Here is a 72,089-nt window from a genome sequence, read left to right as displayed (position 1 = left end):
CTGTCCAACAGAACTTTCTGCAATGTTGGAAATGTTTCTTCTTTGTGCTTTTCAATGCAGTGGCCGACAGCTACGTATAGTTACTGAGCACTTGAAGTGTGGCTAGTACACAAGGAATCATATTCAAATTTCATTTAACTTTGATCACTTAACATTTTTTAAAAAAGATTTTTATTTGAGGGAGAGAGAGACAGAGAGGGAGAGGGAGCATGAGCAGGGGGAGGGGCAGAGGGACAAGCAGACTTCCGGCTGAGTGGGGAAGGCTCAATCCCAGGACCCAGAGATCACGACCTGAGCTGAAGGCAGACACTTAACTGACTGAGCCACCCAGGCGCCCCTTTTGATAACTTAAAATTTCTGACTTAAATAGCCTAATGTGTCTAGTGGCTACTAGATTGGACAATGCAGCTGTAGACACCTGAACAGCCTGGGCGAGCCAGGAGTTCTGCCTCAGGATCTTCCCTAGCCACTACCCTTGGCTTCTGCATTATCCCCCCTGGGACCTGTGTTCACATGGAAGGTTTCTAACCAGGCGTACGTGGCTTTCCTCAGGGAGTGAGGAGGAACCGACTATTAGTCCTGGTGTTCCATATTCTTCCACTTCTATCAGATATTCACTATCTAGTACCACCCACCTGTGCTCTAGGTTTTGCCCCACAGAAAGGCTGCAAAGAACAAACTCTAACTTTCCATGGCCCCCTGGGTCTGGGAAGGCAAGTGTTTCCTCCTTTCTCCTGTGGCTGAGTCTTCCTTTACTGCTCTACCCTCCTCTTCCCTGAGATCACATTTGTTCTCCTCCCCTCCAAGGGCCAGCAGATGGATGAGGTGCAGAGAAAGAAGCCAGCTTCACTATAATGGAGGGTCATCATGCTGGCACGTGAAGATACTGTTCTTAAAGGACTGCTGCATTAACTTGACTTATGTAAGGTTAGAAGCTTGACTGTGCTCAGATCCAACACACATTTGTTGAGTACCTAATGTTTCAGACCCTCAAACCATTGCTAGAAAAAAACCCTGTCTGCTTTTCTCCCTCGCCTTTCCCTCTTCCACACTCCTCAACTGACAAATACAGTTTCAACATCATCCCTTTGAATCTGCTTCACCAGTTTTAGAGGAAATACTTGCAATGCAAGCATAGTCTTTTCTTGAATAAATGACGGTTTTTGAACTATTGACTTTCCTGGAAGGCCTTTCCTGATCCCGTCGCTGAGGGCCTCATCACCCGCCCACCCGTGGCAGCGCCCCCATCCTTTCCCTGCTCCATTATTCTCCACAACACTCATCAGCACCCGCCAAACTCCATGATTGCCTGCTTCGCTCACTTCCTTTCCCCCCGTTAGCATATGGCTACATTCTCGGGTTCACAACTGTATTCCTAGAACACAGAACACTGCCTGAGAGAAGGTAGGAACTCAAATATTTTTTTAAATTTTCATTCCAGTATAGTTAACATACAGTGTTATATTTGTTTCTGGTGTGCACTATAGTGACTCAACAATTCTATATGTTACTCAGTGCTTATCCACGTAAGTGTACTTCTTAATCCCCATCACCTATTTCACTCATCCCCCCACCCACCCCCTCTCTGGTAATCATCAGTGTGTTCTTCTAGTTAAGGGTCTGTTTTTCGGTTTGTTTCTTTTTTTCTTTGTTCATTTGTTTCTTAAATTCTACTTGAGTGAAATCATATGGTATCTGTCTTTCTCTGACTGACTTATTTTGCTTAGCGTAATACTCTCTAGCTCCATGTTATTGCAAAAGGCAAGATTTCATTCTTTTTTTATGGTTGAATAATATTCTTGTGTGTGTGTATGTATCTCTATATATCTATATATATATATATATATCTATATCTCTATATATATATATATCTCACAACTTCTTTACCCATTCATCTGTTGATGGACATGTGGGCTACTTCCATAATTTGGCTATTGTAAATAATTCTGCAGTAAACATAGGGGTGCATGTATCCCTTCGAATTAGTATTTTTGATTTTTTGGGTAAATACCCAGTAGAGCAATTACAGGAATGTAGGGTGTTCTATTTTTAACTTTTGAGGAATCTCCATACTTTTTTCCACAGTGGCTGCACCAGTTTCCATTCCCAACAACAGTGCTTGAGCGTTTCTTCTCCACATCCTCCCCACTTGTTGTTTCTTAAGTTTTTCATTTTAGCCATTCTGACAGGTGTGAGGTGATACCTCATTGTGGTTTTGATTTGTATTTCCCTGATGCTGATCTTTTCCCTGAAAAGATGCTCAATTTCATGTGTCTGTTGGCCATCTATATGTCTTCTTTGCAGAATTATCTGTTCCTACCTTCTGCCCATTTCTTTCTTTTTCTTTTTCTTTTTCTTTTTTTACAGAGGTAGAGACAGCCAGCGAGAGAGGGAACACAAGCAGGGGGGGTGGGAGAGGAAGAAGCAGGCTCCTAGCAGAGGAGCCTGATGTGAGGCTCGATCCCAGAATGCTGGGATCACGCCCTGAGCCGAAGGCAGACGCTTAACGACTGCGCCACCCAGGCGCCCCAATGTCTTCTCTTTTCTTAAAAAATAATTAGGTTGTGGATATTACTTCAGTTTCTATTTGGAATTAACTAGAATGTTTTCTGAATTATGTTTCACCTAGCATCTTTAAGGTTCAGTGCATCTTAAATTAGGCTTCTTTCTTAAAAAATAAAAGGGTACCGGCGAATACAATTTCTGAAGATTTATTTTAAACTAAATAATGCATGTAAAAGCATATCATCAACCACGAAGTATTCTGCAATCATAAGGCATTGCTGCTATCGTCACTATCAGCAATCCCAGGAAAATTTTGTAATACAGTTTTGTTTCTCACCTTGCCAAGAGTGCGAAATTATTTAAGATTTGGAAATTGCCTAACAGTTACTTAATGGAAATAGCATAGATTTCACATTCTGGTGAAGTGATAGGAATCTGTACAACCTCATCACATGGAGAGTGATAGCTTTGAAAACACAGGGAAAGGGAAGAAGGGGGAATCAATGGAATTGTTTTCGAGTAGTAGTTATAGACTGTGAAGTGCTGATCTGGTTGTCAGAGATTGTGAATGAGATTTTACCTGAGGACACTTAATCTCAGGGCAGTTAAACAACAACAACAACACAACAACAACAACAACAACAACAACAACAACAGTCTTGATAAGCTCCTGGGTATTTTCTCGCCATAGAGGATGACCTGAACACATTTCTTCCAACAGTCTACTGATTTTATGTAAATAAGCAAAATCTATGCAACTCCAACAGCCCAAATCTAGTGTAAATGTTTGCGACAAGTCAATATTTACGACAGGTTTATTTATTACTTCCCCTGTGCCTGGGAGAGAGGGAGCAGAGGAAGGAATAGCTAGTGTCAGCAGATTGTTTCATTTCTCTGAGCCTCGGTTTTCTCATCTATTAAATGAAGCTGATAGATGGTCTAGGATCACAGATGATCACAGGGACCTGGTGTGTATTTGGGTGAAGCCTGCCTGTTGCAGCTAAGATGCTAGGGATTGATTGATTGAGAATTTGGTAAACCAGAAGGCCTTCCTTAAAGCCGTCACATTCACATTTTTTTAGATTCTTTCCTGTCCTGGTTTGGTGAGCAGCCTCTGGCTGGCTGCCTCTGGAGTGAATGAGTGATTGTTAAGGTACAAGAAGTCATATTGCACCAACCCGTATCTTTTCTTTTAGGGAACCGCTTTTACGTCCACCTGTGCGTTGTTAGGGCATCTCAGGTTGAAATGTGCCCTTTTTGCTTGTTCTGTGAAAACGAAGATGGGCCCTTTATTTTTTTTAAAGATTCACTTATTTATTTTAGACAGATTGAGAGACAGAGAGACTTAGCGAGAGGAGGGACAGAGAGAGAGGGAGAGAGAGAGAATTTCAAGCAGGCTCCCACTGAGCACAGAGCCTGATGCAGGGCTCAAGTCACAACCCTGAAATCAGCATCCGGGCCAAAACCAAGAGTCGGATGCTCAACCGACTGAGCCACACAGGTGCCCCTAAGGTGGGCCTTTCGATAGTTTTCTCCTGTCAGGCGGCACAGGGTTAAGCTATGTTGGTAGGTGGTGCTGGAGAAAGATTGCAGGAGAAAGGAGTTTACTTCCTGATTTTGGTGAGCTCTCTTGGTGGGCTCCCTCTGTAGGGTAGCTTCGCCAGCATCTGGCGTCTGCAGGTGCACAGCTTCTCTAGCACCTGGCCGTCCTGCACCGCATGCAGCTACTCTACTCATGGTGCAGTGACTTCTTCAGGGCCCACTTTTGCATTGAGAGTGATTTCTCAAGTATCTGGATTCCGTGCCATGGCAATTTCCCCAGTGTCCAGTTCCTACAAGGTATGAGGCTTCATACCAGCACCCAGCTTCTACAGCGTGGGTGACTTCTGAAGCATCTGTCTACTGTAGTGCGTATAACTTCTCTAGAGCCTGGCTCCTGGAAGCCTTTGGGCAATTTTGTAACAGAATACTTCTGGCTAGGCACCTCTCTGTAAACAGCTTTTTCCGACACCCTAGAGGGAGGATTTCCAGCAAGTTCCACTGGTTTGGCACTACATTGATTTTCTGGCAATCTGTGAGCTGTAGTCATGCCCTCCAACAAGATCTGGATCTTAGCCTTAGGTGGAAGGGCTCTTTCTTGGGTGCTCTATCTCCACCCTAAGTGTAGTGCCTGATCCTTAGAGCTGCTATTTCTATATTTGTTAGAGTTCTCTTCATTTCTCAGTGGCTGATCTCCTGTTACTCTCATCTATTTTTAGATTTAACAATTCTTTATAGCAAATTGTCCCTTGTTTAAATTACTGTGTGGTTCCTGTCTAATGAGTGGACCCAAACTGAACTACCTGGAGGTCTCAGTCGCTCACCCACTTATGTTGGTGCCATTCAGATACATTATCCCTACCCATTCCAGGTAAGACGTCTCTACCTACTTCTACCTAGAAATTAGACCTTACGGTATATGCTTAAGGCCCTTGCCTTGAGTGAAGGCTCCAACTTATTTAATAGGTAAGATCCCTGAGAACAAGAAAAGTTACATGACTTCCTTATTATCACGAAGCCAGTTAATTATGGAGCTGGGACCAGAACCCTAGTAGAATGATTCACAATCTGGTGCTCCTTCCTTTCTGCCACAGTGACATTATTCACCAAAAATATTAATTAAGCAACTATTTACATGTGGCCAAATTTATAAGTTTAAATTAAAATTTGAAAAATTGATCTAAGATATGCTTCTTAGGTAGAAGGCGTTGGGGGAAGTGTGGAATTTAGGATCAGAGAGATAGGGGCTATTTAATACTTGAGGGAAGTAGGGCAAATGGATGAACATTCTTGTAAAAAGGAAATATCTACATTACAGGTTTGTTGTGAAGAGGAAACAAGGTCATATACATGAATCACTTGTCATCATTAGACACATTTAGGGAAACCAGACAACTGAAAAAGCACCTAAATCATGTTGAATCCATTTCATTTCACACAATTATTTTTCCTGCTTGCTCATTTCCTTCATGCATATTTTACTTTATTTTTTTAAAGATTACGAAAGGGCATGATTTCACTTATACAGACACAGGTATATGATTTTACACTGAGATAAAACTAAAGATACAAAACATGTCTTCAAGAAAGAGGGTGCTTTTTGGTACAGGTATCTGTTATAAAGCTTCATTCTCCCCCTCACCCCCCAGCTTTATTGTAGTAAAATTGACAAGTAAAAATTGTATGTATTCGTGCTGTACGACTTGATGTTCTAAGTACACATTGTGAAAAATCACCGTAATCAAACGAATGAACACATTTATTGCCTCACGGAATTATCACTTTCTTTCGTTCTCTCTTTTTTCATGTGCGGTGAAAAAACATAAGATTTACCCTCTTAGCAAAGGTCAAGTATACAATATAGTATTGTTAACCGTAATGACATTGCTGCACATTGATCTTCAGAACTTATTCATCTGGCATAAGGAAGACTTTGTACTCCTTGACCAGACCAACCTCTCCCCATTTCTCTCTCTCTCCAGCCCCTGCAACTACCATTATACTCTCTGCATCTGTGAGTCTATTTTAAATTCCATATATAAGTGAGATCCTGCCATATTTATCTTTCTATGCCTGGCTTATCTCGCTCAGCATAATGTCCTTCAGGTTCATCCATGTTGACACGAGTGGCAGGATTGCTTCATTTTTAAGGCTTACTAATGTTCCAGTGTATAGATCTACCACGTTTTCCTCATGCATTCGTCTGTTGACAGACACTGAGCTTGTTTCCATATCTTGGCTATTGTGAATAATGCTGCCATGAACATGGGAGTGCAAATACCTCTTCCAGGTCCTGATTGTATTTTCTTTGGATATACACCCAGAATTCCATGCATATTTTAAGAAAAATTGTTTTTTCCAAAAGGCTTTTCCATTTTTTTCTCCTTTACTTGCGACTCTTTCTGCCCTCACATGATGAGTGTGCATCTAGCAAAGAACAGTCGAATGAGTTAGAATGAGTCACAGTCATTGAGAGAGGGGTGAGCTACATGCTGGCTGATTCATTGCTCCTTCACGGAATCAAGGTAGGTAAGTGTAAAGTTAACCACATTCAGACAAATGTGTCACAGGAATCACTTTCCTGTCTGTCAGGCACTATTTGCACAGAGATATCTGGGCCATTCAGTGTCATTGCCATCTGTGTTTGCAGTCTGATTCTTTGGGGACAGAGTCCTGAGTAAGTACAATACAGCCACATCAACATGCCTGGCCTTAGTCTGGTGGATGTCCCGGGATCTCCCTTTTGGAGTATTCTTATTTGACAAAGAGATTTGGATTCTGTGAACCACACATCATTTCACATTTCTCTATTTGCACTTTCCACAATTTTTAAAAAAGGGTACCTCAAGATAATAAGATAATAGTATTAAGGTAGTAATTGCCATCCTTTATTATGTGCTTATTATAAACCAGGTATTTAGTGTATATTTTCTCATTTTATCTTCTCAACACTCCCACGTGGTAATTACTATTATTTCCACTTTACAGGAAACAAACAAACAAACTAAAGTTTGAAAAGATGATGAGCTTGCCCTACAATACATGGATCCACTTGGCATAAAAAGAATTATCTTTTCAGTACACCACATCGCCTCGGTAGGTGCGATTTGTTAGTCTACCATCATGAAACAAAACGGCGCTCATATACTGTGACAGAATTGTGTTCACTTTTCCTCCTGCTTCCAGAGCCAAGAATATGACTTTTCTCTGAATACGATGACTTTCCATTTATCCACACACTGATTATACCCAAGGACAATGCATCATTTGGTATGTTGTTGGTCTATTTTTCTAAATCTTGGTGTTCTACTCTCTTCAAGCTTATTAAAGCCATAGTTCTCTTTCCTAGCTAGCCTGACTCAAGTCAAAACTTGCCAAACTTTGCAAATGCTTTTTTTTTCCTGTTTTGAAAAAGGATTGTGACACCTTTACCAAAACCCCAGCCTCTGCATTTTGTTTCCCAGACTATGTCCTCATTAGTGTGTGAATGAAGAAGGGATTAAGGCAAAGAAATAGGGGATTTGAATCAGGGTGGGACATCTCTCTGGTCCCGTTCTCTCACCCTAAGAATGGAGAAAGAGCCAGGCTCTGACAAGAAGAGAGGGAAGGTGCCCATGAATGTGGGTTATTTGTTAGGAAACCCCTTGTTGTAGCATTTTGAAAGTATTCATTTAGAGGCACATATTTACAATTTTCGCAAGTAAAATTTAGCATTAAAAATAGTGAGCCATGCCTGTGTCCTATTCTAAATGTTGATATGCTGTCTTGTTACACCTTCAATGAGTTAGAGACATAAGAATCAAGTGTTACCAGGAAAATAAAGGAATAGATACGTTCTCATAAAGTAAATCATAGAATATAGCAGAATTGTGTGAAATGCTGATATTGGGAAAAAAAAAACATAAGTCCAAAAACTGCTTATGTCAATTCTTTACAGCTTAACAGAGAGAGGACCATTTTTAGTGCTTAACAAAAATCAAGCCTATTTTAAGAAAAACTTGTGCCCCGAACTATATAGTCTGTACTGAGCCATGTTTTCTTTTGCCTGAGGACTGAGTCAGTTTAAAGAACGTCCAGTTTTTACACTATTGTCTTTGCTTATTGAACAAAGCATGTGCAACCAACGTGGGAAACTGAGCCACGTGAACATTCTCTTAAAGTAAATGAGAGGAGTGCTGTATAGACGTTAACGGGTGAACTTTGAGGACTCAAGGGCCAACCTTAAATTGCAGAAATGAAGACCATCAGCTCATCCCCTGATGCTTTCATGGCACAGTGAGGATCAGTCCTGGAAGAGACCCTCATGCCAAGGTCCAGGGGGTTTGCAAGATGCACATACATGGTCCTGGCCTGCCAGAGGTGGGCCTTGGACCTGAAAGCCCTGCATTAAGGTGGGACCTTAGAAATTCTGTACTTTCCATAAAAGAGAATTAAATATTCCAATGACTGGTCTTGAAAGGCAAAGGAATTTTTTGTCGTAAATATGGATAGAAACACAGTTTTTAGTGAGAAACTGAAACTAAGTATGGCATGTGGTTTCAAAAGGACAATTTATGCCAGCTACATGGTGCTGAAATCCTTAGATAGAGAATTTATATAAACCTGGTCCTAGTCTAGGGATACCCCTGGAGTTCCTGGCAGGAGCAAATAAAAACCACTGCCTCGTGACACTTTCATAAACCAATGTATATTGGACACTCCTAGAAAATGGGCTCAAAAATACAATTTATATATAAAACTTGGAAACAATCAGTTATAAGAGAAATCAAAAGACACAATAAACAGGAAGACCAGCACCCCCAAGAACTTGAAAGAATTAACAGTCTGGAAGGAGCTGTAAAATAGTTCTTTTTAAAATCATCAAGTAGGCAAAAGGTGGAATAGAAATCTATGGAAACAACAGGACACAATTTAAAAAGAATAGGCAACGTTGAAGAATTACAATGACAATATCTACACATGAAGAAACCGTTCGTGGGAAGAAAGAGCTCAGAGGATGACCTAGCAGTTGTCCATGGCCGCCATAGCACCATGGCCTAGGACTTGAGGGATGCCCAACAAGTGTATGTTGCTCATGTGCCTGGGGGCAGCTGGGGTTGGTGAGCTGACTCTGCTATCTTTGGTTTGCTCACTTATGAGGCGTCAGCGGACTGTTGGCTGATCAAGGCTGGCCTCAGCTGGGGTTCCTGGGGCGCCTGGGCTCTGATTTACATGCTTCTCATCCTCCAGCAGACTCGCCTGGGCATGTTCTTATGAAAATGATAGAGACGCAAGGGCAGGAATAACTGGCACACTGCCTCATTTTCTTTATCAAAATAGTGACACAGCTGAGCACAGTCAAGAGGCAGGACAGGTCACTCCACTGGTGGTGAGAAGGCGTGGGATTGCGCAGTTGTGGAAGAGGTATGGATTTGGGGGACAGGAGGAGTGAAGGACATTGCTGCAGTAGATGGTGATTGAGGGAAAAAGCTGGTTTAAGTGCACCGACAGAGAGAATGAGTGAGGAGAGACGTGAGGAAATTTCTCAGTTCATAGCAGAGAAGCCAAGAGATAGACTATGTGAACAAGTTTAGACACTCAGACATGGGGCACCTGGGTGGCTCAGTTGGTTAAGCATCTGCCTTTGGCTCAGGTCATGATCTCACGGTCCTGGGATTGGGCCCCACATCAGGCTATCTGCTCAGTGGGGAGTCTGCTTCTCCCTCTCCCTCTGCTCATGCTTTCTCTCTCAGTTGCTCACTCTCCCTCTCAAATAAATAAATAAAATCTTAAAAAAAAAAAGACATTAGGACAAACTGAGATGGCTCAACATATATCTAATCGGAGTGCCAGAGAAAACAATGTATTCAAGAAAGAAATAGTGAGAATTTTCCAGAATTTATAACAGATCTGCTTTCTCATAGTTTGGAAGCACAATGAGTCCTGAGAAGAACTTTATTTTTTTGAAGTGACACCTAAAACATACTTTAGAAAACCTGAGATTATAAAGAGAAAATTTAAAAGACAACAGAAAGAATAGACAGGTAACTTACTAAGATAAAACAAATAAATGAAAGTGAAATTTTCATTAGCAGCAATAGGTACAAGACAATGAACTAATACCCTCTGAGTGCTGAGGGAAAATGACCACCCATCCAGAACTTTGTACCATAATAAATAGTCACTTGAAACCGAGGGCAAAAATAAAGACATTTTTCAGACAAAACCATGCCGAAAAACTATTATGTAACGTGCTTTAAAAAGAAAGAAATTAAGCTCAGACGGAAGGAATAGAAATAAGAAGCAATAGGAATCAAAGACATCAGCAGACATGGATAATTTAAAGTATTATTAACTGCAAATAAAACAGTAACCATAATAATGACTAATGGGGGTGGAGAAGCATGAAAACAGGATAGATTAAGTTACTTCACGTGGGAAACATGAAGCAGGAACTAGGAATAATGAGTTCCAAGTCCTTGTGTTATTCGGGAGAAGAGTAGAGGCATTGGTTAATCATAAATTTTGTTAAGTCAAGTATGCTTGTTAAAATGTAAGGACAACTGTGAACAGAACAGAAATAGAATATATAACTTCAAAAACAGTACAGGGACATGGAGTCTACAGAGAACATAATCATTCTATAGAAGAAGAAAAGAAGTGCTTTCTCTCTGTCTCTGTCTCTCTCCATAAACACACACACACACACACACACAAACACACACACACACACACACACACTTTGAAACCTAAGACAGAAGAAATGAATTAAAATATATCAGCAATCACAGTATTTGTAAATGTATTAAACGCAGATAGAAAATGCTTAACCTCGCTAATAATCAGGGAAATGTAATATGAAGCAAAGAAATACCATTTTATGACCACCACATTATTAAAAGAATTATATGGTTAATAATACCTGATTTATTGCCAAGGATATTGGGAAATGGGGCACATTATACACCGTTGGTGCAAGTATAACTTGGTACAACTACTTTGTAGGGTCGTGTAATAGTAGCTGGTAAAATTGAGTATGTGCAAACATATGACCAGATATTAGAGAAACTCTCATGTGCATACACAAGCAGATATTTATAAGGATATTCACAGAGAAAAATTGGAAGCAACCTAAAAAAAAGTTGTAAAGAATATTTATATTGTACATACACTCTCTCACATTCTTTCTCCCTGCCCCCTAGTAGTATATATTACCACACACACACACACACACACACACACACACACAATCAGATTTAAGGTACAGATATACATATAACTTGCTTATGTAGTTATAAGTACATATTTTTTTTTAAAGATTTTATTTATTTATTCGACAGGATAGAGACAGCCAGCGAGAGAGGGAACACAAGCAGGGGGAGTGGGAGAGGAAGAAGCAGGCTCCTAGCGGAGGAGCCTGATGTGGGACTCGATCCCATAACGCCGGGATCACGCCCTGAGCCGAAGGCAGACGCTCAACCGCTGTGCCACCCAGGCTCCCCTATAAGTACATATTTTTAAGTAAAACGTTTAAAAATGTGCCCTGGAAGGATGTCCACCAACTTCAGGGGAGCAGCTGGCTCTGGAAAGAAAGCAGAAGTAATGTAAAGGCAAGGAAGGAAATTGCTTTGATGGCTTCTTTTAAAAAATGGTATTAACGATGGCAAAATATTAGCAACTGGTAAATGTGTCTGGCAACTACACAGACATGTTATAGCTGCAAGTTTTTACATGTTCAAAATATTTCATAATTAAACATTCAAAGAATATTGACTAACAGAAAATACTGAGAGAAAAACCAACAATCATCACAATAGAGAATGAAATGCAAAGCCGAGGTGAAGCGTTCAAAAGAATCACTTTAGAAAAGTCATGACATTCCTAAAGACGGCATTAATAGAACGTGAACGTGACCATGATGTTGTACTCAAGATTTTTTACTGCTGTAGAAACAATGTAAGCTTAACCCCATGTATTGCATTTAGCAGGTTAGGAGAATACCCATAGACACGCTGTTCTCTGTCACTCAGCTAAACCCAAATTAGAGTCAGTCAGCTTTGAAATTTCATGACTTTCTGGGCCTGGAATTCATCACCTCCACGACGTATTAGCATTATTTTCCCATCTGAGCGTTCTTGGGCCGCAGCAGTAATAACCTTGGTTTTTGTTAGAGGTTAGGACTGCACCTTCCTTGAGTTCCTAGGAAAATAGCACCCTCTCTCATTTCAGGGTGACGTCAGCCAAACTCACGGAGCTTCTGTCTAAGTGAGAGTCTGATTTCCTGATGTACTTCCCTTTCCAGGTGGGGCATTTTATTTTTCTTAAAGTAAACTCTACACCCAACATGGGGCTGGAACTCACGACTCTGAGATCAAGGGTCCAATGCTCTACCGGCTGAGCCAGCCAGACATCCCCCAGGTGGCGCATTTTCATCCGGTGCTGAAAAACAAACTTGGGGCTTTAATCTCCAGGGCCTCACATCTCCATAACCAGCAAGCCACAGGGAGTGAAGAGCCTCTCAGCCCAGTGCCTTTTAGTGTCCTTTATAGAAACCGCTTCGGAGCAGACAGAACTGGCTACAGGCAGGGTGGTAATTTCGACCAAACTTTTGGGGTAAAATCTTAGGGAAACGGTAAGCCTGAGATGACAGTGGAAATTAAAGGGTGTTTGAGGCCCATTTTATTTTTATTTTTATTTTTTTTAAAGATTTTATTTATTTGACAGAGAGAGACACAGTGAGAGAGGGAACACAAGCAGGGGGAGTGGGAGAGGGAGAAGCAGGCTTCCCACTGTGCAGGGAGCCTGACGAGGGGCTCGATCCCAGGACCCTGGGATCATGACCTGAGCTGAAGGCGGTCACTTAAGGACTGAGCCACCCAGGCACGCCGAGGCCCATTTTAAAGGTCAATTTAGGTTTTGACAGTGAGATTATTTCAAAATTAGCGTCAGTATTAGACTATCGTTTTAAGGGACTATTTTCTTCAGCAGCATCCGTATAACGCAAACCCACCATGACTTGGCCAAGCTTTCCCACCAACAGTGAGGTCAACAGTGCTTACCACCAGCAGGAAAACGTGTTGCAGAGAGATGCTCCCCCATCCCAATCCTACCCCATCTTTAAGACCCACGTCGCGTTCCCTTCTCTTGTTGATGCCATTCTCCTTGGACTCCGGTCTTCTTTAAAGGACTCTAACATGTAAAAACTGATGAAACAGAGAATCCTCATGGCTTTGTAGCTGGGCAGACCCAGGTCTGAATCTCAGCCTCGGATTACTCATTGCAGGATCTCAGGCACCTCATTTAACCTCCCTGGACTTCCGTTTCCGCATCTGAAAGTTGGGGCAATACTAACACCCATTTCAGAGGGTTGATGTGAAGACTGACTAAGACAGTCCAGTCCGGCCTGGTGTCATGCTTGAACTCATCATGACTGCCACTGCCTTTCTCCTTCTTAGTGGTCTTTCAATCACTTGCCCCTTCTTCAGATTTCCATTCTGAGTTGAGAGTGATTATTTTGAATTTAGAGAAGAACTTTTAAATTTTATTTCTGACTGCTGTGGATTTAAAATATCATGCTTTATCCCCAATAAAACAGCTTTTCTCGAATTTTTGTTTGATATTCTGCCTCACATTTCCATTTGTCAAACGTTATTAAGAACAAAACATTTTAAAGATTGAAGTCAAATGTATTCAGAAGCCAAGTGGTTTCAGTCTTCAGTGTCTCTGCTGACCAAGCCAGCTGGGGCACTGCTGACCTTCGCTGGCATCTCAGCGTGGTCTGCTGACTAACTGAGGCACTGGTGTTAGTTTTTATGGTCGGCCATTGGGGAACAGGAAATTTAAGCTTTGGTCACACTGTGGGAGCCATGTTCCCAGTAAGAAAGGCCACCAAGGCAGCCAGGGCAGTTGTAAGTTAAGTCCTTTTCATTTGGAGCTTGCCAGAAGTATGAATCTGAGAACAAGGAACATTCTTTTATGTCTCTTGCACAACTTCAAGCAAGAACAAATTTAGCACATAGTAGGTGCTGAATAATCACTGAGGTGTATGTATGACGCCTCCTGTAGAGAGTCACCTCAAAACAGAATGCTATGGACTAAATGGGTCTCCCCCAAATTTATATGTTGAAATCCTAACCTCCAAGGTGATGGTATTAGGAAGTAGGGGGCTTTGAGGGGGGACTAGATCATGAGGGTGGAGCTCTCACGAAGGGGCTTAGTGCTCTTATAAGAGAGACCCCAGGGAGCTTTCTTGCTCCTTTTCTGCTACGTAGGGACAGAGGGAGATGATAGTGGTCTGTGAACCAGGAAGCAGTCTCTCGCTGAATACCTGATCTGATGGCACCTTGACCTTGGACTTCCCAGCCTCTAGAACTGTGAGAAATAAATGTTTATTGTTTAAGTTAGTCAATCTGTGGTATTTTGTTATAGGAGCCTGAACAGACTAAGCAGTTCTATCTATCCAGACTGGTTGACACAGTCACGTCTTCCCCGTGCCTCAACGAAGCCTCGTAAATAAATGTCTGTACAGCTTGAACTATGTTCTTTTACTTATTATTTTAAATCATTGTCCAAAGAGAAATGTCTGGGTTTTTATACTTTAAATATTAGGCAATATAATTCTGAAAGGAAAAAAGATCAATGAAGTTTTGTAACTCAGGAGGAATTATTTTCTTTAAAAATTTTTAAAATTTTAATTCCAGTGTAGTTAGCATATAGTGTTGTATTCATTTCAGGTGGACAATATGGTGATTCAGCAATTCCATATATTACACTGCTCATCATGATAAGTGTACTTTTAATTCCCTCCCCCTGTTTCACCCATCCCCTCACCCACATCCCTCCCTTCCGGTAACCCTCAGTTTGTGCTCTGTAGTTAAAACTCTGTTGTTGTTTTCTAATTTCTCTCTCTCTTTTTTCCTCTTTGTTCATTTGTTTTGTTTCTTGAATTCTACACTTGAGTGAAATCATATTCTCTGACTGACTTACTTCACTCAGCGTTATACTCTCTAGATCCATCCATGTTGGTACGAATGGCAAGATTTCATTCTTTTTTATGGCTGAATAATATCCCATTGCATATACACCACATCTTCTTTACCCATTCATCTATTGATGGACACTAGGGCCACTTCCACAACTTGGCTATTGTAAATAATGCTGCAGTAAACATAGGGGTGCATGTATCCCTTCAAATGAGGGTTTTTCTGTTTTGGGCTAAATGCCCAGTGGTGTGACTACTGGATCATAGGGTAATTCTATTTTTAATTTTTTGAGGAACCTCCATACTGTTTTCCGCAGTGGCTGCACCAGTTTGCATTCCCACCAACAGTGCACGAGGGTTCCTTTTTCTCCGCTTCCTTGCAACACTTGTGGTTTCTTAAGTTTTTGATTTTAGCCTTTCTGACAGGTGTGAGGCGATAGCTCCTTATGGTTTTCATTTGCTTTTCCCTGAGGATGAGTTATGTTGAGCATCTTTTCATGTGTCTGTTGGCCATCTGTATATCTTCTTTGGAGAAATGTCTGTTCATGTCTTTCTGCCCATTTTTAATTGGATTATTTGATGTGGGGTTGGTGTTGAGTTATATCAGTTCTTTACATATTTTGGACACTAACTCTTTTACCAGACATATTATTTGCAAATACCTTCTCCTATTCAGTAGGTTGTCTTTTAGTTTTGTTAATTGTTTCCTTTGCTGTGCAGAAGCCTTTTATTTTGATGTAGTTTATTTTTGCTTTTGTTTCCCTTGCCTCAGGAGACATATCCAGAAAGATGTTGTTATGGCCAATGTCAGAGAAATTACTGCCTATGCTCTCTTCTAGGATTTTTATGCTTTCAGGTCTCACATTTAGGTCCCTAATCCATTCTGAGTTTATTTTGTGTATGGTGTAAAAAAGTAGTCCAGTTTCAATCTTTTGCATGTAGCTTCCCAGTTTTCCCAACACCATTTGTTGAAAACTGTCTTCTTCCCATTGCATATTCTTGTCTCCTTTGCTGAAGATTAATTGACCATATAGTTGTGGGCTTATTTCTGGGCTTTCTATTGTGTTTCAAAGAGCAGTTATTTTTCTTAAAGCAAATTTCAACTTTATAAAGATTCCAGATGTCAGTGCTCTCTGGGTCCTGGAAAATATGTCTTTTTTTTTTTTGGTATTTTTAATCTCATACACAATTACTGAACTTTCAAAACCTAACCAGAATAACTCTAGCATCCTATAGGACTGAACACAGGAGGCTTCAGTCCTCTGCAAGGACTGGGGGATGCTGGCAGTCTCAGTGTGGGCCAGCCTCCACTAGAGTCCCCTTCAAGTAACCCCGCTCATGGCACAGGCTTCATCCACTGCCCCTCTGCCTTGAGGAGTGTCATCTAGTTCGAGTGTAGAATTCTAACAGAACTGTGGAGGGTAGGTACCCCAAAGCACAATATAAACACTGGTATTCCTGGCCTTTGTGCTAGAGCTTCGGTTCTTATTGCTTCAAAGTGTTATGAGGATAGTGGTTTTGAAACATATTGCCAAGCTCTTCTTTCCTTTCTGTGTACATGACCACTTTCATAGTCCATATTCCTATCTACCTGCTGGGGAATGGGAAATCAAGTAGGGAATTAGGACTCTTCTAACAGGAAGTCTGAGTCCCTAAGGAGGCAGTGTGAGGAACACTAAGATTTAAAAAATGTTTGTTTTCATTAACATAGTAGAAGCTAGGTCCAGCGAATTTGAATGCAGAGATTGCCAGAAGCCAGGGAGAATTCAGTATATAAGGGTATTTCACTTTGGTCAGTTAGAAAAGGTACGAAGAGGACCTCACCTCCCCATGATGAGAGTTGTGGGGTTGGGAGAAGGGAGAAGTAGGGCATGAAGTTCAGACAGGGTCCCTGGTCGCCATCTACCCCTGGGGATGAAATTCAAGGGAAAGGGTGCCAATAACTATCCAATAAGGCATAGGTCAACCCGAGGACCCTGGAGCTAGAAATGTGCGTCCTTTGACGTAGCCCAGGACAGGTTGCAAGTCTGCAGGAGAATCTCCATCTAGCATGGTCGGGGCATTAGTGCGCCAATAGTGGGCAGAGAAGAATTGGGAGAGACCAGCTCAAGACAACACCAAAGCCTACATCTGGCAGGCAGAGTGCTCTCACAAGGGAAGCAGAAGTTCTCAGATGCCAGTGGGCTGTCAGGAGTCTGAGGACTGAACCAAGAGGCCACAAGAGAAGGGGGCTTTGAGGCTGGAGACAAATAGACAAATAGGCCACAGACTTCAGAGATGGGTGCCAGCATCATGTCCCGTTAGTGCCAGATGGGCCCGGCTGCGTCTCAGTCACTCCATTCAGAGATCCATTAACCAACCCAAGGAGCTACAGGTTCCTCACAAGAACACAGTGGACAGCGCCTGAACTGTCGCCTCCCAGTGGAGCCAAAGGATGGGGGCCTAAGCACATGGATCCTAGAGCCCTCCTCCTCCTTACTGTCAAGAAACCAGGTAAGCTTCTCCTCACCCATCCCATGCGGTGCTTGTCATCTCGCGTGGGAGTAGTGGGCAGAGGGAGGAAGAGTACTTGGAAGAGAACGAGCCATCTAAATGAGACTGTCTAGAGCAAAGACATGAGGGTGCTCTTGGTCGGCAACTTTAAACTCACAGCCCTGCCCCAGCTTCCAGGACGATGGGCACAGTGGGAAAGAGGAGATGGCTAATAGAAAATAAGGTACATTTTCTTTATACGTACGTGTAAAAGCTGCAACATGTCTATACCATAAAGGAAACAATTGTGTGTTTTTTAATACCTCGCCTCTTCCAAAAAGGATCTGATGCAGCTACAATCTATGTATTGGAAAGTAAACACTTAAGGAAAGATCTAAAGATTCAATGAATTTTAGTTAGTAGGTATGAAGAATAGAATATAACACAATACGTTAACTATACGGGAATTAAAAAAAATAAAAATAGAATGATGAAGATACATTTAATACATGTGATTCAACGTATAGAAGGTTAGCGTGAGAAGTGTGATAAGTTGTATCTTTTCTGTTTATGGAACGTCAACATTTTTGTGGAAGAAATCAGAGAAGCAAGAGCTGTCTTCGTCCTACCTGTATTTCCAGCACTTCCTGGAGTGCAGTGTAAGCTCAGTAAATATTTGTTCAATGAATAAATGAAAAAATAAACTGCTTAGCATCAGAATGGACAACTTAAAACATTTTTGAGCTCTTCCAAGTCATTGATGGTACCATGGGCCAAATAGCAGAACAGGGGGAACTGGGGTGGCAAGAGGTAGGAGTTACCCCAAAGAGTTACCCCAATCTCGCCATGACAGACCTGCTTCAGAAAGAGGCACAAAAGAAAGGAGTGGAGGTGGGGACTCCGCTGTGCATTGCCACCCCTGTTTCTCCCAGGGTGCGCGCGTGTGTGTGTGTTTGCCTGTGTGTAATTGTTTCCTGGGTAAGAGTGCTCATTGCAGCCTTAGGTGAACTAGAGGACCTTCTGTACATGCCTCATGGAGAGACCCTCTCAAAGCAGAGACTCTGGGCCCAGGGCAGAAGGGGTTGGTCTGGGAGAAAAGCAAAGAGCACCAAGCATGGCCTCAGAGAGGCAGGGCTGGCCTGGTGGGCCTGAAGGTGAGAGAGTGTTTGGAATAAAATTAGACTTGACACATGCTACTTTTAAACTTGTGTCTATTAAACTTACAGTGTGTGATGAATTAAGAAACATTTTTATAAGCCCTGCAATGTCTTGTGGCACAATTGGACTGTATTCTTTATTAAGAGAGTTAAGATGCCAATTTGTTAAGTGTAAACTGTTTCTAAACAGATTCTATTTATTTATTCGAGAGAGAGAGATAGTGAGAGAGAGCACAAGCAGGGGGGAGAGGGAGAAGCAGGCTCCCAACACAGGGCTTGATCCCAGGACCCCGGGATCATGACCTGAGCCAAAGGCAGATGCTTAATGACTGAGCCACCCAGGCACCCCATGTTCAGTTGATTTTCAACAAAGATACAAAGTCAATTCAATGGAGAAAGACTAGGATAACCTCATTTTGGCCTTTTTGGATTTTTTAAAATGCCAGAATTTTAAAAACAGAGCCACCAAAGCCCTGTCGGAGGTGTCCTGGTGCACGTACGTGGAAGTAAAACACGAACTCCTGCTCATCGTTCCCTCAATGAGACCCTTTCTCCGCCCCCTCTCTGCATCTTACACACTGTTCCCTGGGCCAGGAGCACAGGCCTCTTGTATTCACCCCCAACCTTCCAGTGACATTTCTGGGGACTACATCTTTCCTCAAGACACAGCCCAGGCATCACAGCCTCCCAGAGGCCCCTGCATCTCCCCGCCCCCACACCGCTGGGCTCAGAGCCTCACTGAGGAGTCTTCATAGCACCTGTCACATTCTTTACTGCTCATCTCCTCCCCACTAGAGTGTAAATGCTTTTAGGGCAGATGCCGTCCATCTCATCCTCTTTGTGTGCTCAGAATTTAGCACAGGGCCTGGCATGAGGCGGACGCCCCCCTCTTACAGCAAGGTTCCAGGAGCCCCCATTCCTAGCCCTGCCCCTCCCCAGAGTGAGAGGAGCACTGTTTTCGGGGGTGGTATGGTTCTATGTCTACATGGCTGCCTCTCACAGGTTAAGCAGAAAGTGTGCCAAATGGAGAGAGACCCAAATATCATCCCATTGTACACCAGGACTCTGATTTCTTTTCTTCAGTATTCAAGGTGCAGGGGCAAAATTAAGCCAGAGAGAGCATGGTCGTGGGCGTGAGGATATGAAAATCCTAGTGTTGTGGAGAAAGACGGTGGGAAGGAAAGGGTTTTGTCTGAGCATGGATCTGGCAGAGCTGATGCGGCCCTACTGACCTCGAGTCTGGGCTGGGTCATCGAGCGCTACCTGGCACATGGCCTTTGCTCGCACAATGCCCAGGGATGGTCTGAGCTTGCCTTGTGCAGTCTGTATACATGCTTTCTAAAAAGGAAAGCTTTATCCTTGGCCATTCAGGTGACTGGCTTTTACAGTTAAACACACACACACACACACACAACCATCCAGGAACAAGCTACCATAAGAGTAGGATCGAGTCTGAAAAGATTGAAAACTAGGGGAAATAATTGAAGATGAGCCCGAAGGCATTAATCAGCACTCCGCTCTCATAGATTCTACAAAACTATTCTGCAATTCACCCAAATGATAACCACTTGCTTTAATGTCCTGGGACTTGTTATATGGGGTCCATCAATCTTTGCTGGCATTCCCCAGCACTATTCATGATCGAGACCATTGGCTGACAGAATTTGCACTGGAAACAGACTTGTTAATTAGTCTAATGAATTCACAGGAGTCATTAATTATCTAACACTTATCTAATTAGCTAACAGTTTCACCTGTCAGAGTCAGAGGTAAATGCCAGACTGCAGTTCGGTGGTCCTCCTCATTATACCCTAAAAATAAATGGTGACATGCAGCATGGAATACCAAATAAAAGCGCGGGACTCCGTGCTGTAAGTGGGCATGCTGCGGCTTCGACCCGCCAGTGGTGGTTGGAAAGAGCTGCAGGTGGAGCCGTTGCACGTGGGTCACGAGGGAAGAGTCACACATATGGTTGTAAGCTGCAAACAGCTACAGCTGTCCCAAGGCACAGACGCAACACGTGTGGTCAGGCCTGTTTTGCCTCCAAGTTGTCATCACCTGTACTGAGATCGGTTTCTTCAGGGAGTTTTGAATACTTCGAGCAAAATTACAAACATCTATTGGGTGGTGGCAGCACCAAGATTTAGGCTGCATGTTGCTTCTCTAGCCCTCTTTCTGTCTCATTCTGTGAGCTTTGTTCGCTGGCCAAGATGGACCAAAGGAATTCGAGGAGTTTGTCCAGACTGACTCTCACCACGAAGAGGAGTATCTTCCAACATGGAGATCCCAGGAAGGGTATGGACTCTTGACTATTGACTGTCATGCACATTCTTACAGAGAAATCCATTCGCATTATGCAGTGCCTTGTATTTGCTGTTGTTTGGGCGCTTATGAACACCTTGAGCTCTGATTTGCTTGAAAGTGATGAGACTAATGTTCCTGAAGCTCTTACCAGCATAGGACTTAGCTGATTGCCGTGAGCGCTGAGGCCAAAAAAGGATCAAGACGAAGTTCCTCTGAAGTCTTTTAGATTTTCCATCGCAGAAGTGTAAACTGATAAGCAGTGAATTTGCTTTGCTAAGTAGTGAATTCATGGATTTCTTTTTCTTTCTTTTTTTGAGAGAGAGAGCATGCAAGCTGGCAGGGGAGGGGAAGAGGGAGAAGGAGGGAGAGAATCTGAAGGAGGCTCCATGCCCAGTGTGGAGTCTGATGCAGAGCTTGAGCTCACAACCTGAGATCATGACCTGAGCTGAAATTAAGAGTCAGATGCTTAACCCACTGAGACACCCAGGTGCCCCAGGAATTCATAGATTTCTTAACAGACACTCTGTTTTCGAAAAATATTAGACTATAGTTCATTTTTCTACTTGGATTGGCCTCTGACAGTTGGATTTTAGCTAGGGTTGAGCTAAATGAAGAGTCCCTGGGAAACAGATTTTGTTTAATTATCAGAACTTCTGTGTGATTTTGAATGGGCAAAGTACAGACGAAAAGTGTTCCGAGGTCCTGACTTTGGATGTTTTCCTCGCTTCTGATCACAAAGAATGAGACCAAGTTGATGAGAGGTAGGGGTGGGGTAAGAAAATGAAATGTTTGGAAATTGGGACATTTTGGGGACACATTTTTGAGATAACCCAGTGAAGTTGTTATGGGAATCAGTGGAGGACTCGAATCATGTACAGTTGTCTCAAAATGTATCAGTCAGTGTGCTATACCAGACCCACACTGGGAACAAGACCAGATGTGAGAGGAAGTCTCACTGGTCAACAGTTAACAAGCTAACCAACCTGGTCAAGAAGACGGGATGCCATACCTTCAAAGAGAACCTGTCTTCTTGGGGAAGTGTTATTCTGAAACAAAAGGCCATGTCAAGGTGGGTATTTTTGAATTGATAAGGGACTTTAGAATGCTCAGGGGAAATTTCCACTGGCAATTCTAGAAGAAAACATAGGTTTTAAAGGAAGGTGTCATTCTAACTTGGAGCTGAACTACTGTGATTTGATCTATAATTTCATAGCAAATCACAATATTTTCCTTTCCTGACATCAACTTAAGACTGACTATCCATATAGCAAAAAGTATGGCTTCAAATTTACCTGCTCCCAATAAATCCACAAGATCTGACAGCAATACGTGTGTTGGAGGAGTGATTTTGATTTTTTATTTGTTCTGATGAGATGGATATTCTTTGGGTTTTATATTAAATGTTCATAAGATGGACCTCTGCAGTTATGTAAGTTTCTTAACTTTAGAGACAATACAATTTGAACACAGCTCATAATACAAAACAAAATTAAAACAATGCACATTTTCTTCCCAATGGCATTTTCATTTCTTGGTTCTTGGTGGCATTTGGTTCATCTAAGAAAGTGGAGGAATGTATCAATTATATTTCGATTAATAAAAAAAAGAAAAGAAAATGGGGCCAAAAAAAAAAAAGTCACAAAAAACCATGCAAAACGTTAACCAACCTGCGTGAGTGAACAAACTGAAAGTTCAGCCTGGGATTCAACCTTTAATTTCAGGACCATGGGCTGTAGCTAAGAAATAATTAAAGGAGCCTCCCAGTGCCTAAGGGAGATTTAACTGTGTTGCAGCCTATTATGAAGTGATTTCATGTGCTTTGTGATGGACTTTACATAGAATTCACTTCTAAAATACCATGTATGTTATTCATCTCAGGGGTAGACATAAATCTGCCAAAGCTGTCTGCAAATTTAGCTCCAATTCTTGCCCCAGGTTCACAGAACATAATAGAGCATTAATCTTCATGAGGCTTAAGGAATTCTTGTGAGTTCCCTCTGATTTGCTGAGAGTTGTGTGAAACCCATTGCTTAGAGCCTTTATCATGTCAGCATTTCAGCAAATGCCCCACTTACCCATCCCAAACAGAGATAGCCTCTTATGTGTTCATTGCTTCAGGGAAGCCAAGGAGAGGGAAAGGAAAAATGATGAAGATGAAGGAAAGGGTAAAATGAAAGACTTCTCAACAAGCCCTTTCTTTGGTTACCAACATGTAATACTGACCATTCCGTGTGACTTCTCCTGGTTTGCTGAAAGACTATTCTTAATCCGACCTTTGATCCATGATTTAGGAAAAGAAAATAAAATACAAAACAAGATTGAGGAGGAAACAGTGAAAGATATTCTATTCAGTAAAAATATATTTTAGAAAGATCAAAGTATTGCAATTGCCGGATTCATACTGGGTTGAATTTGGTGTGATGCCCAAACTAGTCTTTCCTGTGGTCGTTGATAAAGTGATCATCTTAGAAGTGCTTCTTGATAAGCTCATTGGGATATACATCTTCTATGGACATTCCCTCAAATTTCCTGACCAAGGAATTATCAGACATTGGGGCAGATATCAGGGAAGACTAAAGAATAAAATTAGTGGTTGTGCTGGTTTGAGAATTTCTTCTTGAAAGAGGAAACGTGGAGTAGATCAGTGATTTTAAAAATACCAAGGTCCATATCTCCTTGACCAACTGAATCAGAATTTCTAAGGGTGAGGGCCAAGGTATCAATACCTTTTAAAGCACCCCAGGTGACTCTGAAATGTTGATGAGTTTAGAATCACTGGAGAAGATGAATGACACTCTTTCATAGAATAATGATTTATAGATTCCACTGGGAAATCTCCAGATTTTCCAAAGGAAAATCTCCCGATAGTGAAAGCAGTTTTGCAGAATAAAACAAAGTGTAAAAGGAGTTGGAAGGAGAAAGTGGATGGCAGTGTTTCTCAAACTTTAACGTGCATGGGAATGGCATTAGAGTTAGTTAAAATCAGCTTTTGATTCAGTAGGGTGGGGACTGAGATTTTATGTTTCTGACAAGCTTCCCAGGCAATGCGGATGCTGCTGCTGTTTCATTGACCACACTTCGTCTAACAAGGGACTATGGGTAAATGTCCTCTTGCCCTTCACCAAGAGAAGAAAGGAGGTGTCCTTTTGCCTTGAGGCTTTGAGGCTTGTTCTGAAGCAGGAGAGCACACTAACATCATGGAATGCTTTATTTTTGAAACCAGCTATGATCCACTAACTAATTAAGAATCTGTTACCCTAAATGTTTTTGAGGAGGAAGTTAATAGTACTTCTGTTCCACTTCCTGAACAGTTAAATTTAATTCAACAAATAGAATTTGTTAAGCCTTAGGGATTAAAAAAAGATATATGAGACAGCTTGCATGAGGGAATTCACAATCTTTCTGGGGAAACAGAAAATTAACATGTAAAATGCTAAATCAATGCTCTAGGAGTGCAGTGCGGGGAATCCATATTGACCAGGGAGGAAAGATTCTTGGAAAAGCCTTCATGGAGGAGGTGATAGCTGAATATGAAGTTGAAGAACAAGTAGGGTTCCAGTACATGCAAAATGGAAGGGAAGGGGAAGGACGCTACAGGAACAAAGGCCTAAAGCAGGGGTTCCTAACTTTCGCTGCACATCAGACCATCTGGGAAGATTTAAAAAAGTACTTTCAGAGTCTAAATTAATTGGGGCCTGAGAACCAGCATTTTTTGAAAAGCTCTCTGGTAATTAGGTTGAGGATCATTGGAGATACATAAAGACACCAGGTTTTTGTTAAGATTTTTTGAGGTATGTGGAGGGAAATGGGAGGAATGCAGAGCAAAGAAGTCCCAGATGGTTCTTGGCAAAGATGACTTGACCCACTGCGGTGTGGGGAAGAAAACTTGTTATTGCTAATGATTAAAGTACTACATAATTATTACCGAAATAACCAAAGGCTGCGGATGATGGGCTTCATAAATATGGATTAGATTGAATTAAGGTCATTCCTACAGTAGCAGTCGGCTCACTGTCTTGCATACGTGGCTAGCATTGTTTTACTGCAAGAGAGGAAGGGTTCGTGGCCCAGCCGGACTGCTGTGCAGGAGGCCTGGGCTGGGACAGTGGCTGCCGGGGAGGAAAGGAGATAGATTCAACACAGGTGGTGGAGTGAGTCCTCGATGGCAGTGCTCCTCAAAGCATGCTGCTTGGACCAGCAAAATCAGCACCAACAAGGAGCTTATCAGAAATGCAAATTCTGACACATACACCCCCAACCTGTTGAATCGGAACTTCTGGAAGAGGAGCCCATGAAGAGTCCAGTGATTTTTATGTCAGCTAAACTTTGAGAAGCACTGGTCTACAGAGCTGAAAGAGGCTACGGGACTCATAGGTGACATGCACACACACATGCAGACACAGACATACACAGAACCCTATGGAAAGCCAAGAAGGAGGCAAAGAAGTGTGCTGAGATGGAGAGACAGGAATGAGAAATGTCCCCTCAGCAGGGTGAATGGAAGAATTGCCATGGCAGCATCAGGCTGCCAGTTCAGGATGCAGTACTCATGTAATGGCAGGCGGGATTAGAGGACTGGCATGGCTAGGATGGATGGTGTGGCCAGGGTGTGCTGGGATGTCACACCCAGGATGAGTGGAAGTGAACAGATAACCACTGAATAATGCTGGGTGATGGAGTGATGGGCTGGCACTGTGAATGGCTACAAAGCCTCTGGGTGTAGTCCTTTCTTCCTGGCGAGCCTGTCTTCTTTTGGCTCCTTAGCAATTTTTCCCCATTCTCTCCTGGGGATCTGGTGGAGGAACGCTGCTGGACAAGTAGTTTCTACATTAAAAAGTCTTCCTTCTTCTCTGAACTTCTGTTTTTCAGTTTCACTTAGCTTATTACAGTAAATTTGTATTATGCTGCCACATGTTTGCTAAAATGAGGTTTTTGAACATCTTATTCCCCCTTCCCCAAGCTCTTTAGCCTTATGTCTTCTTCATGTTTTTCTTGAGCATTGCTTTTCTTGATAAGCTCTAAATCCTGTTATCCAGAACTATATACCCATTCATTCTTTCTTTGCCCCTGTTACAAGCAATTCGAAACTCTCAGGTTCCTACTCAGCTCTGTGCTTTACCCCATTATCCATTTCATTTATTTCTCACTTAAATCTTCTATTTTTTTAATGTTTTTTTATTTCATTATGTTAGTCACCATACAGTACATCTCTGGTTTTTGATGTAAAGTTCGATGATTCATTAGTTGCGTATAACACCCAGTGCACCATGCAATATGTGCCCTCCTTACTACCCATCACCAGCCCATCCCATTCCCCCACCCGCCTCCCCTCTGAAGCCCTCAGTTTGTTTCTCAGAGTCCATAGTCTCTCATGCTTCATTCCCCCTTCTGATTACCCCCCCTTTCTTTATCCCTTTCTTCTCCGACCGATCTTCCTAGTTCTTATGTTCCATAGATGAGAGAAACCATATGATAATTGTCTTTCTCTGCTTGACTTATTTCACTTAGCATTATCTCCTCCAGTGCCGTCCGTGCTGCAGCAAATGTTGAGAAATCATTCTTTTTGATAGCTGAGTAATATTCCATTGTATGTATGGACCACAACTTCTTAATCCAGTCATCTGTTGAAGGGCATCTCAGTTCCTTCCACGATTTAGCTATTGTGGACAATGCTGCCATGAACATTGGGGTGCATATGGCCCTTCTCTTCACTACGTCTGTATCTTTGGGGTAAATACCCAGTAGTGCAATGGCTGGGTCATAGGGTAGCTCAATTTTTCACTTTTTAAGGGACCTCCACACTGTTTTCCAGAGTGGCTGTACCAACCTGCATTCCCATCAACAATGTAGGAGGGATCCCTTCTCCACATCCTCTCCAGCAATTGTTGTTTCTTGCCTTGTCAATTTTTGCCATTCTAACTGGCTTAAGGTAGTATCTTAGTGTGGTTTTGATTTGAATTTCCCTGATGGCTAATGATTTTGAACATTCTTTCATGTGTCTGTTAGCCATTTGTATGTCATCATTGGAAAAGTATCTGTTCATATCTTCTGCCCATTTTATGATTTATTTGTTTCTCACGTTTTGAGTTTGAGAAGTTTTTTATAGATCTTGGATACCAGTCTTTAATCTGTAGTATCATTGCAAATATATTCTCCCATTCCGTGGGCTGCCTCTTAGTTTTCTCTGACTGTTTCCTTGGCTGTGCAGAAGCTTTTTATCTTGATGAAGCCCCACAAGTTCATTTTATCTTTTGTTTCTCTTGCCTTTGGAGATGTGTCATGAAAAAGGTTGCTGTGGCCGATGTCATAGAGGTTGCTGCCTATGTTCTCCTCTAGAATTTTGATGGATTCCTGTCTCACATCGAGGTCTTTCATCCATTTGGAGTTTATTTTTGTGTATGGTGTGAGAGAGTGGTCAAGTTTCATTCTTTTGCATGTAGCTGTTCACTTTTCCCAGCACCATTTATTGAAGAGACTGTCTTTTTTCCACCGGATGTTTTTTCCTGCTTTGTCAAAGATTAGTTGCCCAAAGAGCCGAGGGTCCATTTCTGGGTTCTCTATTCTGTTCCATTGGTCTATGTGTCTGTTTTTGTGCCAGTACCATGCTGTCTTTGTGATCACAGCTTTGTAGTACAGCTCGAAATCCGGCATTGCGATGCCCCCAGCTTTGTTTTTCCTTTTCAACAGTTCCTTGGCCTTTTCTGGTTCCATACAAATTTAAGGACTATTTGTTCCAGTTCTTTGAAAAATGTCCTTGGTATTTTGATCGGGATAGCATTGAAAGTGTAGATTGCTCTGAGTAGCATGGACATTTTAACTATGTTAATTCTTCCCGATCTATGAGCATGGAATATTTTTCCATCTTTTTGTGTCTTCTTCAATGTCTTTCAAGAGTGATTTATAGTTTCTAGAATATAGTTCCTTTACGTCTCTGGTTAAGTTAATTCCAAGGTAACGTATGGTTTTTGGTGCTATTGTAGATGGGATGAATTCCCTAATTTCTCTTTCTTCAGTCTCATTATTTGTGTATAGAAATGCAACTGATTTCTGAGCATTGATTTTGTATCCCGCCACATTACTGAATTTCTCTATAACTTCTAATAGTTTGGGAGAGATTCTTTTGGGTTTTCCATATAGAGTATCATGTCATCTGTGAAGAGACAGTTTGACTTCTTCTTTGCCGATTTGGATACCTTTATCCCGTTTGTTGTCCGATTGCTGTTGCAAGGACTTCTATTACTATGTTGAATAATAGTGGCGAGTGGGCATCCTTGTCGTTCCTGATCTTAGGGGAAAGGCTTCCAGCTTTTCCCCATTGAAATGATATTTGCTGTAGGCTTTTCATAGATGGTTTTTATGAGATTGAGGAATGTACCCTCTATCCTACACTCTGAAGGGTTTTAATCAGGAAAGGATGCTGTATTTTTGTCAAATGCTTTTCTGCATCTATTGAGAGAGTCATATGATTTTTGAATTTTTCCTTCTGGATAAAATCTAAGACACTGATAGATTTGCGAATGTTGAAACCACCTCCATCGCGAGGATGAATCCCACTTGGTCATGATGGATAATCCTTTTAATGTACTGTTGGATTCTATTGGCCAGAATCTTGTTGAGGATTTTGGCGTCCATATTCATTAGGGAAATCGGTCTGTAATTCTCCTTTTTGATGGGGTCTTTGCCTGGTTTGGGGATCAGGTAATATTGGCCTCAGAGAATGAGTTTGTAGACTTTCCTTCTGTTTCTATTTTTGAAATAGCTTTAGGAGAATAGGTATTATTTCTTCTTTGAATGTTTGGTAGAATTCCCCAGGAAAACCGTCCGGGCCTGGAGTTTTGTTATTTGGAAGGTTGTTTATCACTGACTCAATTTCTTCATAATTAATTGGCCTGTTTAAGGAATCAATTTCTTCCGGTTTCAATCTTGGTAGTTTATAAGTTTCCAGGAAGGATTCCATCTCTTCCAGATTGCTTAGTTTATTGGCATATAGCTGTTGATAAAAATTTCTAATGATCCTTCCAATTTCAATGGTGCTTTCGTCGTGACCTCTCCTTTTCATTCATAATTTTAATAATCTGGGTCCTTTCTCTTTTCTTTTGGATAAGTCTTGCCAGTGGTCTGTCAATTTTTGATTCTCTCAAAGAACCAGCTTCTAGTCCTGTTGATCTGCTCTACTGTACTTCTGGTTTCTGCTTGATTTCAGCTCTAATTTTGTCAACTGCTTCCTCGTCGTGGATTAGGCCTGTCCCTCTGTTGCTGTTCCAGCTTCTTGAGGTGAGAATATAAAAACTGCATTTTAGATTTTTCTATTCTTTTGAGTGAGGCTTGGATGGCTATGTATTTCCCCCTTAGGACTGCCTTTGCAGTATCCCATGAGTTTTGGACTGTTGTATTTTCATTCTCATTGGTCTCCATAAATTGTTTAAATTGATTTTTTGATTTCCTGGTTTTCGAGTCATTCCTGAGCAGGATGGTTCTTAGTCTCCAAGTGTTTGAGTTTCTTCCAAATTTTTCCTTGTGGTTGAGTTCCAATTTCAGAGCGTTGTGGTCTGAGAATATGCAGGGGAATTTCAATCTTTTGGTATCGGCTGAGACCTGTTTTGTGTCCCAGAACATGGTCTATTCTTGAGAAGTGTTCCATGGGCATTAGAATAGAATGAGTATTCTTTGGTTCTGGGGTGTAGTGTTCTATATATATCTATGAGGTCCAACTCGGCGAGTATGGCATTCAAAGCCTTTGATTCTTTTGCTTAGTTTTTGCCAGGGTGTTCTGTCTATTTCTGAGAGTGGAGTGTTGAGGTCCCCTACTATTAATGTATTTTTATTTATATGTCTCTTTATTCTGGTTAAGAGTTGGTTTGTGTATCTTGCTGCTTCTCCCCTGTTGGGGAGCATATATATTATAATTGTCATATCCACTTGTTGAATACTTCCCTTAAGAATAATATAGTGCCCTTCTGCATCTCTATCTATAGTCTGTAGTTTAAAAATCCAATTTATCTGATATGAGAATTGCTACTAGCTTTCTTTTGAGGTCCATTTGCGTGAAAGATGGTACTCCATCCCCTTACTCTCAGTCTGAATGCATCTTTGGGTTTGAAATGAGTCTCTTGTAGACAGCAAATGGATGGGTCATTTCTTTTTATCCAATCTGCAACCCTGTGGCGCTTTATGGGATGGTTCAAACCATTTACATTAAGACTGATTACTGAGAGATATGATTTTAATGTTGCCATGTTGCCAGTAAAGTCTTTGTTTGTATTGGCTGTGACTTTCTGTTCTGTATCACTCTTGGGGCCCTTTTACTTTTATAGAACCCCCCGTAATATCTCCTGTAGGGCTGGTTTCATGGTTACAAAATTGGTTAGTGACTGGCGATTCTGAAATGTCTTTATTTCTCCATCAATTCTGAATGAGAGCCTTGCTGGATAAAGGATCCTTGGCTGCATGTTTTTCTCTGAAAGAGCTTTAAATATGCTCCCCCAACCCTTTCTCTCATTCCAGGTCTGTGTAGACAGGTCTGACGTAATTCTGATGCTTTTGCCTTGGTACGTGAGAAATTTCTTTGCCCTGGCCGCTTTCAATACTGTATCTTTGCATGTAATATTTGCGAATTGCACTATGATGTGACGTGGCGTAGGTTTGTTGTGGTTGAGCTTGGGAGGGGTCCTCTCTGCCTCTTGGACACGAATGCTTGTTTCTTTTGCTAGATTAGGGAAGTTTTCAGCTACAATTTGTTCAAATATCTCTTCTAGATCTCTGTTTTACTCCACCCCCTCGGGGATGCCGATGATTCTGACACTGGAACGTTTCATTGAGTCAGTAATCTCCCGTAACCTACATTCTTGAAATTGGATTTTTTTGAGCCCAGTTTCTATTTTAGCTTTCTCTTCTACCAACCCATCCTCCAATTCGCTGATACGTTCTTCTGCCTCATTCACCGTGGCCATCAGAGCCTCTAGTTTTGACTGCATTTGGCTCATAGAATTTTTAATTTCTGCCAGATTCGCTCTCATTTCCACCCTTAGAGATTCTATATTTTCATTAACATTTTAGTTAATACTTTTTTCAAGTCTACACATCATCTTGACCATTGTTACTCTGAATTCCATTTCTGATAATTTGGTTATATCCATATCCATTAGTTCTGTGGCAGAGGCCACAGACTCATTGTCTTTTCTTTGCTGGGGGGGATTTCTCCTTCTCGTCATTCTGATGAGGAGAGGTTGCGGGGTTGTCTAGAGCCCAAATTATTGACCAGGACCCAGGCTATGCGCCCTTGTTTTATAGGGATCTTAGGGATGTGGGCTTCTTGATTTTTCAGCCTGCCTTCTGGGGGAGGGGCCTGCCACACCGATACTCAGGCAACCCTGTTTGGGTAGAGTCTCCTTGTCCCCTGCGAAGGGGGATGGGGATGGGCACCCTGTGAGCCCATATTTCCAGGCTTTTGTTCTCTGGAGGCTTTCCCTGGTGGTTTGCTGTGCCTCTTCTGAGAGTCAGAGCAGCAGTGGCCGAATCTTAGCCTCTGTCTCAGAACAGAGGGATTGCCGACCGTTCTCCACTGATGTTCTGGCCACTTTAACTCTGTTTCTGTTGGTGCTGCTCAACCCTGCAGTGTCCCGGATGTGCGCCCCACACCCGGCATCCCAGCCCTCACTTCCAGGGCCGGCGCATCTCTGTCCATTGCGTTTGTAGCACCGCCAGCCACCCCACACGCTCCGGAGCTCCCGGTCTCAGTCTGGTTCCAGTGAGCACACCGGAGCTCCGTTTCAGTCTGGTGGCGTGTGCTCCCGGCTCACGGTCTCAGTCTGCTCTCTCGCGGGTGCCAGTCCACGAGTCCACCTGCTCCCCCGTGCAGGTGGCTATCTCTTCTCAGCGCCCAAACATGGCGGCTCCCTCCCCCTTCCGTTTATCTTCTGATATCTGTGCGGGGTTTCACGGCTCCCCGCTTCGTACCTCAATACTCAGCGCTGGAGATATTCATTTGTAGAGATCCAGATGTAGCTTCCTGCGTCTCAGGCTGATTCCGTGGATGTTCAGGCTGGTCTGGTACCTATCCAGCTCGACTCAGGGGACCGGCTGAAAAAGGGGTCCCCCACTCCTCCACCATCTTAACTCCTCCTCTCTGGACTCTGGTGTATTTTGGGTTCAATTGTAGAAAAGCTTGAGAAAGGACTTGAGTACAGATACTTTATTTGGGAAATAATCCTTAGCAAGTTACTGGAAGCTTTCCTCTATTACCCAGGATGCTTTCAGACTTCAAGTTTCCACTTCGATTTAGGAGTAGGGTCTTAACAGAATTTGTGCCATGAATGATGGAATCCTTTGTCTCTGACCAAGGAGTTTCATGTCTTCTTCCAACATTCTCTCTTTCCTGAGTGGCAAGATGATAAGCCGTCTGCCTGGAGGCCAGCCAGGAGGAAGCTGCAGCCAGCTCGCGGGAAGGTCAGAGGCCAGTAGTGGTTTTTGAACATCTTATTCCCCCTTCCCCAAGCTCTTTAGCCTCATGTCTTCTTCATGTTTTTCTTGAGCATTCCTTTTCTTGATAAGCTCTAAATCTTGTTATCCAGAACTATATACCCATTCATTCTTTCTTTGCCCCTGTTACAACCAAATCCAAACTCTCAGGTTCCTATTCAGCTCTGTGCTTTACCCCATTATCCATTTCATTTATTTCTCACTGAAATCTTCTAATGGGACAAAATTCATTTCTAAGTATGTTGACAAAACTAAAAACCTCTTATTGGTCAGGTAGGCTAATGCTGTTTAAAATGTCAGTGGCTTCAGGGGCGCCTGGGTGGCTCAGCTGGTTAGGCATCTGACTCTTGATTTTTGGCTCAGGTTGTGATTTCTGGGTCATGGGATAGAGCCCCATGTTGGGCTCTGCACTCAACACGGAGTCTGCTTGAGATTCTCTCTCCCTCTGCTCCTCCCGCTGTTCACTGGCTCTCTCTCTCTCAAGTAAATAAAATAAAATTAAAAAATCAGTGGCTTCTTTCTCAATCTAAAGCAGTGATGAAGTAAAGGGAGGTGTCTACTCTGCAGCCATTTGAGATCCAGGGCCTTCCATCTCCTGCATTTGACCAGAAGGCAAGGGATTGAGTGAGATACTGGTTTTTAGGAGCCAGGCCTAGAAGTAGGTGTGTCATTTCCCCCCACATTCCATTGGCCAGAACTCAGTCAGATGGCCTCAACTTACGTCAAGGAAGTTGGGAATATGGTCAAGCAATGCCCCCAAGAGGAAAAAGAGTTAGGGTTTAATGAACACACTTTGCCGCACCCTACTTTTTCATGTCAGTCTCTTTGAAGCTGGTATCTGTCAAATTCTGCATGTTGGGAGGTGTAATAATGAGAGCTCGTTAGTCTCTGTTTCCTATACATCAGGTATGTCACAAACACTATCTAAGGCCTTAGGGCATCTTGCAAAGCAGTTACTATTTTCACTCTGCCTATTTTACAGATGAGGAAACTAAAGAACCAAGATAAAGTAACTTATCCCAGAACCCAGGCAGTCTGACTCCAGAGCCCAGTAGCTTATATTACACAGTCCCCATGCAAAGAAAGAAAATGACCACTAGGGCCAGACAGAACTGGAGAAATGACTCTTCTATAATCCACTGGTTGTATAATCTTGCACGAGTTTCTCAACTTCTGTAAGCTTCGGCCTCATTTGAAATTGGATTACGAGTATTGTTTACTTAATAGAATGGATATAAGATTAACATGCAACCTACCAGCAATACTTGAGGATGTAGAGGTAAAACTATTTCTAACTTTGGGAAAAACAATTGAGTTTCCTCTGCTGCTGTTTATTATTTTCCTAACATAAAGTTTATACTTTCACCTGGAGAAATGTCAGCAATCCCAATAGGAACCCAAGCTATGTTCATACTCTGAAACCATTTAGAATGTACACATCATGAGCAATTGTTTCCACCCCAACAAGACATAAAGTGTCCCAAACTAAATTGAGTACAAACATGATTATTTGGCTGCTCTGGTCCCTAGAGATAAATATAATTTTATTGACAATACTGCTGGGTGTTCAGCATTCATTATGATTCAGTTCACTGTTTAATATCTACATTCAGACCTGCGCCTCACTAATTCTCATTTTATTAAATCAGAAAATAACTCAACAAAACTAACAATACTATCTTATTCCACTTCTTGACAGTAACCATTATCCAATATTTCATATTATTAAGATTTGTATTATTTCATAAGAAATATTATGAAAAAATTGTTTATGGAATACTGTTAGGAAAATTGTACTTCTGTATTCACTTTGTCATATATGTATATTTTTAAATTATAAAATCAACTCTTGTTCATTATTTAAAATTGAGAAAATACAAAAAAGAACAAAATACACATTAAAAAAAGTCCTATCGAAACACAGACACCAACAATTTCTTTTCTTCCAATCCTTTTTAATAAATAAATTTTAAAATAGTTGGAATTATATAGCTTTGTATTCTGCATTTTTCACTTAACTTTTTGTCACTAACATTTCCCCATACTATGACATTTTCTTTGCAATAAGGTGCGTATGGATGTCAAGTGGCTGTGCCATCTATTCTCTAGCCTATTGTGGACTTTTATGTTGAAGTATTTTCTATTATAAACAGCACTCAAATGGATATTTTTGTACCTAAAGATTTTTCACATTACTTAGGATGATTCACAGAAATGGTCAAGGGAATACATTTTTTAAAGAACTTTTGTTTTCCAAAAGCTCTGCCCTTATTCATAGTCCCGCAAGTTGCACAGTTTTCTTTTTTTCCTTTTCTCTTATTGTTATTATTTTAATTCTTTGTTGATTGAAGTAGAGTTGACACGCAGTGTCCATTAGTTTCAAGTGTAGCACAGCCTCAGGTTTCAACAAGTCTATAGGTTATGCTGGGCTCACACAAGTGAGAATTGCGTGAGAACGATCTGTGAGAAGTGTGCAGTGTTCATCTGACTTGTGTTCACTTCTTTAGCAGTGAAAGGAACAAAAGTCAAAGCTCTTACATTCACTACCTTGCTAAGTGTTCATATTAGGTCTTGTAGGTGGATTTAGCAGATATTAATTTCCTCCATAAAACAAGGCAATTGTTCTGAAAGGTTAAAGGAGGTAAATAAGTCACACCATATAGGGGCAAAGCTAGGACTTGGACCCAGTGCCCCCAAGTCCCATTTCCAGGCTTCTTGCCCACGACACCAGGTACATTCTTTGAGTCACAGTAACTGAGAATAGTCCATTAAATGGGAGGGGGTATTGAAGAAAGGGAGGATGAAGAGGAAGAGGTTAGCTAGAGGAAGAAAAAGAAGGTGAAGAAAAGAAGATGAAGGAAGAAGAAGGAAGGGAGCCAGGGAGGGAGGAAGAAAAAAAATTTTTTTATGGTCATTAATAGTAGGTGCTAAATTGCTTGCCATCTCTCCAAGGGCACCTGTAATAGGCATAACACAACTAGTAAGGAAAAAGGTGGGATTAAACCTCAAGTTTCTCTGATAAAAAACGTGATGGCGCTGTCTTTATTTGAAAGAAAAATTTGGTATTCTAAAGGTTAATTTCTGGGAAATCATTGGGATAGAAAGCTTTGTCTTAGACATGAAGATTACAACACTCACACCGCTCTCTTGCTCTCTCTCTCTCTCTCTCTCACACACACACAGTTGTCTCATCTTTGTTACAATCCCAGGAATCAGGCCTTAACCTTTCTACCCAAATAGATCTTCATTCGCACTCATTCCCATACTCTGTCTGTCGTAACCACTGTGCAACCTTATAAACTCACACCTACTTGCTTATGGACCTCTTCTGTAGATTCTCTTTTGGATAAAACAAAAACAAAAATAAAAACATGCTCTGGTTTAGAACCTATGTGGTTCCACCAGAGAACAACTCTTACTGATTGGGCCATTTTGATGGATAGAAGGTAAAAATGTGTGTGTGTGTGTGTGTGTGTGTGTGTGTGTATGTGTGGACTGGGGAGCAGGTAATGTAGTGCCATGTGATCAGAACTGGCTGTTTAACCTATAGCAGGATTCTTTAGAGGCAGCTGGCAAAGTCTGTTTTACACATACAGAAGTTTTTCTCGGAAACTTGCCTTCTTCCAGCCACATTTTTATCTTTGAATGAGAGCATGCTAGGTTCCATCTCTTGACTCCCTCAAATCCCAGGGCAGCAGTTCTAGCTAAGAAGAGAGGATAAAATCCATCAGTGCCTGAAAATTCAGCCTTGTCTTCATAGAGATGGTAATCATTATTAATAGTATTATCTACAAAGGAAAGGAGAACTCTGGGTGTGTAAAATTTAAATCTTAAAGATTCTGATGATCATTCTTATTTCCTTCATTTCCTTGTTTACTAGATTTAAAAGGGTTTGCTAGCTTCTGCTGAAAAATATTAGTTGCCTAACACAATGTAAGTTTATTTCTTACTCACATTGAGTATAAAGTGGCTTTCCTCCAACCGGTGATTCAGGGTCTCAGGCTCTTTCCATCTTGTTCTATCACCTTCAAGGAGTGGCTTATGAAGTTTCTGTGGGTGTCAACACCCATCCAGCAGACAGAAGAAGACATTCTATTGTAGCACCCATGGGAGATTTCTATAGGCTAGTACTGGAAGTGGCACCCATCAAATGTGTTCATATGCTAGTTGCTGAAATTCAGGCATATGGCTTCATCCAGCTGGAAAGGGGGATGGAAAGTTGAATTGAGTCGTGTACCTGGAAAGAAAGGAAATAGCTGTGGTGAACAGCTAATCAGTCTTTATCAAACTGACTAGAAATAGGACCAGATTAATGCACTATGGAAAACATGGCAAAATTAAGTCCTTTAGGACACTGGATAAATTTGAAAGTGAGTTCATTCTGGCAGTCATTACTCAAAGTCCGTAACATATTTTGGTAATTCTTCAGAAGGACTCCTTCCTGATGCATTTCTATCTTCTTTGATAAAACCAGGGAAAATGATAATTTTGTTTGGGACATAAAACACAGAAAGTGCCACTTAAGGTCAATGTTGGTTGGTGGTCTTCAGCCATATTTTACTTCTCATTAAAGCAGCCAGACTGGAAATTGTGTCTAGGGGTGATATTTAGTAAGTCTGAGTTAGGAGTAAGTCCTCAAGAATGAAAATGTTTCTGTCTATACATATTATCTCTGTGTCTCCAGAAACATTCAGAAATTCCTGTTGATTACAGCAGTGTCTATAGTTCAAAGAAGAATTCAAACCACAAGCTATTCTAACATCTGTTTTGGTTTTATGGTCAATCTGTATAGTTGTAATTTACATTCACTGGCACCACACAATGAAGTTATTTTCAAACTACTGTATTTTGTAAAAAGAAAACAACAACAAAAATGACCTCTTTGTACTTAGATGTTGAGCCAAGTCCTAACTATCCGTACCAACAGAGGGAAAAATGTCATGAATGATCAATAATAACTTAAGAACTCACCTTAGACCACAATCTTACCCTCTTTGCTACCCAGCCTTTATGGCTAACTTGCATTGCAGTTCATTACCAACCTTAGACCCATCAGAGAAATCCATAAGATGGCACAGAAAAGACAATAATGAGGGTAAGAGAAGCAGAGACCTTGGATAAAGGGATAATTACATCCTATATTTGAAAATGAGTGTGGAACAGGAATTAATGTTAAATGAAAACAGAACGCGTCATGTACTCAGACCACCCAGTAGTCCTAGTAAATCATTTGTGGATGGGGCGCCTACACTATAACCTCAGTTGGGTATTTCCTTGGACAGATATTCTTCATCGCTGGGAGGAAGCTCACCAGCACTCCTTCTGCTCCTCTGCCTAATGCTGCCCACAGCAGTTAGGCACCACCAACTGCCTTTTCCTTACTGGATTTAAACCAGCTTCATTGGTACTAAGTTCTGCAAATACAGAAACAATAAGCAAGCTCAAAAGTAAGGCCAGGAAATTGCTTTATCCTGTGAAAAATAGTAGTTGCCATTGGTTGAACACTCAGAAGTTTCCTGGCTTTGTGCAATGTCCTCTGCCATATTTGATCCCATTTTACCCTTACCAAACCCTCTGAAGGGTTCTGCATGTTTTCTACCTCGGGACAATGATACGAGTCACCTAGAGATTATGCGGGTGACACTAGGCAAGTCACTTAATCAGCAATAGGGTCGGGGTGCAAAGCCAGGTTTATCTCACCTGAAAGGGCAGGCCCTTAAACACTACATTCCTCGTGGTGGACCTTGACTTGGACCTTCTTCACACTCTGTGCACCTCACTGCTTAGCTTAGATTTCCAAATGGCTTTGCTCCCGGTGCCCTTCTATGGGCTGTCCTTCCTTGGGTCTCTGACATCGCGGCTGCTCTTCTACTCCCCTCCTGCCTCCTGGTGCTCACCGGGCTGCCCGTGCCGTTAGGCTGCCGCCCTCCTGCCTCTGGTCTCCGCCTCACTCATCCCCGAGGCTGGCACGCCCCGGATAGCCTGTCGCATCAGCAACTACCAGACAGTTTCATCACCACGTTTTATTAGATTTGACACCCTCGACTGCAACACCTATGATGATGTCAGAGATGCTAAAATGGGAACAGAACAAAAACAAAACAGATCGTTGGAACTGATGAAGTGGTATGGTGAGATTTCTAGTCTACACCATAAGGCTTATTCCACAAGAATTTCTTCTGAAAGAGAAGTTGGAAACTCTTGATATGATTCCTTTAAAGCTTTAAGTGAACGTAGCACATTTTACAATGAAAACTAATGTTTGGGAATGTGGAATGAGAAGACTTATCTAAAACTCACAGTCCTTTTTTTCCACATGTCACTTACATTCCGTGTCCATGGTAAGCACGTGGCCTGCTCATGCACCCAAGGGAGCTGTCCGTATCAGCTCAAGAGGCTGGGGGATGTTCGCTGCAGACAGGAACACTGGGAAACACCTACTTCAACGAAATCAACACCGACTTGGATTTTGTGATTATCTTTTTCTTTACTAATTAAGTGCATCAAACTCTGCGTCTGGTTGCCTTATTTACAGGTCAATGATGCCGGTGAGCTAACTCATGAACGTAACGTCTACAGCGTGTATTCACACCCTTAAGTAAATTACTGAAAAAATGAAATAAAAACATCAAAGTCGAAAGCTGACCCTTGGTTCTTAGCCCCGTGATAAGGCAGGTAATTGTTTATTTTTAGCAACAGTTTGTCTGCATCGGAGCCCCGATACAATGAAAGAGTTTGCAGCGTTTATGGACAGGGAGCTGGTGGAGGACAGCAGAGAGGACGTAAAGGATGTGTGAGCTGGGACAGACAGATATCGCACTCACAAAACGGATCCTGTGTCCTCCATGGGTCTAAGTACTCAACGGTTGCCCTTCAGGTAGTTATCACAAGCTAGCAGAAAAAGATGGGAAATTCTGAATACAGGTGTTCTTTCTCCTCGCCTGCTTTGCGTTTTCACACAATTAAATTAAGTGCCCAGGTGTGGCATTCATTGTTAGAAAAAGTCCTCGGGGCAGAACATGGCAGAACATGGTGTCACTTTAGCTTACTTTATTAGTTACCACTTAGCTATTCAAGTTAGGAAAAAACCCTCAAAGCACACCTCCTCTCTTTAGTTTATAACTGATTAAGCCAGCAGCAATTTTCTCTCCTCTGCCTCTTATACAGCTTTGGGAATGTTGAGCTTTTTGTACACAGGGGCCAATTTTCAGGGTTGTCAAAGCCTGCTGTTTAACACTATAATCAGCTCGCTGAAAAGCTGCTAATGCGTTTCCACAAGCGCTTGTGAACTGCTTCCTGCATTTGGACTGTGTTAACAGCTCTGGACACACACGGCGTCCTAAGACAAAATGAAAGCGGAATGATTTGCAGTTTTAGGGAACACATAGACCATTTCCCTCTTGGACTCAGGGGAGCACCCCCATAAGGAGAGTGTGTACACGTGAGCACCCAGCAGGCCTGTCTAGGTCTGTCTCTCTGCCACAGGGCTGAATTCTGAAACAATAGCTCTGGGTCTGTCGTGTGTCTGGACACTGCAGCCCTCCTAAGGGGCACAGCCAGGCTTGCCAGAAGACAGGGGAAGGGTTCACTGCAGACGTGTGACACTTCTAAGCCGCTGGATTACCTGTGGCTCCCGCACCAGAGAACAGCCCTCGTCCGTCAATCACCTGCTAGCACCTGCTGATGGGAGGACGGATGAGCGCGGATGGAAGCCTGGGTGAAAGAAGGGACGATTATGTAACACCAGCTGGGCAGTTAAGCTGATCTCCCCTCTGGGCCAAGAAGGCCTCACACCTGCTTTTGGAGCTCAGATGGGGGAATCCATTCATTTAGTCATTTGCTCATTCAACAATTATAGAATGTCTACATTAGAAGGAAGCTGAGTGTTCTCCGATCTTGGCAAATTTTGTTTTACTAATCTTCGCTTGACTTTTAGACTACAGCTGTTTGTCCCTTTTTGCACAGTAAATGGGTAAGGACAAAAAAGCTAATGTTTACATAGATAGGAAACTATCATAAACAAGCAGTAAAACTTCAGAGTAAGAAATAAAAACAGCACTAGACTGATCCTACTGTCCTGTCTGGGAAAAAGACCTGAAATATGTATCAAATCTAGGGGTCAGCCGAATAAGAGCAGCCTTCACTAGGCAGACAGAGATTTCCAATTGGGACCCCTTCTGTAAAAATTCTTTCCAGCAGCTGCTGAGGGTGTGTATGTGTGTGTGTGTGTGAGAGAGAGAGAGCGCAAGAGAGAGAGAAAGACTTTAGCAAGAATATATAAGCCCATTTGTCATTTTATCATGTTGCATAATAAGTGATAATCATAAACCTGTCAAATATCTGATTTAGAAGGAACCTAATAGATCAAATAATAGTTCATTCTCTTAATTTATAGTTGAGGAAAACGAGATTTAGAGAGTCTACTCATTAGTGGCAGAGCCAGTGCCAAAGCCCAGACTTGTTAATCTTGGACATACAAATTAATACAGGTTTGATTCATGTCTCCAGAAGGCTTGCAGTGCATTTGGAAGTCAGGACATGTTCAATGGGAACCAAAAATGGGGAACCCAGAGGTTCAAACTTTCCATAGTTTAATATTCTTGGTGGTGAAAGGGAGAGAACTCAGCTGAGCACATCACGGTCATGGGTACAATGGGTTTCCAGATTTGTTAGTGAGAGAATTTGTGGCAGGCATCCCCTAATTGCCAAGATGCCCCTGGTGCTTTTCCACATGCAAACTCTTTGTGCCCAAGAGGAGAACACAGTGAAGAACACATTTGACCCTCTAATGTTATGCTAGGAATGAAATAGCCACCAATTCAAAACTCAGTCCCAGTGACTACAAATTCCAGCACAGAGGATCTTTCCGGAGAGTTATTAGAACGTATTGCAACTACCAGGAGTTACTCAATCCTCTAACCTGTATTGACCCCTATTCTGGTGATACTGACTTTATGGTAGCGAATGCTGAGGAAAATAGGGGTTATGGTCATGAAGTATAGCAGCATAAGGTCAACTATGCTCCGAAGGGTCAGGCGCGGATGTAGCCCACACCTCTACCTTCATACCTCTCAGGGCTCTCACGGAATTAGCAGCAAATGAACAAGGCCCCACGAGTGCAATGAAATGGATTTAGTATTTCATTTAGTACAGTGGAAGAGGACTAATTACATGGCAGCCAAATTTATATTTCCTCCGAATCAAGTCAATCTTGCAAAAAGCTCTTTTTCAAAGGCTCACTGTTCAGAGCCCAGCGGGGCGATGAGAAATGGCCGTGCCCCGACGCACCAGTACACCATGCCATCCCCACCTTCTGCTCTTGACAATGAGGGCTGAACTCAGCGTAACTGGCAGGGAGATGTCTGTCTGATTCTCACAGATGGACACATCTATCAGCATGTCAGGTAGGCGTCAGTTAGAGCTGACTTACGTTTTCCTCAGCTTTGGCAAAGTCAGAATGATTATGTAAATTTATCTGAGGGCTGTTAACTTGTAATGAAGGAAGAAAATATGTCCTGTGCATGTACCAGTTTGCAAGATGTATAATGACTTTCTCTTTTCTCTCAACAGCATGGCATTGGCATTCCCTCCATTTCTATTATGCTTATGCTTCATGAACTCATCAAATTACTGCACCATGCCTGGTGCTGTGATGTTACCATTATCAGAATTGGGACATCAGGGAGAATAGGTGAGATGGGCTGATTTCTATTATTAAAGCCAAGTGATTGTTCCGTAGAGGGGAGCTGCCAAGATACGGCAACATACTCAGAGCCCAGCAGATACCCAGATGGGCTAGAAAGTGTCAGGAGGCTGGGCTTGAGGAAATTTAAAGAAATTTAAATTTAAAGAAAATTAAAGAAATCTAAAGAAATATTTCCTTTTTATCTTCCTCTTTTCTTCCTCCATGGAAACCTGGCATGAGAGATCACACTGAGCATTGCCCAGATGGACCTAGGTATTCTTAAGGGGAAGAATTGCTGGCGAATATGTATGAGGATAAGTATAAGTTTTGAGTATAGTGTGAGTAAATTTTGAGGCTAAGGAATTTTATAAGTGACAGAAATAAGTGCTTGGAGGGAAAAATTAATCACCAAGATTTGCCTCGTTTGTCAGCTAAGGAAGCAGACTTCAGAGCTCTTAGGAAAACTTTGTTTTAGCTCACATCAGTGACTACACCCCTTTACTTGGCTGGGTCTTTTTCCTCATCCACACACCAGAAGAGATCAGGCTGGGTTTTTAGCGAAGGGCCAGGTGATGCTTCCTAAGGTTTGGCCAGCCCCCCCACTTCCTCCTTGGCTGGTCAGGGGCTGTGTCTCTGCTTCTACACTGGGCTGACGCCAGGTTCTGAGGAAACCCCCTTCTTTTCCAGTCTTTTCTCCAGGAGCAGACCTTGGGAGGAGGTGATTTTACTGTGTCACCAAATGCAAATACAGACAGGACACTGTAACTGAGAAGGTTTGGTTGACAGAGTGACAGGACTGCATGGGAATTGTCAAACAGGCTGTGATTTTGTTCTCAGAATTACCCAGTTTTGGAATAAGTGTGGACCTTAGGAAACCCTGGACAAGGAGTTAGAGAAGTAACTTTCCAGTAGCACAGAGGCACAGGTGGCTGAGCCATGCTTCACTAGAAACAGACATGTTCATAAAGATGATGCCCTTTCCACCCCTTGACCTTGTACAGGCTCACGTCCAGCCACAGCCCTCACGGGTGGGATAAAGAACATCTGTGGTTGCCCATCCAGAAAGAGAAGGAGAATGTTAGCAATCACTTCAAAATCAGGCATCCTTCTGGATTGTTGTTCATCCAGTGTTACCCCCAAATAATCAGTAGTAGGTAACAGTGCATTTGGGGATGAAATGGGTAATATTGTTATTAGGATTGCTTCTAATTCGGGGTTATGGGCTACAAGAACCCGTCTGCATAGCCCCTGCCCATGCAATGTACCGTCCTTGCTGTTGTGGCTGCCACTTGACACAAACAAGTGCCCAGCATGTGCAAGGCCCTTTGCTGACCATCCAGCTCATGGCTCCTAGTTCTTTCGTTTTATGGCCACACCATACATCCAGCCCATAGGCTGTACCTGTATCACAGTGAAGGTCTGTGAATGGTTGGAAATGAAACCACTCTGCTGTTGTGGATACTTTCATTCTGAAGCTTTGTCCTCATTAAGAACTGGTAGCTTAGGGTGTGAGCGTTTGTTTTGTTTTAAGCAGCATTGCATTCAGAGACGAAGGGGGTAAAACTCATTCCTTTGCTGATGTTCCCACTCTTTAGATGAGCCGACAAAACTTGATGAGGATAAAATACCCGATTAAATGGTACTTTGACCTTTGAGAGACTTTAACTGGATATAAATATTCTAACATAGCTAAATCTTAGGATGGCAGGTGAATAATATCACTTTTGATGCCCACATTTTCAAATTCCATCTCAATCACTTTCCTGTTCTTAGAATATCGTGAATAATTCAAGGAGCCACTTGTTTGACTTATTTTTGACTTATTTTAAAAGTGTCTGACCCACCAAAGCTCTTTCGTCATGGGTCTCTCCCTGGACCTTCTACATTAATCCCATGTTGATCAGTATTGGAATTTATAAAAACCGGGAAGGATATGGCTGTGCTCTGTGGCAGGGGTTGATAAACTTCTTTTGTCAAGGGCTTTGGAGATCATATGATTTCCGTTGCAAAACTCAACACTGCCATTGTGGTGTGTAAGCAACCAGAGATAATATGTAAATGAATGAATGTGGCTGTGCTGCAATAAAACTTTAGTTATAAAGACAAACTGAATTTGGCCCATGGACTGTAGTTAGCAGATCTCTGCTCTATGGCGTCTCTATGGAAGCATTCGCTCATTGAACAAATTTTTAGTGAGTACCTATAATGTAATAGGCATAATGGTAGGCTTGCAGGGACATCAGGAAACAGACATTGCTCTTACCTTTAAAGAGCTCATGTGTTATCTGGGCAATAGACAAGCAATGAGTAATTACAAAGTATAATAAATGTTAAGACACAGAGAGTCTAGGGCACCCTCAATATATGTCCCCTTATCCAGGCTCTAAACAGAAATCAGAATGGATCAAACCTAGATCAAAAGCTGGGCTGGGGAAATTTAAGGTAACCTATCCAGGATTGCTTTTTATTTTTCCCCCCTCCACAATTCAGTTTTGAAAGAAGTGACTAATGTGCATACGTGAAGAATGAGTTGGAGGTAGTCTGATGAAAGAGCGTGGGGGAGGACAAGAGAGCATTGCAGGCGGGGAGAGTAAGAGTTGGCAGAAAATAGTTTCTCAGGTGCCTGAGTCCCATGAGCAAGCCAGGATTTGCAGCAATGGAAGGTCAGCCCAGAGGCCTAACTGACATGGGGTGGGGGTGGGGGAATGAATGTGACAAGAATCAGAAGGCAGAGAGGATAGAGATGCAAAGAAATTACAGTAATCAAGGAGTTGCAGGGAAGGTTAAATATCAGGTAGTCACATCACTTTATGAAAGCTACTTGCTGGCAGGCTCATTTAGTTTATTCTGACCTAATTTACTCAAGTGTGAGCCTGAAGGCCGGTACTAATTTGCATGTCCAAGAGTCATGTTTGTCTCGAAATCTAAACCTGATCACATTGTAAATGTGAATCTGGAAAGACAGCAAATGCAAATGCCTGTTCTGAATGTTATTATTTAATTGCATTTGGAAAAGAAAATAATTTAAAAGATGAAAATAGGGAGAACCCTTAGCAACCAGCATTAATTAATGTTGGCAGAATGGATTACATACTACATGTCAAAAGTAAACTCTAAGTGACATTCTTCTGTAGCCACTCTTTTTTCTTTAAAGATTTTATTTATTCATTTTTGAGAGAGAGAGAGAAAGGGGGGGGCAGAGGGAGAGGGAGAAGCAGACTCCCTGCTGAGCAGGGAGTCCAATATGGAACTCCATCCCAGGACCCTGGGATCATGACCCGAGCCCAAGGCAGATGCTTAACCGACTGAGCCACCCAGGTGCCCTGTAGCCACTCTTAATCGCACATTGCAATACTGCCCTGGGGTCTGTTGTAATAGCAGATACGGCCACAGACTCCTTCCTGGAGCCCTGGCTTGAACAGGTAATCTTGGATAAGATCACCACCTGAAGTACTAAACTTGACAAGGAAGTGGCCGAGGAGCTCCTCAGCTGTAGCAAGGGATCCCCACTTCCCAGTCCTCATCAGACATGTGATGTGTACCTAGGATTTTTATGAAGGTGACAAGAAGTTATAAACTGGGAAAGCAACAGAAAATTGTCGGCAACTCCTTGTAATTCAAAGCCACAATTTACATTAAAAACTCTGCTTTAGAAAATTAAATAGTTGGGGATTAAGAAAAGGAACTGAAACAGCCTTTTTGACTTACTAGAGCATAGGAATGTGAGGACATAATAACAGCAGAGAAACATCCATAGTGAATTTATATTGAGAGTGGGTTTAATCCTCCAAGAACAAATCAAATACTAAAATACAATTAGCGATGTTAGCAAAATCTTATCTCTGTTTATGCCTTTAATTTAAATTGGTGACTCTGGGAAAAGGGGAAATGCTGGTGTTTCTGCCATTTTGAGGTATATTCTCCCGTGCCTCAGAAGGGATATGGTACCCAAGGAAGAGTAGGGACCAGGAAATGGGGGGAAATATCTGGGGGGAGGAAATTTAAAGGGATGGGTGGTCTCAGAATGGTCCTTTTATCTCTCAACCATGAAAGGTCCTGAAATCAGGTGATTTGTCAAGCAGTAGCTCTTGCAGCAAGGGGTGGGGGGCGGGCAGGAGAAAACACCCTCAAGGGCAAACCTGCTCATTCCAGAAGAAATAACCTAAGCAGGATTTTTAGCATTTCTTCTAGAAATCTTGTAGTGTTGTGTTTGTGTATGTTTATCAAATTACATATTATCTCATTTTAAATTATGTTTCTTTTTTCTTTGGATCAAACTTAGGGTATCATATTGAATTTTTTAAAAATTATGTATGGAGACAGGTTATGTTATCTATGTACATTGTTTCCCATTAGTAAAAGTGGTGTCAATACATATGTGTTATAAAACAGGAGGCATGTTGGGTCTGATAGGGTTGAGACTCTGTCACAGGCCACGGGTCCCTTCACTGGGAGGGTCATCGATAGGTTTCAGCCAGACCTTGCAAACGGCAGCCTGTTTGGAGTCAATGTTTTCTTTGGCCTGCACAGTATTTTTTAAAATGTGAATTATTTTGCCAACATTGAAAATTTCTGGAGGTTTCGCATGAAAGTCCAGATTTTTGGCTTCTTGAGAGAACATAACATAAAAAATATAAAACAATCTACGCATGGCAGCCCCGGCAAGCCCCAGCCCACATCCAGGCTAGGTTCGCTGAAGCTGAGGCGAGGCCGTTCCCTTCAGCCCAGGCAGGCCTCACTGACCTTACCTGCTGGGACAGGGGGGTTTGGATCGGCTTCACTAACACTGCATTAGGGGTGCTGGCAGGCAGCAGCGAGGAGGAGGGAGCAAGGAGAAGCAACAGCCAGGATGGCAGTCGCGTGAAGAGGAAAGGGAGAAAAAGAGCCGAAAGGGAGCCAAAATGGGGACCGTGCAGATCATGGACGGTGACAGGGTGTATCGGCCTCCTCGCCTCAACCCTCCGCGCTCAATGGGGAGCGGCGAGTGCACGGAGGGGGAAGCAAAATAGCATCAGGCTTTTCTCTGCATCCTTCCGGCTTCACTCGCTGTCACAGCTGAAATTCAGTGATAAATGAACCCTGGGAGCGGCGTAGAAGGAAGAAAGCGATCACAGAAGGGTGGCATGCAGCCCGAGACACGGGCGGCAGGGAGGAAGGGGGACAAGTCGATTGCCCGTACGCGGCTGGCACTGTCCTCAGGGAGATGGAGAAATGCAACGTTCACACCACCCTCCCGATCCTCAATAGCTTCAGGAGGCTTGAAGCGGCTGCTTCTCCGCCAGCACCTGTCCCTGAGCCATCCCCCAGGCACGGAAGCAGCCTGAGATCGTCCTCAAAGGGCAGATCTCCCGGCAGTCCTCCGGGTCCTGCTGTCCCAGTACCGCTCGAGCTGCTGTGGCCCGGCAAGCATTACTGGCCCCAGAGCTCGGCGCTCAAACCATGGAGACTCCTCTCTACAAGCCTCGAGCCAGGCACAGCCGTGCTCCAGGTGCCTTGATAGGAGGATTCAGACGGCTGGGTTTATCCCCAGGAGTGCAGACCCAAGCATTAGAGCTAGTCATCGAGCCCTTGGGTCCCCAGCAAGCCCCTTAGTGATGCTACGGCCACGCTGGCAGGACATCAAGTTGCTAAGAGTTCTCCACCCTCTTTCAGGCCAGGGTCAACTAGACGGAGCACCGTGCTCCTTTTCCAGAGAAGAAAAGTTACATTGCTTGAAGAGAGCATATCAAGCCGGTGTCAGAAATAGTGGAATGGATTTGGCAGTGTTTGTGGCTGTGTGTAGACTGTGTGGTCTGAAAGGTAAGCTATTCATGAAAGCTTGTGGTCCAACACTCCTTTTTCATGAAGTTATTTTCACTTCACAGGAAAAGAAAAAGGAATCCTTATAATTGTTTATAATATCATCATAATGTCTTGTGGGAGAGCAGGACATTATTTTCATTATGCAGATGAGGAAACCAAGTTTCAAGGGTCAAAAGTGGATTGCCCAAAGTCATGAAGGTTGTATAGCCAGGACTTGACAGTAAGTTCCAGTTTTTTCTCTTTTTTTTTTTTTAGAATTTTTTTTTTTAAGATTTTATTTATTTATTTGACAAAGAGAGAGACAACCAGCGAGAGAGGGAACACAAGCAGGGGGAGGGGGAGAGAAAGAAGCAGGCTCCCAGTGGAGCGGGAGCCCGATGCAGGACTCAATCCCAGGACCCCGGGATCACGCTCTGAGCCGAAGGCAGATGCTTATCGACTGAGCCACCCAGGCACCCCCTAAGTTCCACTTTCTTGATCCTGGTTGTGGCTGCTATTTTCTGTTACAATTAAGTTTATCAAGACATGATCCAAATGAAATGTTCCTAAAACAGTCCATCAAAGGATAGAACATCAGTGGAGTAGTATGTTTTTAAAGTTAATTTACATGCATTTTTTGCTTTTCCCAACTTCTTACTTTGAAAATTTTTCATAATTCAGAAAAATTTTTAAAATAGTATAAATACCTATGTACACTTTACCAAGACTAAACAATTTTTAATATTTTGCCATACTTATGAATGCTCTCTAAATATTTATATACACATATATATGTATATGTATGTATATAGATGTGTGTAAACATAAGTATACATACATCTATTTGCTGTATTCCTGATTCATTTGTAAATGAATTGCAAACATCATGCCACTTAACTCTTGTAACTCAGCATCATTTCCTAAGAATATATTCTTCTAATAACCAAAATACCATTATCAAAATTTAAAAAAAAACTAAGAAAAGTAAAAATAGCTTCATAACATCACTTAATATCCATTCATATTTAAATTTCCCTAGTTTTCCTAAAATATCTTTTATAGATTTTTTCTTACTCAATATCAAGATAACTTCACACAATATATTACTTGGTTATTATATCTCTGTACTTTTTACATCTAGAATAGTTCCCCACTCTTCCTTTTCTTCCTATGACAATGGATTTTTTAAAGAGTCAAGGCTGTTATCTTGTTGAATATACCATGTTCTAGATTTTTCTGTGTTTCATCATAGAGTTTCTTTTTTTTTTTTTTTTAAGATTTTATTTATTTATTTGACAGAGATAGAGACAGCCAGCGAGAGAGGGAACACAAGCAGGGGGAGTGGGAGAGGAAGAAGCAGGCTCATAGTAGAGGAGCCTGATGTGGGGCTCGATTCCGTAACACCGGGATCACACCCTGAGCCGAAGGCAGGGGCTTAACTGCTGTGCCACCCAGGCGCCCCCATCATAGAGTTTCTAAACTGCAGATTTCCTGTAAGTGGAAATGAAGTCTAGTGGCCTCACTAGATTCAGCCTTATGGCAGGAACACTTTATGGCAATGTAATCTTTCGACTGGACCACCTCAGGGAGATGGAATGTAAAGATGTCCCACTACTAGTAATTTCAAATTGGATCACTTGGTTCAAGGGGTAACTGCCATCGCTTTCCACTGACAAGTTAAAGTTTTCTCTTTGTGTGGAACAAGTAATCTCTGCAATGACAATTTGGCACTGCATGAACGCCCTGTAACCCAACCATCTTTTATCAACGATTTTAGCATGGGCTGCAAAATGGCGATCTTTAATTCCATCATTCCTCCTACATTTAATAGCTGGCATTCTGCTTTAAGAAAAGTATTTCTTCCTCACACTTTCTCTCTCTCTCTCTCTGGTAGTGGGGGGATAGTTATTATTGTTTTGTGGATTTAGTTCAAACCAATGTGTTGTAAATGGTTTCTGTCATTGTTTTTGATACTCAAATTATCCGAAATTTGGCCAGGAAGAGCCCCTCCTCGCATATTCTTTTGTCCTTTTGACATAATCCTCTTAGCCCTTGAGAATTTTCTTGCTTTCAAACACAGTAGGCTTCTCAGGCACAACTTGCACTTGCCTTGCCTCAGGTCTGGAATGAGCCACTTCTCCAAGAAGCTCTGGTTCCTTTTGGTGGAGAATGGTAATAAGAAACCAAACATGAGTGTGCCAAGCATTTTAATTTTTGGTGAAATTATTCCAATAGAAGCACCAGCCTTTAGCTAGCACCAAAAAACCCCCGATGAAGTAAAATATAAATTTCAGGAGCACTCATCGGAATACTATTCTTTGTGATTTTCAATTATTTTCATAGTCATCCTCTAGATCTCAAAAATCATAAATTTTGCTGATGGAAGACAGTAAAGCTATAAAGTGAATAAAATATTTTTTGTATAAAATATTCTTCATTAAATTAAGAAAGCCTCAGATCTGAAGCAGAATAACACTATCTAAAATAATGTTTTTGGTGGAAACGGTCTCCAAATATTGACAGTGATATCCAAGAAAATGTTGGAGCAACTTTTCTCAGGATCCAAGGTTTTGCATTTCACACAGCAACTGTCCTTTTTTTTTTTTTCCAAAATAAAAAAAAAAAACAGGCCATAAAATATCTCCTCATCTCAAATGTGTTTTATAGTGTGTCTACTGAGTACATGATACAATACTAAGAAGCCTGGTTTTAAAATCAGATCTTTGGTTTGTATGATTTATCTCAATTATTATCTTCTTAAAGAAAGAAGGTCTTTCTTTCTTTCTTTCTTTCTTTCTTTCTTTCTTTCTTTCTTTCTTTCTTTCTTTCTTTTAGAGAGAGAGGGAGAGTGCACACCCATGAGAGGGCGGAGGGGCAGAGGGAGAGGGAGAGACAGAATCCCCAAGCAGAGTCCTTGCTGAGCGTGGAACCCAGCACTGGGCTCAACCCTAGGACCCTGAGATCATGACCTGAGCCAAAGTCAAGAGTTGGACACTCAACCGACTGAGCCACTCAGGCACCCCAAGAAGGACTTTCTTATGTTCATCAACTAGGGCCCGAGTGCCCAGGCACTGGGGATTTAGCAGAGGACAACACAGACAGTCTCTGCCCCTGTGGCATCTAGTGAGAGAGACAAACGCCAGCAAAGAGTGACGTATAGTAACGGTAATATGTTAGATGCTGAAGAGTGCTATGGCAAAAGATGGGTCAGGGAAAGGGAACAGTGACAAATAAGGTAGGAAGGAAAACCACAATTTGAAATCACATGGTCAGGGAAGGGTGCACGGAGAAGGTACTATTTAGGACGATGCACAGGGATATCTGGGGAAGAGCCTGGGACATGCACATCAAAGGCTGGCCAGGCAGGAGTATGCAAGGTATGTTGTAGGAACAAGGAGACCAGTGTGGCTGGAGAGAGAGAGAGCAGTGCAGACTGGGAGGAGTTCAGGGGTGCAGACTGTGTGGTCACTGTGAGAACTGTGACTTTCACTCTGAGGGAAATGCGAAGCCATTGGAGGGCTCCGAATAGAGAAGTGACCAGATCTGACTTGCATTTTAACAGGAGCACACTGGCTGCTGAGTTGGGAAGAGCCTGCTGGGGGGTCAAAGTCAGAGGCAGGGAGAGGAGGAAGAGAATAGTATGGAGAAAATTTGAGGCAGTAGACATCAAATGGAGGCTAAGTAAGCAGGTGGGTTTATGAATCTGGAGTTTAGATGAGAAGTTTGGGCTGGAGAAGGGAAATGTACGTTGACAGCATATAGATGGCATTTAAAACCATGCAGCGGATGAGAAAACAAAGCAAATGAATCTAGAAACAGATGAGAAAAGGTCTTCGGTTAGATGTGAAAAGTTAGGGGAGGTGAGGGAGATCCAGCGAAGACCAAGGAGGAGTGGCCAGTGGAATTGGCGGTACACCTGGCGAGTCTAGTGTCCCGGCTCCCAGAGAAGAAACCTCCCAAGAAGTGAAGAATTATAACATGTTAATGTGTCTTTTAATCACAGGTGGAATTTTAGTTCCCATATTCCTTCTTATAGTCAATCAATTTTAATATATAAAACTAAGAACTAAATATATGTGGTAACATTTCTAAAAATAATATTGTAGAAAGAAGTTACAGTTCATAAGAAGAGATTAATTGCAGGACCACTCTGCTTAACTACTCCCATCTCTCAGATTACACATACATGCAGATCCTTGTAATATATAGGTGAAGAACGCAACTGCATCCTCATCCTCTTTAGAAGGTCGTCATTAACACCCTTTTCTCTCCACAAGTTAGTGAGAGTGAGAGCTGCAGGTGGTGATGTCTTGACCTGGACCTGAGCAACAGTCCAATCAGCACAGAGCCTGTAGGAACAACTGGATTTAGACATTTCTGCTCCAGGAAATGCCTCCTTGCATTTCTTCATTATAGAAACAACAGGTGGTCACTTGAGCCACGGCCTCAATAATATGCAAATGGAGAATTTGATAACCCGTTTAGTTAGCCCAAAACTGCCTCTTTCCAAACGGTGCTGCCTTGGTTTTGTCTGGTGATGACCATCAGCTTTTTCCTAAAAGGCATTGATTGGCAACCAGGAAGAGTTCTAGGCTTGTGAACCCTGGACCCTGATCTTTCTGTCTTAGAGATGTTGCCAAAACCCCAGAGCAAAGATTCTGTTATGAGGGATATGAGGGAACTTTCTGTCCTTGCTGCAATTCCTTGTGACCTTGCTCTCTCCACCCCCTGCCGGCACCCTCCTGGACTCCTTCCTCTCTTGCTTGCTGTAGCTCCTGGCGCCCTGCAGCACTTTGCTTTCCCTGCTGCCGCCGGACCCGTAGGTAGCTGTTTCCAGCCTGCCAGCACCTGGCTTCCGAGCCACCCCTGCTGCTCTTGCCCTGAGCCGACCTTTTCTGGATTGCCAACATTCACACTAAAGGTTGCCTCTGTAAGTCTAATCCTGTAGTTCTCGGGAGTATTTCTGTCTGTGTTTCTTTGTGGTGATGGGGACTCTTAACTCCCTCGGACACCACTGTTTTCAAGGTGAATTCCTGGTACAGTGCCTCCTGGAAGATCAACCAGCAGGACACAGACCACATCTCCATGCATACAATGCTACCATGTTCCCATCTTTAACCACCACTTCGTAACATCCTTCCCCCACAGCAGTGAAGCTCCATGTGAGCTAGAAACCTTGCTTTGGTGAAGGCTGACAGAGCCTTCACAAGCAGCTGCTTTAACATGGAGGAAGTTAGGGAGAAGATACCAGTGGTAAGCACCACGGGACACTGTATTTCACCCGGCACCAATGGCGCAGGGCCCACAGGCTGTGGCTGGCCTCCCAGGCCTATTCCCCCACCCCTGCCCCCGCCACCATTCTGTTCCTACTGTTAGTAATGGCCAACGTCGCCCTGTCCATTCAGACCACCTTCTCTAATGGCCTTTTCTGTCCTCTTAATATTACCAGATGACTAGATAACCACTCTGACTTCATACAAAGGTGATGATGGCTAATGGCTTCAACTTATAAATAACTTTGTATTTAAACAAGGGTCTTCTAGAAGCCATTGTTCTAACTCAGAGGAGTCACTTGCTGAACTTGGATTGATGCAAAATCGGATCTTTCTGCATCTCCCTGGGACAAGGAAGTCTCGTGTCCACATGGATTACCACTTCTTATCTTTATGATTAATATCAGCTCGCACCACAAATCTCATTTCATCAGCAAGCCTTCCTTATATGACGACCTCAGCTCAACTCACTCACCCATTGTAGTTCATTTCTCTGCAGCACATTCATCACTACAAATTATATTTCTGGTTTCTTTACATATTAACTTATAAATTATTTTACATATATTAATGAGTGAAGGTATATATCTAGCATCTCTCTCCATTAGAAATATAAGCACCATGAGAACAGGGACCTTGTTTGTAGTTTTCTTGCTATATCCCCAGCATTTTGAATAATATCTGCCATATGGACATTCAATACGTATTTGCTACATGAATGAACAAATGAATGAAAGGAATGGCCATTACCTCTTATTTACCATGAAAAATGGCTATGCAAATTCATCTGGTTCCTTCATTCCCTGGCCACACTAATGGCTTGGAATTGCTAATGGGCCCTAGAGCATCTCCGAACTGTCCAAATAGGAAGAGGCAAAGCCTTAGAGTTAAGCCTTCCTCTGCTGTAAGATTCATACGCTACCTCTGCTGGATCTCTAGCCCTGGATCCTTCGATGTCTGATAGGTGTACAAACAGCTTGGAAGGTGGCCACGGACACCCATAAGTCACTATTGTTATCCTGATCTTGTTATCCTGAAAAAGAACAGTGGAAATCCAATGTTGCTTTAACAAAGATTAGGGTGAAGGGAAATAGTGGCATTCACAGAATTATTCTCCACTGAAAGGCGAAACCTTCAGAATAATGTCAGTCCACTGTACAAAGCTGCATAAATGAATTCATCTATGATTCTGTAATACGCATACATCTGTCCTTCCCTTAAAGCAAAATCTACTTTAATTAAACCCCTAACACTCTGATTAAAGATGATAATCCTTTTGCTCTGTGAACTTGTGATAAGTATGTTCAATTTGTATCCATTTTTAAGAGACAGTGCTGCCTTTTGACACACTTGCTTGCATGGCAGTATGTGAAACCTACTATTCATCTAAGATTAAGCTCTGCTTAAATCCTCTTCTTTGTCTTTAGCTGTTTGCAGCACTCAGTGTGTGTGTGTGTGTGTGTGTGTGTGTGTGTGTGTGTGTGTGTGTATTTATTTATTTATTTATTTATTTTTTTTTTTAGGGTAAAAAAAGAATCCGTGTTATTTCTTTTGACAGATACTGGTAACTTTGGGGATATAGTCAGTCTTTGTAATATTACTTTATTACAATTCAATGAAAGGGAGCAGAATCTTGATTTTAACTCATTTTTATATTCTTCTGCTGGTCCCAGCAATGAAGGATAGTGGGCTCTGGGAACTGCACGGTGATCACTGATAAAGAAGATATTACAACAAGGATTAACGATTACATTCGGTCGGGAGCTAGAGCATTTCTTAACTGCAAAATAGAGAAAAATTGGGGTTTTGAAATATTATTACACAAGGGTATGAGGCAACCAATTGCAGCTCTCTTCACCCTCCCAAGAGACGAACTGTGGCTCACAGAGGTTCAATAGCTTCCCCCCAAAACCCCCAGGTAACAAGCAGCTGAGCTGGGATTGGAACCAGCTCTGATCTGAGGCCCCTTTGCACCACGCTCTGCCAGGTCACCCAGCCACTCCCTGTGGCTACACAAGGTTCACAGTCTGTTCGAAACAGCCACGACAACAAAAATGCTGATTTCTCTATTTTAAAAGTGTGAACAGCCAGCTGTTGTACTTCAGCCAGCAAAGCCTAAGGGCTCAGCATATACCAAGATGGTTAGTGTTGGAATCAAATAAAGCACTAATTTGACACTTACACGGTAGTAGGCATAGCCATTATTTTGCCAAGAAAATCAGTCAGTGTATTTGGGAAATCAGGCATAAATGGTAGGGAATTCATTTATTACTTTTACAAAAACAAGATTTAAAAAAAATTCTTCTTCGTTGGTTTTTACATATTTTGAATCAAGGCGAGCCTCTGCAGTTTTATTTGATGTATTCTAGTTCTCCTCTCCTCCCCTCTACCCAACTCATCCCTCCCACGATACCAACACACTCACATATTAGAGGACCATTTAGGGCCATTGGCTCAACCCTTTGTCTAGCTGACATTGCTTGTGACCTGTTTTGCCCTCGCTGTGACCCCAGTGGGGCATCCTGGGTGCCTTGCCTGGAGTCTCCCACCCCCAGCACATCTGTCCCATCCTCTGCCCATCTGCCGCATCTCTGGTTGAGGGTCCAGCAGCCAGCAGACGCTCAAGTACCGAAGGCTGCAGCTGGACCTCCTGGAGGTGATAGCATGGTCCTTACCCCAACAAGATGACGGGAAGCACATAAGCTGAGGGTGTGGACTTGGGAGAGCCCTCTGAGATCCAACTTTGCCCCTGGAATGAGACAACCTGCCTAAGGAAACCAAGTTAGAAAAAGACAGATGAGAACTGAGATTTCCTGTCTCCTGATCTCCACTCTCTCTACTATTCCATAAGGTGTAAAAGAGTAACATATTTACCTATTGACAGATCACTTGCATTCTCGATTTTTTTGAATAGGCATTAACAGCAGCTTGCAATAAAGGATGAATGTTTATCATGGAACACTACATCAAAAACTAATGATGTACTGTATGGTGACTGACATAACAAAAAAAAAGGATGAATGTTTAATATAATTTAAGCGAAGGTAAAGAGAATAGAGGCATATATTTAAGGGAGTGGGTGGGGAGTTCTCAATATGAAAGAGGCCACCTGGGAGTACAGCACTAAAGCTAAATACTTAGATTTAGTTCTGAGTTTCCTAGAGGCCAAGTTGAAAATGGAAACACTTTGAATTACATAGCACTCATTATCTAAAAAAAGAAAGCATTTGAAGTTTATCATAAAAACTTCATCCAAATGTTAAACTTGAGTGAAATTGCCAACTATATTATAATGGATAGTGTCTTCAATAATACTTTTATAAAAGATATGGGGCAATTCTTGATAGAGTTCATGCTAAATCTTGGTTCTGTCTAAAATCAGCATTTCTTTGGGAACCTAAAGCATTGGGGCTCAGGTGTGTTGTTGTAACCTGATTTGATTCAGGATACAGTTTAAAGTCTTTAAAGCAATTGTTCTCAAATATTAATGTGAAAATAATTTATTGGTAAGGTTTTCTTTTCTAATGTAGATTCATGGTCCCCCCTCATCCTCATCCCTCATTCCATAGGTCCAGGATAGAGCCTATGAATTTGCATTATTAACAGGCTCTGGGGTCGCCTGCATGGCTCAGTCGGTTAAGCCTCTGACTCTTGGTTTTGGCTCAGGTCATGCTCTCAGGGTCTTGAGATCGAGCCCTACCTCGGGCTCTACAACTAAGCACGGAGTCTGCTTAAGATTCTCAGCCTCTCCCTCTGCCCCTCCTCCTGTTTGCACTCACTCTCTCATTCTCTCTCTAAAATAAATAAGTAAAATCTAAAAAAAACCAAACAGACTGAAACAAGCTCTGGTTCTGATCCAGGTGGCCAGGGGGGCACATCTGAAGAAATACCAGTCTAGAAGAACAAATTATTCCTATGCTCCTTAGCTCTGATCCACCCCTTTGAATATAAATTTTCTCCACTTGGTTTTGATTAGCAGCCAATAGCCTGAAATTGATGTTTCAGGGAAGACAGAGGATGTGCAAAGGCTCTGGGTTGTTGAGATTCCTACGCTTCATATTCCAGGCACACACCAAAGAAAGATGGGGTCTGCTCAATAAACTCAGACCTTGAAGAGGGAAGGGGGCCAGAAAAAGGCTGGGGATAAGTGGAAGAGGAAGTCATAAGGGCCAGCCTGGAAACTCCAAAGCTAACCTTTGCGGCTTTGCCATTTTCCAAGGCCCAGCCCTGTTTGGGTTCTGCAGTGCACAGGGCAATTTGTGCCTTGCCTTGCCCTCTTTGCCACAGTTTATGCAAAAACCTTCCTGGAAGTCCATTCTGAATCAGAGAGGGAGTGGGGGGTCCACTGGGGTCTGTGGATGCCTAAGGATTCATGGTGGATTTCAGGGGCCCCTACCTCCCTGAAATTATACGTGAATATTTTGTGTGTATATGCATATGTGTATTTCTGTGATGACAACTTTCATCAGAAGCTCAAAGGGACCATAAACAATCCGAAAGAATGCAGAACCGCAGGGAATTCCTGGCACTGCTGAGGTGCACTGAGCTCCGTGTTCATGCTGGTGTGTTCCATCACATGGCAGCCTAAGGTCAGTTAGCCGACAACCTCGCTGGTGACAGCCAGGTCACTAAGTATCTCTCCGTAGGAGCCACTTTCCCAGCCCAATCTGAGGATTATGGTAGCAAAGCTGTCAGGCTTCATTTTGACAAATTGTTTTGGGTAATTAGTCCCTTTTAATTGCTCATGGAAATAGTAATTTTAGGTGACAAGATTATTATATGCTGCTTGTTAATGGGTCCTCCGGGGTCAAGAAAACACCACTGGGGTTGCTATGACCTGTTCTTTTCCATCTTTGGCATTCCCCTTGAAATCACCAGAAAAGACGTTTAGTAAAGTCAGCTCCCGCTCTGTGAAAAGTACAGAGCACGAGTTTCCTTTTATCCTTTTGCCAAGTGAAAGATTAGAGAAGGACTTTCAACTTTTCCCTGCTACTGCCAGCCCATGTCAGGCTTCACAGACTTGCTGATCATTAACTCGAAGAGCTGAGGAAGTTTCTAGCCCTTCCCTTTGCTTATTTACCTGTTCAACTAAGTTGCTTTACAAGCGAGTGAGTTTTGAATAAACAGGGTCCTAGGTGATAAAATATTTGACTCAGCTCAAGCCGAATATTTTCATTGCTTTTCACTTCACTGAACAGGAGGGTCAGTTTGACCAGTAGGTCAGAGGAGGTCTGGGTAATGGTTCACCGTGTGCCTGCTCAGGGGAGCAGTGGATGGAAGGCAGAGAACTCTTCTCAGCACTTTAGGAGGCTGGGAATTGACTGGCTATTTACTAACTGTGTCATTCTGGGCCATTTATTTGACCTTCTTAAGCCCTCATTTCATCATCTGTCAAAGGGGATAAAAATAATAGCTAGCTCATGGTACAGCCGTAAGGACTAAATGATATCATACATACCCGGCATATAACAAGAACTGAACCAAACAAAAAAGATAGCATCTCTTATCATTACAGTCCATTTCTCCTTCCTAAATCCAGATCTTATTAAGAAGTCTGAATTAGTGGGGAGGCCAAAAAAATAAATATTACGTCCACACCCAACTTGATCTCCATGACTTATAAGCTTGTTAATGTCGGCGCATCTAAGCCCATGTACACCGGCATGTATAACTATCCAAAATGTTGTAGATGCAAATTTTAAAAAATTTGCTCCTTCATGGCACTAGCTTTTAGGTTTATGCATTTCATTTCATATTTTCCTTCTCAAATTTCATAAAGGGTCAGGGATCACATTTATTGGTATATCCTGAGATCTGCATTCATAGCTCTTCTCCATTTACTTTACTCTTCACCAAGGGCTGAAGTAGGCAAACTCAAACACTGCAGCACAGAGTCAAATGCCATCTCAGGAGTAATGGCTAGCTCTCCAGAAATACCCTCAAGTGAGAAGATCCTTCTTTAAGAACTGGCAATAGGAAATAGAAAGCCGAGAGCTTTGTGTGTCTAGGACGGCCAAGATCTCTCCTTATTCTTGTCCTGAACCCAAAGCATTTCTGAGCCTTAAAAATGAGAAGGGAGAGTGCTTAAAATTATCCCAGTTACCTAATTTAGATGGCGTTTTTGATGGTGTCCCTAGAAATATGAATTATACGGAAGGCTAGAGGGTACAGCAGGTTGCATCTATGTAACAGAAAATAACACAAAGCACCTATGCTAGGGAGATTGGGATATTTGTCTGGTTTCTACACAAAAGACAAGCCCATTTGTTCAGTAATGATGTTACCTGCTCTTCTAGCTCCTGTGGTCCATGTGACACATCTTGACAGACTTAAATGGGACCAGATCAGCTTGCCCGAAGAGCAACAGCCTCAGCCCCTAATCTCCAACTTCATCAAACAGCAGCTTGGATTTCATGACCAGATGTCATAACTGTGCAGCCCAATCCTTCCCTGAAAGTTTGTAATTCAGATTGTAATGCTGAAGTCATATATTATTTGTGACGTTTTTATGTAGTTCTTATCCATGTACTAAAATCATAATAGAATGGTTTTATAAAACCCCTTTCTCTTGAAAAACGAATTTATTGTAAAGGAATTTAATGCTTAACATTAAATTAAATTAAAATTTCATCTTAGAATAACTAAGTTAGTCTTAATTAAAAATATAAAACTCCTGGATTGTAACATCTGGAGTTTCATATGCAGCATTCATTAAGCTCACATCAAAATAGATTAGCCACTTGTAGATACGGTTACCAGTCACTGTTTCTGAAACCAGTCCAGAAATGTTGGAACATTGTCAGGCACTTACTAGGTATTGGACAAGTGACAGGCCTCGATGAAGCACATTTAGGATATCCACAGAAGAAAAGTGTCGGTGTAATGTAGGTCTAGAGGAGAAAGCCCCCTTCGGGAAACCTGACCATTCCTCTTTTCTACCCCCTGCATGATTTCAGTGCGCCATGGAATAGGGAGGCTTATGTTTGCCTATGTTGGTGATTTTATCATGGAATATAACAATTCTAGACCCCACATTTATATTCAGATGAAAACCCTGGGTAATGCAGAGAATGATCCTGATTTTTGCAGAATTCACAAACGACTAAATTGCCTTCTAGCATTTTTCTTGTCTTTTGAGGAAATGCTTTGAGGAGGCTATATTTTTAAATCTCATTTCAATACTAACCTAATAGGCTGAGGAATTAATAGCAGCTGAGTTTAGACTTGAGTTTAGGATGTGAAAGTCATAGTTTTGTTTGCCTGGGCCGTGTAGTGGTTGCTGCCCTCTGGGGTCTTTCTAAAGCCTGCAGACTTAGAAGTTGGGAAGCTGGGTGGAGGGATGGCTGATGCGTGTATAGTGTGTAATGTTGTGTACAGATATTTATATGGTTGTGGCTCAAATAAAGTTGACTTCCAACCCTAATAAAGATTATTTGCATCCTGAAACCATTGCCACATGAGTGACAGAGCGGAGGCCCAGGGTGGGGTTCCCTGTTGGTAGTCAACACGGTCTAGGCTGGTGGGGCCTGAGGGGGACGGCTCCCACTCGGAAAGGGATTTTCTCTTTTAATCAGTGACAATAACCAACCCCCCGAGAGGTGCAAATGTAGGAGGACATCTTTTGGCAATAGATATGCTTCGAGTGCAATTTTTAAGGTGCCTAATAACTGACATCAAATACAAAGATCAGAGGTAAAAGTAATGTAGACTAACACAGCAGCCACTAGTGAGGTTTTCACTTTGTTTCATATCGTTTTAGACCACGTGGAATGCATCAGAGTGCTCTCCATAAGCCCTCAGATTGAACTTTTACCTGCAGGTCCTGGAAAATCTCCTTTATTTTCCTTTCTATTGGGAGAAGAGGAGGTTATGAAAGAGAGAGAGCGAGAAGAAGAATTACAGTTCATCATCCTCTCAGCTCCTGACTAGGAGTGTGTGTGTGTGTGTGTGTGTGTGTGTGTGTGTGTGTCCGCCTACATAAGTTTGTGTATGTGTGTTTTCCCCACCAGTTATTTCCCATCTCAGAAAATGGTATCAGCTGAGCAAGCCAGGAACCTGGGAAACCTCTTTGATGATTCTGTCTCCTTCCAGTCAATCGCCAAATCCTATTAATTGATTCTCCTAAATGTTTCTCCAATGTGTCCACCACCTTCCTGGTCCTCAAACCACTGTCCTCCCAGCCAGCCTCACCCACAGCTCCCCACAGCGCCCTCTACGGCCTCCTCAAAGTACTCGCCACAGCTTGCAACTATGATGTGATTTGGGTCATTATTTAATGTCTACTACCTAGACTGTAAGATTCACGAGGGCAAAGTCTGTACCTGTGTTAATCGCTGATGTATCCCAAGAACCCACAACAGTGTCTGTCACATACTAGGTGCTCAATAAATATTCTTTAAATGAAGACTGAATCCTCTTGAAAGCATTTCCCTTATAAACTCTCACAAAATGCCCCTAATCTTTGCAAGACTCATCCTTCCCTTAGTCAGTCCCTTGTCAGCATGGCTTCCTGACTGTCCCTCCCATCTCACTTTTGGGGGAGGAAAAGCCTCTGTACCATCAGTGTAGAGTTGTGGCGATGTCCAGAACCTCTTGTTTTCTCCTATAGCATATGGCTTTCCCTGCTGTCACAGCCAAACCCAGATTGACCACCTTCAGGAAGGTCTTCGAGCTTAATTCCCCCTCAGCCCGTCATAACTTCCCTTCTTGTTCCCTTCAAACTAGGGTTACACTGGGAAGATATCAATTTGCTCTCATTCCTATATTGTGTTGAGAACATTCATCCTTTTTCATGAATTTGGCTTATAACGGCCCAGTTTGTCCTCATTTGAATGGCCCATGTCTCCCTTCCACCCTTAGACTGCCATGGAGTAGTCCTCTCTAGGTATTCTTGGACTGCTCACCTGTGCCTGCCCTATGTCTGGACACTGACTTTTCCCTTCACTTCCAATTCCATCTTCTGCACTCATTTCATCTTGGCCTCCTCGTACACTCTTCAAAAACAGACAGGCTTGCAAAAACTCGCTTCTGGTTATTGCTGTGTATGGGTGTTTGTGTGCATTTTTGATATGTTTGTTCCTTTGTTCATTCATTCATTATAAATACATATCCCTCCTTCTTTCCTAAAATAATTACGAACAGTTTACAAGGATAATAAAAGCACATCAAAATAGTATAAATTAGAATAAATGGGGAAGGAAGGGAAACACGAAGGGAAGGGGCATCACTGGCACAGAGCCTGGAGCTGATACCAAGCATAGGTGCATTCCATACAGTCTATTCATTGGCAGATGGCAGGCCCTAAATTGCTTTGGGCTGGCTAGTGTCACTTCATAAAGAGAAAATTTTACAATGCCTCTAAGATAAAATATGAACTAATAATTAGGAGAAGAGCAACTAGTCCTGATTCTAAGAGGTCACACTGTAGTGTAGTGAGGAGCGTGGGCCCTGGAGCAGATGGCCTGGGTGTGGGAGGTGGGGTGGGCAGTGGTCAACGCATCCACTCCAGGTGTTTCTCAACACAGGTACACATTCTGATCACCAGGTAAGACTTCAAAAAACAACATTTGGAGTCCTTCCTAGGCCAACTAAATAGGAATCTCTGGGAGTGAGCCTGGGAAGCCCTATTTAAAAAATCTCCCCTGGTGATTTGCTGCCAGGGTCAAGAGCCAATGATTTAGAAGAATGGGTAGTCTGTGAATATGGCAGGGCATTCCTCTAGGTGAACTTCTACAAGTCTTTAGATGGTGTCTCCCCCGGAATAGTTATATAAAGATCAAGCTCTTTCACTTGACTCTATTCCTCAATGTGTGTATATACACACACATATACATTTAATTGAGATATAACTGACAAATAAAATTGTCTATATTTAAAGTGTACAATGTGCTAATTTGATATACATACACATTGTGAAATGACTACCACAATCAAGCGAATTGACACCATCCACTACTTCACAGTTATTTTTTTTTACAATAGACAAGATATGGAAAAAACACTAAGTGTTGATCAACGAATGAATAAAGAGAATGTGGCATATGCACATAATAGACAATTATTCAGTCATAAAAAGGAGGAAATCCTGCCATTTGTGACAACAGGGATGAAACTGAAGGGCATTATGCTAAGTAAAATAAACCAGACAAAGAAAGACAAATGCTGCATAGTAATACTTATATGTGGAATAGTTAAACAAAAAGAAGTCAAACTCCTAGACACGGAATAGCATGGCAATTACCAGGAGCTGGGGGTGAGGAAAATGGGGAGATGCTGGTTAAACTGGTTAAAGGATACAAACTTTCAGGTACAAGATGAATACATCCTCAGGATCACAGCATGGTGATTATATTCAATAATGCTATATCGTATACTTAAGGTTTACTCTTACAGTAAATTTCAAGTGTCCTCACCACAGAATAAATTTTTTTAAAAAGGAATTTTTGTATCCCCTCCAAAATGTATATGCTGAATTTCTGATCCCAGTGTGGCTGTATTTGGAGATGCGGCCCGTAAGAAATTATTAAGGTGAAGGAGATCATAGGGCAGGGCCCTGACTGGATAGGATTACCGTACTTTTAAGAAGGGACACCAGAGAGCTCACTCTCTTTCTCTCTATGTACCCGCTTACCAGGGAAGGGCCATGTGAGGATATAGTGAGAAGGTGGCCATCTGCTCACCAGATATGGAATAGGCTGGAATCTTGACCTGGGACTTCTAGCCTCCCGAATTGTGAGAAAATAAATTTGTTGCTTAAGCCACCTGCTATTTTGTCAGATTGAGCTGATTAAGACCTATGTTTTATGTGTATGTAATTATATATATATATATATATATATATGAATTATATATGTGTGTATATATGTAATGAATTTACGTGTATAACTCTAACAATGTACCATGCACAGTGCAAGTGTGTGTGTGGTATATAATGATATAGGTACAAAAATAAACAAAAACCAACAAACAAATCCACAATAGATGGATAGATGATTAGATAGATAAAAGCAAATATATAGCTAACTGCCTGTCAACTTAATTTTGCTCAAATGTTATTCTTAACCAACCTTTCAGAGTGATATGTGTATATTACTCCATGTAATTTGCTATGTGAACTCATTAACCACCACAACCAGCTCTTCAGTTCCACGTTTCACTTCTAAGCACCAGCAAACCATATAACTGACACACTTAACAATGGCTTAGTAAGACTGAATCTTTGGTCCAAAATACACTAAATAACTTCTCCTGGCTTATTTGTATCTAGTTATAGAATGTTATTTAGTGTTTTGTACCCTGTAGATCCCTAACAAGGGCTATAAACCATCAAGCTCAGGAATATAACAAAGTCAGTTTGAATTTTATTTCCAGCACTTAAAAATATAGCTCTTAACAGTTGGGACTCATTTTGGAGACTGTTGATAAAATCTATGGGCCCACTCTGCAGGAGGAGGCATATTCATACATATACTCCCCAATTTGCATAAAACTTCATGGGTCCAGACACCTACCTCAGGCTGTTCATGGCAGGATAACTTGTGTCCCCTACCAGTGTCCAGAACCCCTGCTGGTGGCCCTTGCCATACTGCTGTCCTCTCCAGGTTCTGGTAATTGCTTCTTCCTACCCCCTCAGATCAGGGCTGGTAACAACTGTTCCCAGCTGCACCATCCTTTGTCGTTTCCTACATCTTGACCCCCCCCCTTTGTTAATAGTCCTTTCAATAATTCTCTCAGTACCTCGGTTTAATTGTGCCATCTGATTCCTGCTGCGACCCGGTAATACAGCCTCCAAAATACATCTGGGGACCGAAAACTGTTTTGAAAAACACTGACATAAGAAACTCCATTCCATGTGAAGATCTTTTGATTACAATTTTTTTTACTGCAAAACAGAAGTTAGTATTTTTCTTTTTAACTGGTAGAATACTTTTAAAAAGATAATCTTCGATACAAGAATGTTTATTCGTACATGTAAGAATTCTCATGGAATTCTCCAAGGCTTGAAGCTTGAGAAACATGGTGCTTGACTTATTTTCCTAGCTGGCTGCTGGGCATCACGTGTATGAAAGAATTGAAAGCTTGGGTAAAAGACAGATAAATGGCCTCTGTTGCTTGCCTCCAAGCTACATGTCCCGTCATCCTGTCATGGAAGGAAATTAAAATTGTCTGACACATACTGAGTTTCATAAAGCCACACTGTCTACGGGATCCTGTGCTCCTGGAGAGGTCAAGACCATAAGTAGGTGTTTTGACGAACTGATCTACAATCTTCATTTCAGAATTAGAGCTAAGTAAATTAATATTTAGGTATCAGGGTTTCTCTTTGTCCCTTTTAAAAAATAAATGAACTATATAAATATTTCTTTCCTCAGTCTCTCGGGACTTTTTCTATCTTCAAAGAAACCTAAAATAAGAGCCAGTGGCTCTGCCATCCAGTGCTCCTAGGATGAATAACCGAAATACTTATAATTTCAACCTGCTTCATTATTAACTCCTCAACTGTTTTCCCCATTTCTGATTTGCCTTTTTACTCCCCCCAGATAGGTATCACTCAATCCAGAGTTGATTTAGAATTTGTTTTTCTAAACACTGAGCATGACAGTTTTCACTAGAGAACAAAAGCCCACCATTAAACCACTCTTCTCCCTGAAACCTTAAACTTGATTTAAATATTATTTTTATAAGTATAAAATAATTTTAAAATCATCAAGCAAAGAACCTGGAAACCAGTATTATAGATTTTGTAGAGGATTAATCAAGAATTAGCTACAAAAGGCAGTAATTCAGGATTGTGTCTATTTTTTTTTAATTGCTAAAATTTCTTAGAAAAGCTGTTAGTCTCTACAGTAGTTTAATCATTACCATCACAAAACACTGTGGACATTCCAGATAAATCATCTGAGTAATGTGATTTTGCCCCATATCCTATTAGAATAAGAAGAATGAATTATTTAAGATTTAGGTTCTACTTTTCATTTTTATATCACTTTTTTTTCATCTGAGTTTAAGGTCCTTTGCATTTTCATGTCTTCCCAACATTGCAACCAACAAAAACTAATTAAGAGGCAAACACAACGTTCTACTTACTGTGGGTAAATAATTAGCAGTGGAAACCAGTCCACTACTCAGATATATTACCTACACTTCATTGTCCTTCCTTTCTCTTTCTTCCACTGGGACTCCAGAGAAGTCTCCTGTTATAGAGCTGGTTCCATGACTGATTTAAGGTTGCAATACCACGGATCTGCTCTAAATCAACAAGCAAATAATAGAAGAAATGTATTTATAAAGAATCTACTTCATGCAAGTCATAGTGAAAGATGTTGTGGGAGAGCAAGACACAGTAACTTCCTTAAGCAATGTATAGCCCAAGTTTGAGGCACTAAGACAAATGTGTTATAATTCAAAGGATAATCTGATAGACTCCAAAAGAGAGGTAGAAATAAAAGTGGGGAGTCAACAGAGAGAATATCATATGGAGCTAGGATTTGAAAGGGTTTTTTAGACAAGGTGGATTTGAGACAAGCTTTATTTAAGGGTCATAATTTTGAAAGAGATTGGAGAGGGCGTTTTCATTGAAAATAAAAGCATGAAATAAGACAAAGAAGGAAAATAATAGGACATTACTAATCTAGTCATGTCCCGTTTGGTTGGATCTGGAAAGGTAACTTGGGGTTCTATTATGTGGGACCCTACAAAGCAGGTTAAGGAGATGGGCCTTGAGCCTAAGCAAAAGGAAGTTGCCTCAGCCAAGAGGCATAAAGCAGAACCAATGAGGAGTCTGTTGGAAGTAAGTGGGAGGAGGGGGAGTAAGGTAGAGACAAATACCAGTAACAAGACACTGCATCTGGGTGTGGATGACCAAGACTTGGCCACTACCTTCCACAATATCCCAAGGTTGCAGGGAGGGCAGAGATGGATTAAAGACAAGCTGAGGCCGCCAAAGACATCATGTTCTTGTTAGACTAGTCAGCTCCTCTACTCATGAAGGTCAGCGCCTTCACATTTTCACCTAATAAGTTAAGCAGCTTACATATTTCAGAATAAAAGTTCCCTTTGTGTGAGAAGATGACGTGTTTCCAAAGTCTTTCTTTTGCTAAGAGGTCAAGGAAAGTTCAAGCATGACAGAGCCCGAGCGGCAGCTATGGAAGCGAATGGCAGATCAAAAGGGCAGATGAGGGAGAAATGTCGGCCATGGTCTCAGTATCTGTGAGATAACACTTTCTGGCTTTGTGACTAATAAAAATTAGCTTTCCCCGGAAGGAAAAATGTACAAAATTCAATATGTGAAAAAAGGCTCAATGGAATTCTGACACATAGTACAACATGGATAAACCTTGAAAATACTATGCTAAGTGGAAGAAGCCAGACACAAAAAGACAAATATTACATGATTCTTCTTATCCGAGGTACATAGAGTAGTCAGATTTATAGAGAAAGAAAGTAGAAGAGTGGTTACCAGGGGCTGAGGGAAAGAAAACAGGAGAGTTATTGTTTAATGGGTAGAGTTTCAGTTTGGGATGATGATAAAGTTCCGGAGTTGGATGGTAATGACGGTTGCACAGTAATATGAATGTACAAAATGCCACTGAATTGGCTACTCAAGAAAGGTTACAATGGTAAATGTTTGGTATGCATATTTTACTACAATTTTTTAAAAGTGAAGTCTCAGTGAGGTCTGTATTGTGGTTTTTATGATGTCAAATTCAAATTTACTAATTTTTAGAGAGAAAGTTCATACTATGTGAACTGATAGGATCATCCCTGAAAGCTGGCCTTTCTACACGGGCCTCTGTTCTACAGGAGGAGTCATGGTCTCTAAGAAGGTTACATGGGAAGTTAGGAATCAGAGCAAAGGAGTTGGGTATGGTAATGGTTACCAGTAGAGAGATTGTTTGGCCTAATGTTCTTGTCTTCAGGGTAGGAATATGTCCACCAGAGGGGTCTGAATCTTTGCATTAGCCCACCTGGGTACTCTTCCTCAAGATAGTGTAGACAACCAAGGTTATTTTTCAAAGCACAGTTCATCATAGTCATGAATCCAGTGAGAAAATATGACGAACACATCAATAGCTACCAGAAAGAATGATTAAATCTAAAATACTCACTAGAGAGAAGAGAAGAAGAGTGACACCCAGGAATATTTCTACAGGATCAAAATCTGATTTTAAAGTGAAATTTTCCTGCATCAACCCAATATGCATTGCTCTCAGTATAAATGCTTTGGTGTCTCAATGACAGTAGAAGACCAATTAATAAGGCTATTTATCTTTGCAGGGTGACATAGCACATACAGGACTCTGTAGGATTGAAATCAGCTACCAAAGAAGGAAAGAAACTGATGCGAAGTGGAAGAAACTGATAAGAAAAAAATGAAAGGAAATATTGAGAGGGCAGGAAGACTAGCAAGGAAGGAAGGCAGTTGTGAAATCATGTTATGTGAAGGAAGAAGTCTACAGGGGTTCTGCAAGATGGAGAGCTAACATATCCCCAAAGCACTGGAAACATCTACAAAAGCTGTATGAAATAGTTTTGGAAGAGAATTAAAATATGCTTTAAAAAAGAAAATTTAAAGCCAGAGTGGTGACCTGAATGGATACCTGATAACCCAGAGGCTTGGGTTTAAAACTCATGTAGACATGAGGCCTTATTTTGGGTGCAGCAAGGTGTTGGAACTAAGACCCCAAAACCCTAAGATCCTCAGATCCAAAAACCATGTATTTCCCAGAAATCCAAACTCCATGCTTGATCCTTATTCAGACTAGGAGTTTAAATTTATGTTATATTCCATGAAACCTCATTTAAAACATAAACAGAAAATTTGGTGAGGAAGCAGAGATGCCCCTGGCGTAAGTAAATGCAAAATGGTGCTGGGGAACATAGACACACTCATGTGGCCAGGGATTCTCACAAAATGACAAGTCTCACTGAAGATGAGCCCATGATAAAAAGTCACAGAATAAGCAAGTAACGATTTTTGTGTGAGGCACAGGCAGTGGACACAAGATACAGGAAGATTAGACCCAGTAATGTGAGTTACTAGAACGGAACTTAGAAAGTGACTACCAAAGAAAAGATCTTTAAAATTATTAAAGCTAAAACAGAAGTAATTAAAACACGGGAATGAGAAATGCAAAAAGACAAGGCCACTTTGAATAATGTTGATGCTGCTGCTGATAATAGTACAGCACTGGCCACTTGCTGGCCCTTTTCTAAATGTTTTGCAAATGTGAACTCATTTTGGGGCACCTGGGTAGCGCAGTCAGTTAAGCGGCCGTCTTCGGCTCAGGTCATGATCCTGGGATTGAGCCCTGCCTCAGGCTCCCTGCTCAACAGGGAGTCTTCCTCTCTGTCCCCTGTTCTTGAGCTCTCGCTTGCACTCTGTCTCTCTCTCCCTCTCAAATAAATAAACAGATAAATAAAATCTTTTTAAAAATATTAACTCATTTAATCCTCACAGCAACACTATTATTATTGTATTATGAGGTATAGTGTTTTGCCATTTTATAGAAGAGGAAAGTGGGACAGAAAGGTTAAATAACTTGCTCTAGGTCACAAATTTAATAAGTGGCAGAGTTGAAATTTGTACAAGGATGTTATTTACACAAATGTCTTAGTCCATTTAGGCGGCTATAGCAAAATAACATAGACTGGGCGGTTTATAAACAACAAAAACCATTTTTTCACAGTTCTGGGGGCTGGGAAGACCGAGATCAGGGTGCTGACAGATCCAGTGTCTGGTGAGGCTTGTTTCCTGGTTCATAGACAGCAGTCTTGTTAGTGCAACCTCATATGGTGGAAGGGGCAAGGGAGCTGCCCGGAGCCTCTTTTACAAGGGCACTAATCTCATTCATTTGGGCTCTCCTTTCGTGACCTCATCACCTCCCAAAAGCCCCTTGTCCTAATACCAACACTGGGGGTTAGGATTTTAATACATGACTTTGCAAGGGGTGGAGGGTAAGCACACTTTCGGTCTACATACCAGAATATAAGATCTTAACCACTACACCAAACCAAAGAGCAAATTTTATTTCCAAATGAAATTCCAAATTTCAAAGCCTTTCAAGATTTAAAAACTACAAAAATGAAAAAAACTTGTAATTGTAAAGGAAACTCAGTGAACGAATTAAGTAGCAGATTAGGCACAGTTGAAGAAAGAATAAGTGTAAAATAGAACTGAAAAAATCTGAAAATACAGCACAGAAAGAAAAAGAGATGGAAAACATAAAAGCAAGAGTAAGAAATATAGAGAATAAAACGAAAAGATCCAACATATTTCTAACAGAAGCTTGTAGCAGGAGAGAATATAGAGAACAATAAAGAGGTAATATTGAAAAATGTAGTGGCAGAAATTTCCAGAATTGGTGAAAGACATGAATATTCAAGAAGCACAGCATAAGTAAAAGCAAATCACACATGGAAATTTTGTAGTGAAACTAAGAAAACTAAGAGAAAATATCAAAAGCAAGCAAAAAATGAGTGGGATTCCCTATAAATGAACAATTAGACTAACAGCACATATCTCAATAGCAGCCATAAATTCTAGAAGATTCTAGATTATCTGGAAGAGAATATCTTCAGAGTCTTAAGGGCAAATATTATAAACCTGGAGTTTTATACCCAGGTTGGATATTATTCAGACAGGAGGACAAAATAAAAATCCTACACTTCGGATTCTTGCTGAAAGAGCAGGTAACATTAAAATAGAAAACTGAAGTGTGATCAATTCAGTCTGTGCACTGTGAGGAAGATTACATGGAGACTCCCCCAAAAGAGTAAGACAATTGAAACGAGTCTCCTCTCTGTAAAAGGATGAGTTGAGGGAATATCTGAATGTTTGCAAAGGGTGCAGGTAAGGAAACTTTTCAGCTCGTGACCCTGCTCTAGATGAGAGTTACTCGGAAATTGGCAGCCATTGCTTAGACTCAACACTGCTCGTATGCCCACCACACAAGCAGCCCATTGGCTCAGAGGTCCATTTCCACAGGCATTTTCTCTGCATCTGCCAGCTGAATTCTTGAGGTGTTACTAGCATTTCTTCTCTGTTGTTTCCGTGCATTTTTTCATTTACTATGGAAGACTAAATAGTCTCAAGGGAATAGTTTCATCCCTTGGGGCCAGACAGAGTTGGAGCCTGCCTGCAGGCAGAAGAGACACTTGGGTTCTCTCCTGGATGCAGGCCACTACGAAATCACAGTACTGCTACATCCTGGCAAGCCATGCCAAGGAGAATGGTGGCTGGTGGGGGACTTCCTGTGGAAGAGTTGGCCTGTGATCACATCTCAAATATTAGTCCTTTACTTCTCTGATCATAATCCCCTTTTAGTCTCTAAGCCGTCAATAAATCCTGTGAATCGCTACAGGCTGATCATAGCTATTAGTGTGTGGAATTAAGGAAATTCCCTGTTTTCATGCTCAGGGCCAAGCTTAGAAAGAGAACAGCAACTGCCTATGTGAGGAAAAATATGAGATGGCAAAAGATGGTCTTCAGAGCATAGGGCTGTGGTTGGAGCCACAGGGCTGGCTAAGATGACAAGCTGCAACCGGGACACGTTTGTATGACATATAGGCATTTCCAGAAATGTGGAGAGGAATGGTAGGTAAAAATACAAGCTGATGGTTATGGCAAAACTATTGATATATAAAAAGGAAGCAAAACTTTATAGTCACTAGTTGGGAAGTCATTTGGTGCTTAAATAGATCTTAGGAAAGAAGGTTCTGTAGGCTAGACCTTGGAAACAATGGCTTAAGGTAGTAGCCCTCCTAGAGGATTCATATTTTCATAAATGCTTCATTCCTGAAAGGAATTGAGCATCTATTGCAGATCATGGGGGATCATTTAAGGGTAGGGGGGTTTCCAGGAGACTTTCTCAGCACTTCCTAAATCACATAACGATACATTTGATTCCATATCCAGGTAAAAACCCCAGAGTCAG

The 72,089-nt window shown here is 41.8% G+C and overlaps 1 protein-coding gene and 1 long non-coding RNA gene across 2 annotated transcripts; one reads left to right on the top strand and one right to left on the bottom strand.

Moving 5' to 3' along the window:
- Nucleotides 1–17,454: 17,454 nt before the first annotated feature.
- On the top strand, nucleotides 17,455–59,584 carry UPP2 (uridine phosphorylase 2). The gene is given in 9 exon segments (XM_040636732.1): nucleotides 17,455–17,497; nucleotides 20,826–20,928; nucleotides 24,388–24,484; nucleotides 38,333–38,546; nucleotides 41,978–42,107; nucleotides 45,453–45,602; nucleotides 45,604–45,659; nucleotides 47,753–47,899; nucleotides 59,451–59,584. Coding segments are annotated over 9 exon segments (1,074 nt in total).
- On the bottom strand, nucleotides 52,020–55,912 carry LOC103659485. The gene is made up of 3 exons (XR_567489.1): nucleotides 55,830–55,912; nucleotides 54,077–54,187; nucleotides 52,020–52,230 (listed from the first exon to the last, which is right to left on the bottom strand). It is a non-coding gene; the product is annotated as an uncharacterized LOC103659485 (long non-coding RNA).
- Nucleotides 59,585–72,089: the final 12,505 nt, after the last annotated feature.

Source organism: Ursus maritimus, unplaced genomic scaffold, assembly GCF_017311325.1.
Source record: "Ursus maritimus isolate PB19 unplaced genomic scaffold, ASM1731132v1 scaffold_1, whole genome shotgun sequence".
NCBI classification, from domain to species: domain Eukaryota; kingdom Metazoa; phylum Chordata; class Mammalia; order Carnivora; family Ursidae; genus Ursus; species Ursus maritimus.
This window is presented reverse-complemented; position numbering and strand designations above follow the sequence as displayed.